General features: G+C 43.0%; 2 protein-coding genes across 3 annotated transcripts in view; one reads left to right on the top strand and one right to left on the bottom strand.

Moving 5' to 3' along the window:
• The window catches only part of LOC143301362 (uncharacterized protein KIAA2013 homolog), a 35,303-nt gene extending 11,176 nt beyond the window's left edge, over positions 1-24,127 (top strand). For both annotated transcript variants that reach the window (XM_076615586.1, XM_076615585.1), the window contains 12 exons: positions 2,223-2,345; positions 4,879-5,007; positions 6,322-6,380; positions 7,303-7,395; positions 11,193-11,266; positions 11,787-11,927; positions 13,040-13,142; positions 14,863-14,931; positions 16,369-16,568; positions 18,605-18,982; positions 22,390-22,514; positions 23,906-24,127. In XM_076615586.1, coding sequence (XP_076471701.1) covers positions 2,223-2,345; positions 4,879-5,007; positions 6,322-6,380; positions 7,303-7,395; positions 11,193-11,266; positions 11,787-11,927; positions 13,040-13,142; positions 14,863-14,931; positions 16,369-16,568; positions 18,605-18,982; positions 22,390-22,514; positions 23,906-24,090 — 1,679 coding nt within the window. In that variant the 3' untranslated portion in view covers positions 24,091-24,127. The remainder of the gene's footprint in view (positions 1-2,222; positions 2,346-4,878; positions 5,008-6,321; positions 6,381-7,302; positions 7,396-11,192; positions 11,267-11,786; positions 11,928-13,039; positions 13,143-14,862; positions 14,932-16,368; positions 16,569-18,604; positions 18,983-22,389; positions 22,515-23,905) is intronic.
• Positions 24,128-37,978: 13,851 nt separating this feature from the next.
• On the bottom strand, positions 37,979-67,687 carry LOC143301571 (tetraspanin-7-like). Its single transcript, XM_076615953.1, has 6 exons — positions 67,622-67,687; positions 66,034-66,048; positions 53,419-53,610; positions 46,216-46,410; positions 40,784-40,867; positions 37,979-38,125 (listed from the first exon to the last, which is right to left on the bottom strand). The coding sequence occupies exons 1-6, from the start codon at positions 67,685-67,687 to the stop codon at positions 38,066-38,068; spliced, it is 612 nt and encodes a 203-aa protein (XP_076472068.1). The 3' UTR covers positions 37,979-38,065.
• Positions 67,688-72,089: the final 4,402 nt, after the last annotated feature.

Genomic DNA, 72,089 nt, shown 5'->3' with positions numbered 1-72,089 from the left:
CCACAGACACAGAGGAAGGATGTAAATAGACTGACCATTACAACTCGTAGTACTAGCACTGTGACTGTCGCCTTTCCCGACAGACACAGTGGAAGGATGTAAATAGACTGACCATTACAACTCTTAGTACTAGCACTGACTGTCGCCTTTCCCCACAGACACAGTGGAAGGATGTAAATAGACTGAACATTACAAGTCTTAGTACTAGCACTGTGACTGTCGCCTTTCCCCACAGACACAGTGGAAGGATGTAAATAGACTGACCATTACAACTCTTAGTACTAGCACTGTGACTGTCGCCTTTCCCCACAGACACAGAGGAAGGATGTAAATAGACTGACCATTACAACTCTTAGTACTAGCACTGTGACTGTCGCCTTTCCCGACAGACACAGTGGAAGGATGTAAATAGACTGACCATTACAACTCTTAGTACTAGCACTGACTGTCGCCTTTCCCCACAGACACAGAGGAAGGATGTAAATAGACTGACCATTACAACTCTTAGTACTAGCACTGTGACTGTCGCCTTTCCCCACAGACAGAGTGGAAGGTTGTGAACAGACTGAGCAGTACAACTATCAATTTATTGTAGTTTTTTGGTGTTGTTTTTTTGTGTGAGTGGATGTAGGTGTGGATGGGGGTATGTATATCAATATATATATATATTTTTTTTATTATAGATGCATATATATGGCCATGGTTATATGACTCAAAGGCAAGTTATGTAAAAGTGTTTTGTATGTGTTTGTCTGCTTTTTTGTTGTTAATTTTCTCTGCTTTTGTTGTTGTTGTCTTTTGTTTTTTGTTGTTGTTTTTTGTCATCGTTATCTTTGTAATGTAAATATTTTAATTAAAAAGTTATTTAAAAAAAACTATTAGTACTGTGACTTTTGGCTTTCCTCCACAGTGGGAGGATGTAGTAAGGAGGCTGAACATTACAACAGTACTGTGACCACTGTGTTATTGACTTTTCCCACACAGTGGGTAGAAGATATAAAAAGACTGAACATTACTACAGTTAGTATATATATATAGCACTGTGACCATTGCCTTTCACCAACAGACACAGTATATGATAGTCAGTCGTGTCCGACTATGACCATCAGAACAGCAGAGGAGACAACTGCTGTTCTGACTATCTGGGCTAGAATTTGATTATAGTGGAGAGTGTCTTGCCCAAGTTACATCCCCACTCTCTCGGCCAAGAGGGTTTTAGGACAGTCGGCGTTGGGATGGTTCCCAAAGGCCAACTAGCCTACAAGGCTGCAGCACTAAGAGCCAGTGCAATTTTGCCTCCTAGTTTGAGAGTCATAGTCCTTCACAAAAGACAAAGCTGTAAATGGTTTCCCATTGACTGGAGAAACCATTGATAATACAGCTCTCACTTTGCTGTTGGCCCAAATGTAAACTTATGTCAATCTGTGATATAAAATTATAAGCCGAGTGTTGGGCATAGACAGACACAGTGGAAGGATGTTAAGAGACTGAACAGTACAACAATACTGTGATCTCTTAGGCATTTTCTCCCATACAGCAGAAGATGGAAAGGGACTGAACAAATACCCCCTCCACTTCCGTGCTTGGGGTGAGTCCTGTCAATGTCTTCAATGTCGGCAGATTCATGGGGGGCTGTGGTGGCAGTCTCCACTCTGGGAGGGATGCTCCCTCAGTCTGGCTCCGCGACGAAGCCATTATTGTCGTTAGTAGGGGGCTTAGTAGGTGGTGTCCTGAGTACGTTAGATCAGAACAGGCACCACTGAACACCACTGAAGTGACTCAGCAGCAGTGCAGTCTCCTCCGGTGTGTGGTCTCCTGGCGACCACACATCGGACTGTCATGGTGACGGATGAACCTGGGTGTAGCCGTGTATGGGGGAATCTAAATGAGCGGCACGGGAGTAATGCTACTGAAACGGTACAGATGATGGGGCAGCAAAAAAAAAAAATAAATAAAAATAAAAAAAGGAAGAAGGAATGAAAAAGAAAAAAAACCTGAACAGTTCAGCTATAAGTATTAACACTGTGACCATTGTCTTTTCCCCACAGACATAGTCATAGTGGAAGGATGTAAACAGACTGAACATTTCTACAGTGACAGTACTGCGATCATTGCGGTATTTCCTTCCCCCCCCCCCCCCCCCACACGGTGGAATGATGTAAAGAGACTGAACAGAACAACTATTAGTATTAACACTGTGACCATTTCCTTTTCCCCACCAGACACAGTAGAGGAATGTCTGGAGGAACGACTGTCAGAGTTCCACACGGCCATCGGTGCAGGCGACGCCTTTGTGCAGCATGAGAGAGTGCAGGAGGGGGAGACGCACAATGTCATCTATGTGGGTGAGTTCATTTCTGACCATGAGACACACAGTGTCATCTATGTGGGTGAGTTCATTTCTGACCATGAGACACACAATGTCATCTATGTGGGTGAGTTCATTTCTGACCATGAGACACACAGTGTCATCTGTGTGGGTGAGTTCATTTCTGACCATGAGACACACAGTGTGAATCTATGTGGGTGAGTTCATTTCTGACTGTGAGACACACAGTGTCATCTATGTGGGTGAGTTCATTTCTGACCATGAGACACACAGTGTCATCTATGTGGGTGAGTTCATTTCTGACCATGAGACAGTGTCATCTATGTGGGTGAGTTCATTTCTGACCATGAGACACACAGTGTGAATCTATGTGGGAGAGTTCATTTCTGACCATGAGACACACAGTGTCATCTATGTGGGTGAGTTCATTTCTGACCATGAGACACACAGTGTCATCTATGTGGGTGAGTTCATTTCTGACCATGAGACACAGTGTCATCTATGTGGGTGAGTTCATTTCTGACTGTGAGACACACAATGTCATCTATGTGGGTGAGTTCATTTCTGACCATGAGACAAACAATGTCATCTATGTGGGTGAGTTCATTTCTGACCATGAGACACAGTGTCATCTATGTGGGTGAGTTCATTTCTGACTATGAGACACACAGTGTCATCTATGTGGGTGAGTTCATTTCTGACCATGAGACACAGTGTCATCTATGTGGGTGAGTTCATTTCTGACTATGAGACACACAGTGTCATCTATGTGGGTGAGTTCATTTCTGACCATGAGACACACAGTGTCATCTATGTGGGTGAGTTCATTTCTGACCATGAGAGTGTTATCTATGTGGGTGACCATGAACTGGATTCTGTCCATTGTCTTAATGTACCTGGTTTTGACAATCTCAGGTTATGCAAAGTTGTGTAAAGTCCATGAATGGGCATCAGGACCCAATGAGAAACCGAAAAAACATCGTTGGTGGACAGTACGGGGGCAGGAGTGATGTGCTGTGTCGGCGGAAGTAACCACAGCGTCAACCGCCTAGGTTACAAATGCGGAGTTGCCTCCCTTCGCTATAGAATCGACAGACAGACAGAAAATACGAAAGAAAAAACTTAGCCGTATGAAGAGCACAGGAACAGGAGTCATGATGGCTGCCGGAAAAAGAGGGTGCTAGTCAGGGGGACAAATGGGAGGTTACCTACTTCCGGGAGGTTATCGGCCGTAGCTACTTTCATTTTCTCCGCATAGGCGGATAGTAGTTTGCACAGGACAGGAATGTCAGACCCCTGCCGGAGTCTGCACTAGTGGGTCACGGTAAGTATGTTACTTAAACGTAATTTTAGATAGAAAATTTCCTTTATGTTCATACTGCCATGCATGACTGTCATGTGAACGTGAAAAAAAACCATGCGGACGCCACAGATTTTTCTTTATTATCACTTTCAGCACTGAAGGGTGTTCATACTGACACAGACACATACGCATGCAAAAAAATCGTGCATGCCTGCCACAGTTTTTACATGTGTGCGGATGGAAACAGAGTCGTGGGGGCGTGATTTAGCCTTCTTGTTTTATTACTGGCAGAGATGTGTGCATGAACACTGACACGTTCTTTTGCAGGCGTGTCATTCTCAGACACTCCACAACTCTCCCGTACTGGTCTGTCCAGCCACTCCTGATATTTGTATCAGTCTCCACCCAGAGCACAACTTCATAGTCTTCCAAGACTGATAGATGCCCGTCTCGAAAACTTGCACTCATGATATGTTCTTTTAGAATGTGGAGTGATGGCCTAGAGGTAACGCGTCCGCCTAGGAAGCGAGAGAGAATCTGAGCGCGCTGGTTCGAATCACGGCTCAGCCGCCGATATTTTCTCCCCCTCCACTAGACCTTGAGTGGTGGTCTGGACGCTAGTCATTCAGGTGAGACAATAAACCGAGGTCCCGTGTGCAGCATGCACTTAGCGCACGTAAAAGAACCCATGGCAACAAAAAGGTTGTTCCTGGTAAAATTCTGTAGAAAAATCCACTTCCATAGGAAAAACAAATAAAACTACACGCAGGAAAAAATTTTTTAAAATGGGTGGCGCTGTAGTGTAGCGACGCGCTCTCCCAGGGGAGAGCAGCCCGAATTTCACACAGAGAAATCTGTTGTGATAAAAAGAAATACAAATGCAAAAATTTACCTGGGTGACTGAAGCTTGCACAGATGGTGTGTTCTTTCGGAGTGTGTTACTATTTACATGGGTGAGTGACGCACGATGAGAGATGCGTTCTTTCAACGTGTGCAGATATTTACATGTGTGAGTGACAGTTGCACACTTGATGTATTTGTAAATATTTATTCAGGCATATGATGTGTTCTTTCAGAGAGGGTAAATATTTATTTGCACACATGACGTTCGCTCAAAGCGTGGAAATCTTTTACTTACACACATGATTGTGTTCTTTCAGAACGTGTATTTATACTTACACACGACACGTTCTTCAAGCATGTGTTGGCACGAGTGATGGACGGAGAGAGTGTGTGCTGATTGCAGGTAATGGCCGGATGGCCGTGTCGGTCAACTCGGCCAATGGACTGTTCATTCGGCTGAACCGTGCCTTGTCTCTGCCTGTCAAGTACTGGCCTCTTGTCTTTGCCAACATCAAGAAGGAGAGAGTCTTGGGTACGGGTGTTGCTTGTTGGGTGTCTTTGTGTGTCTTTGTGTGTGTGTGTGTGTGTTTGTGTGTGTGTGTGTTTTGTGTGTGTGTGTGTGTTTGTGTGTGTGTGTTTGTGTGTGTGTGTGTGTGTCTTTGTGTGTGTGTGTTTCTGTGTGTGTGTGTTTCTGTGTGTGTGTGTGTGTGTGTGTGTTTCTGTGTGTGTGTGTGTGTGTGTGTGTGTGTGTTTGTGTGTGTGTGTGTTTCTCTGTGTGTGTGTGTTGCTTTGTGTATGTGTGTGTGTCTGTGTCTTTGTGTGTGTGTGTGTGTGTGTGCGTGTGCTTCTGTGTGTGTGTGTGTGTGTGTGTGTGTTTCTGTGTGTGTGTGTGTTTCTGTGTGTGTGTGTTTGTGTGTGTGTGTGTTTCTCTGTGTGTGTGTGTTGCTTTGTGTATGTGTGTGTGTCTGTGTCTTTGTGTGTGTGTGTGTGTGTGTGCTTCTGTGTGTGTGTGTGTGTGTGTGTGTGTGTTTCTGTGTGTGTGTGTGTTTCTGTGTGTGTGTGTTTGTGTGTGTGTGTGTTTCTCTGTGTGTGTGTGTTGCTTTGTGTATGTGTGTGTGTCTGTGTCTTTGTGTGTGTGTGTGTGTGTGTGTTTTTCTGTGTGTGTGTGTGTGTTTCTGTGTGTGTGTGTGTGTGTTTCTGTTTGTGTGTGTGTGTGTTTGTGTGTGTGTGTGTGTGTGTGTTTCTGTGTGCATGTGTGTGTGTTTCTGTGTGTGTGTGTGTGTTTCTGTGTGTGTGTGTGTGTGTGTGTGTGCATGTGTGTGTTTCTCTGTGTGAGGGCAGGCCTGGAAGAAAATTGAGGCAGGAGGGGAAAGAGGATTTGTGTGTGCGTGTGTGTGTGTGTGTTTCTGTGTTTCTGTGTGTGTGTGTTTCTGTGTATGTGTGTGTGTGTGTGAAAAGATAAACAAAGACAGAGAAAAGATAAACAAGGACAGTGGAGTCGACATTCTGTAAATACCAAAATACAACATCAGTTGTGTGTGTGTGTGTGTGTGTGTGTGTGTGTGTGTGCTATGGATAATTGTCAATATATATCTATCTTTTTGTACGAGTGTGAAAATCTGAAAGACACCAGTGACTTAACATTTTGAGATGACAATGGTTTGGGACACATTCGACATCCAGTACTGCTTTTTGACAGTCATAAAACGTAAACACACGTGTATCAAACTGTTATATCAGGTTAATATTGTATTAGGGTATATGTTCATGTGAATGTGTTTGTCTGTTGTTTTTTTCATCCCACCGGGTGATTGTTATTATTATGCAATGTTCTCCCTTTTTGCAGAAACTAATGTGTTGGACATCAGAAGTGGACTGGCATATAAAATACAGGCAGTGCGAAATGTGAGTGTATGCTTTGAAACCATGTATAATTGTGTGTAATGGCATAGGAAATAATATTATACTGACCCTGAATAAGGACAGAGCATAAAAAAAAAAATCATTTTAGATTGTTGTTTACAAAAAGATTAATTAATTAATGAAACAGCCCTTATTTCATGACTCTTCACAGGAGGGATGTTTAATGGAAAGAATGAACTATCATCAGTATCAAATGGTGATGATAGCTTGTTTTTGATACTGAAATAATGTTCGACAGAATTTGTAACCATTTTCCAACACGGGATTTATAGACTTAAGGGGTTACCTGTGCGTGTTAAATGTGGTGATGATAATGATGATGATAATAATAATAATAATGATATTAATGATAATGATGATAATAATGATAATAATGGATGTTATAATGCACTCTGCCTCCTCAGAGCTCTAACAATCAACATCAATCATGGGACAATGGTTAAAAAAAAATTTAAATATGGGGTGAGCACAGGAGCAGGAGTCGAGATGGCTGCCGGAAAAAGAGGGCGCTAGTCAGGGATGCACAGGGGAGGTAACCTACTACGGGAGGTTATTGGCCGTAGCTACTTTCATTTTCTCCGCATAGGCAGGTAGTAGTTTGCACAGGACAGGAATGTCAGACCCCTGCCGGAGTCTGCACTAGTGGGTCATGGTAAGTATGTTATTTAAACGTAATTTTAGGAAGAAAATTTCCTATATGGGGTGTTATAATCAAAGACTGATGAAGCAAGAGAACTGGAATAGGTCAGTGACAACACACACACACGCACGCACGCACACACGCACGCACGCACAAATGTGAAAAATGTGCAGTGTAGAAAGGAATGATGTTTGTGGCTGGTTGTGCTACAAGTGATGATGATGATGATGATGGTATGTATGTATACATGTATGTGTGCTGCAGCCTTCGGGGTGTATACACTCAGGCAGTCAGGTGTACGCTCACCGTTCACGCCCTTCCTACCTGGTACAGGATATCCGCATACAGAACCCCACTGTGAGTGTTTTCAGTCTGTGTGTGTGTGTGTGTGTGTGTGTGTGTGTGTGTGTGTGTGTGTGCACAATACATCTATATACAGAACCCCACTGAGAATGTTTTCAGTCTGTGTGTATGTGTGTGTGTATGTGTGTGTGTGTGTGTGTCTTTGTGTGTGCACAAGACATCTATATTCAGAACCCCACTATGAATGTTTTCAGTCTGTGTGTGTGTGTGTGTGTGTGTGTGTGTGTGTGTGTGTGTGTGTGTCTTTGTGTGTGCACAAGACATCAATATTCAGAACCCCACTATGAGTGTTTTCAGTCTGTGTGTCTGTGTCTGTGTGTGTGTGTGTGTGTGTGCACAATACATCTATATACAGAACCCCACCGTGAGTGTTTTCAGTCTGTATGTGTGTGTGTGTGTGTGTGTGTGTGTGTGTGTGATTTCTCCACAAGCTGTTGCCGTATTGAACTGAAAGCTGTGTGCGACCGATAAAGCTGTATAGTATTTATTGAGGGGGGTAATGGGGGGCTATGGGCAGCAGGGCGTAGTAGAGAGTGTGTGTGTGTGTTTGTGTGGTATGCACAATTGATTACTTCACTTTTTTTTGTGTGTTTGGAGAAAAAAAAAAAACACCCAAAAACATCAATGTAAAATTACTTGATGATGCAGACAGGCATCTCTGTACTGAGCTAGTTTTCCCATTGGGAGGGATGCTAGGGGTGTGTGTGTGGGGGGGGGGGAGGCAGCAGGGGTGGGGGTGCTTTCAGTATAAATAACATCCCCAACTTGTGGGAATTCTGTGCTAGAAATTCCCCCTCTTTTCTGTTGCTGTCTTCATTTCTGTCATTTTTGTTCCTTCGCTGTTGTCTGCTTTTTCTGCCTTCCCAGTCCATTCCCCTTTCTGTTGTTTTTGTTTGTTTTTGTTTTGCTTTGTTTTAGCAAGCGTTTATGCTTTAGTCTCTTTTCCGCTGTCTATGATGTTTTATCTGTGCTGTTTTGATCTGGTGATTAGATAGTGAAAATGTAAACACTGGGATGGGCACCAGCTGTCCATTCTGCAGTGTCATTTGCCGATATGACCTTTTAAATGTATTTTTTGTTTGGCTTTCAAGTATTGTTGTTTTTTTTTCTTTTTTATGATTTTTTTGGTACTGTGGGGATGATAAATTAAGCGGAAGGACTGACGTGCTCAGCATGGCCTAGTCTTATTTGCCCAAAGGAGCAAAAAGGTGGGATACTGAGTCATGAACTGTGTTTTGTGAGTTTGTCTTGGTCGATTTTGACTCACTTGTGTTATAACCCAGTGTTCAGTTGTGTGTGTGTGTATCATTGTATGTCTGTGTATCTGTGGTGAACTTTAACATTGCCATTTTCTCTGGAAATACTTTGTCTACCAATACCAAATTTGGCTTAAACATACTAGGAAAAAAATCTTCAGTCATACCAATAATAGGCTGAACATCTCTCGAATTTAGCTGTATTTCCGAATTATTAACGGTTTATTTCATTGACGCTCAATTTGGATTCCGAAAACACTGTTATCCCTTTGCGGCTGCCCAAATGCATTCAGTGTGTGTTAAGAAGCTGCCATGACCTTGTTTTTCTTGTTCACAATTAAAAGCAAAGAAATACAAAATCTGGACAGAACATACCATCATGGCCTGGCTTCGCTAACGAAGATCTAGGAAGGGCGTTGTCCACGTCTGATGCAGGCACGCTCATGGCTGACAAGGCCAATGCGGGAAAAGCAGAGTCGGCTGCAGAACATACACAGTGACACTAACTACATTATTGACATGTTTACTGCATATGAATATTCTAAAGTGGACACTGAATTAACTAGAATGAACATAAAAGAAAATTTGAATCAACCTTTTCATGTAGTTCAGGTCAACCTTGTCTATACACTGGTATGTGCAGATCTAGACAAAACGTGTTGCAAAGCCTAACGCTATGGCAAGGTCTCTTTTACCACCAAATGAAAAGAATTTCTTCAGTGATTATCGACTCGTTTTACTGCATATGAATGTTTTAAAGTGGATACTGAAGTAACTAGAATGAACAGAAAAGAGAAATTGAATGGACGGTGTCCTAGTTTCTCAGTGAGTGCAAAGAACTTGTTGGACATTGATCTCTGCAGAGACAGACGCATATTGCAGGTGTTTGAAGTGATCGGAACGTGCCCTTTACCTCAGACTTCTTAAATGCCCAAGATATGCCAAAACAACGTGATTTAAACAGCGTTATCACTTCGATTACCGTTGTCCATTTATTCCACTAATATATCATGCTCCAATAATAATTTTTTTCATCATTCGTCCTTTTTCTGTTTTTTCTAACGCGAAGTTTTGTTTAATTATAATATCGAATAGAGAACACATTTCAACAAACTAATTTTTATAAGTTTCATTATTATTACTATCTTCTTCTTTTTTCTCCTTTAGGTGTATAAAAATTATTACCAGTGAGTCTTGAAGGCCTTGCCTTTTATGTTTTTTGGTTTTTGTTGGGTAGGTGTGATAGTTTTGTGTTGATGTGGTTGAGCTTTTCTATGGTTTGACAGTCCTGATACGGCCCTGTGTGGTTGGCTGGACTAGGAGCAACTGTGGACAATAAACGTAGCTAGGTTTTTGTTTTAAATGATACGGAGTGATGGCCTAGAGGTAACGCATCCACCTAGGAAGCGAGAGAGTCTGAGTGCGCTGGTTCGAATCACGGCTCAGCCGCTGATACTTTCTCCCCCTCCACTAGACCTTTAGTGCTGGTCTGGATGCTAGTCATTCGGATGAGATGATAAATCCAGGTCCCATGTGCAGCATGCACTTAGCGCACGTAAAAGAACCCACGGCAACAAAAGGGTTGTTCCTGGCAAAATTCTGTAGAAAAATCCACTTTGATAGGAAAAGCAAGTAAAAGTGCACACAGGAAAAAATGCAAAAAAAAAAGGGTGGTGATGTAGTGTAGCGACGCACTCTCCCTGCGGAGAGCAGCCCGAATTTCACACAGAGAAATCTGTTGTGATAAAAAGAAATACAAATACAAATATATAAGAAAAAAAAAATTTAAATCCTGCACCACTGGTTGGCTTTCCTGAGCGGCTTGTTGTGACTGTGTATTAGTCAGCACTCTGTTTTTAAAAAAATAATTTTATCTTTGTTTGTTGTTTTTATTTTTTAGCTGTTTTGACTCACTTGTGTAAACAAAGTGAGTCTATGTTTTAACCCGGTGTTCGGTTGTCTGTGTGTGTGTGTGTCCGTGTGTCTGTGTGTCCGTGGTAAACTTTAACATTGACATTTTCTCTGCAAATACTTTGTCAGTTGACACCAAATTTGGCATAAAAATAGGAAAAATTCAGTTCTTTCCAGTCATCTTGTTTAAAACAATATTGCACCTCTGGGATGGGCACAAAAAATAAAAAAAAGAAGCCTAATTATATGCAAACTGCATTTACTGTTATATTTATATTTTTTGTATTCTCTAAACTTGGCACTTTGACCTCTTATTCTGACACAACAACAAGAGGAGTCATTATTATCATTTTTTGTTCAAACAGGAACTTCTTTTGCTAAGCATGGAATTTTTATTTATTTTGCAAACGTTTTGGTGCAGATAGTAAAAAAGGGAAATTACTCTGTAATTAATGCTAGGGGACTTAATTCATCACAAGTGAGTCTTGAAGGCCTTGCCTCTCTTGTTTTTTTTTTTAAACTAAGCAGATATGATACAGAAGGTATGGATCAGTTTGTAGGCGCAGACACCGCCCTGAAAAGTGAAAGTAAAACGTGACAGTGTGTTAACGGTGGTCGTTCCAGAAATACGCCATTCAGGTGGAGTTTGACCAGGTGGGGGCCTCAGGATGGACAGGGGCTGTGACCGAGATGAAACAGTGAGTGGTGTGTGTGGGTGTGGGTGTGTGTGTGTGTGGTGGTGAGGGGTGGTAGGTGGGTGTGTGTGTGTGTGGTGAGGGGTGGATAGGTGGATGGGTGTGTGTGTGTGTGGAGGGATGGGGGGGTGGGGGTAGGTGTGTGGGTGGTCATTTGTGTGTTTGTGTGTGTGTGTGTGTGTGTGTGTGTGTACATGTATGTGTATGTGTGCGTGTCTGTGTTTGTGTGTGTGTGTTTGTTTATGTGCATGTGTGTATGTGTGTGTGCATGTGTGTGTGTGTATGTGTGTGTGTGAGTGTACATGTGTGTCTGTGTCTGTGTTTGTGTACATTTGTGTGTGTGTGTGGTGTGCGTCTGCGTGTATGTGTTTGTGTTTGCGTGTGTGTGTGTGTGTGTGTGTGTGTGTGTGTGTGTGTACATGCATATGTATGTGTGAGTATGTGTGTGTGTGTGTTTGTGTATGTGTGAGTTTACATATGTGTGTGTTTGTGTGTGTACGTGTGTGTGTGTGTGTGTCCACAGAGTGTCCAGTCAGACAGGTCAGACGGTGCAGTACCGTGTCAGCCGAGGACTGGTGGAGATCCCAGAGTCGGAGTCGGTGGTGGCCGTTGCCATCGGCAGCGTGGTCATGAAGGACACGGCCGTCACCATCCTGCCTGGAACGTACGTTGGTCCGCATTCCTTTTTGCAGCATCGGAATCGGAATAAGATTTTATCTGTCTGCAAAGCCTAGCAGGTTTAAGAGACACAGTTGCAGCATTGGAATCAAAATAAGACTTATCTGTCTGCAAAACCCCGTAGATTTAACTCACTCAGTACGGCCAGTCCTCTCTTCTCTTCTACACAGACCCCTCGGATGTCCAGTGGGTGTCTGAATGACCCAACCTTTAGCTTCCGTCGTCAGAATCGTGGTATTCTTTGTTAACAAACACCTCTTCAGTATAAGAGCCTTCCACTTGCAATATTTTGATGGTGGTAATTGGGGTGAAACGCTGTTAACGTCGTCTCTTTCGCCGTTCGTATGGAGTGAGTTAAAAGACTCAGTTGCAGCATTGGAATCAGAATAAGATTTTTATCTGTCCGCAAAACCCAGCAAGTTTAAAAGACACAGTTGCAGCATTTAAATCGGAATAAGATTTTATGTGTCCGCAAAGCCCAGCAGGTTTACCAGACACTGTCTCAAAGAGAGTATTCATTGTCTCTTCTTAAAACTGTTGTGAATGTGGAAAAACGAAAATCCAGCAGGATTGCTCACACTGGGACTATGACGGAATAACCTAGGTGTGGTTGTGTATTATTATTATTATTATCATTATTATTATTACTATTATCATCATGAGCATTTACGCCTAATCTTGAAAATAAGCCCTAGGCATTTACAAATAGAACACATACATAAATATCAGAAAGGAAAAAAATTTAGACAAGATACCAAATATTATTAAAAATTATTCATTCTGTCTCCCCCCCCCCCCCACCCCCTCACACACACACAACACACACAAGCACGTGCGCATGCATGCACACAAGTCATAGCACACAATCATAAATAGTACACAATCAAAAATACTACCAACAAATTCTGAAACTATCCAAACTCACTCACTAATAGTCATTTTAGTTCATACTGGAAATACGATACAGTGCAACACAACATAACGCAGTACAACGCAAGACAGCACAATACAACACAGTACAGTACAGTACAACACAACAGAACACAACACAACACAACACAACACAGTTACACAGGTGTGCTGGTGACACCTGTGCAGGACTCAGACGTACCACTTGCTGACTGTAGTGCACTACACCAAGCCGGCAGCTCGGGCAGACGCTGAGGGTTACCTGGCCAGCCTCGTCACCCAGGTCGACCAGGTCAGTGGATAGACAGCATCACGTAAAAACTCAACATGTCTGTGTGTGTGTGTGTGTGTGTGTGCACGACTGAAAACCTGATTGACTGACACAGGAAACGAATGATGAGCGCCATTGCGACGGGCACAATAGCCGAGCGGTTAAAGCGTTGGACTTTCAATCTGAGGGTCCCGGGTTCGGAATCTCGGTACCGGCGCCTGGTGGGTAAAGGGTGAAGATTTTTCCAGTCCCCCAGGTCAACATATGTGCAGACCTGCTTAGTGCCTGAACCCCCTTTGTGTGTATACGCACGCAGAAGATCAAATACGCACATTAAAGATCCTGTAATCCATGTCAGCGTACGGTGGGTTATGGAAACAAGAACATACCCAGCATGCACACCCCGAAAACGGAGTATGGCTGCCTACATTGTGGGATAAAAACGGTCATACACGTAAAAGCCCACTCATGTACATATAAGTGAACGTGGGAGTTGCAGCCCACGAACGAAGAAGAAGAGGACCATTGCAACATGTCTATGTGTGTGTTTGTGTGTGTGTGTGTGTATGTGAGTGAGTGTGTATGTGTGTGAGTGTGTTTGTGTGTGTGTGTGTGTATGCACAACTGAAACCTGATTGACTGACACAGGAAATGAATGATGAGCACCATTGCAACATGTCTGTGTGTGTGTGTGTGTGTGTGTGTGTGTGTGTGAGAGAGAGAGAGAGAGAGAGAGAACATCCTCTCACTAGTTTACTGTCTATATTATACAAGATGATTTGAAGATGGAGGGTGTCTACCTATATATATATATATATATATATCTGTTTTCACATGTGTGTGCGCACATGCATTTTCGCATGTGTGTCCATAACTTCAGGATGTGTGTTGTGTGCGCATGGTGGTGCTTTACAGATGTAAATACATTCATATATAAAAGTAAATCTGTATGTGTATACATATGCATGTAAATGCAAATAAGTGTGTGTGTGTGTGTACTTGTGTTTGGATAGATGTATATGTGTGTGTATGTGTATGTGCATATGTATACATGTGTGAAGAGGGTATATGCATAAATATAGATATATATGTTTGAAGGTATGTTTATATGTTTTTTATGCATTGTGGTTATGTGTGTGTAGTTTACTAGGTACATTTTGGTGTGTGTATGAATCATTGATGAAATGTGTTGTATGTAAAACAATGTGTTCTGGGCAGCGCCTGGAGCAGGTGTCTGAATAGTGCGCTTATATATAAGCATCCAATATCATTGTTATTATTGATAATATTATTATCATCATTATCATTATTATTAATATTATGAATATTGTGTCGTCATTATTGTTTTTTTGTTTTGTTTTTATTTTATCTGATATTGAATGTTATTGTTATTGTTGTTTTATTAAAATTATTGTTATCATCATCATCATCATCATTATGATTATTTGTATTAGCATTGTTATTATCATTATTAATATCAATGTTATTAGTATTGTTGTTATCATTATCATTTTTATTGTTATATTAGTATCAAGATTATTAGTATTGTTGTTGTTATCATTATCATTTTATTATCATTATTTTGATATTGTTGTTGTTGTTATTGTTATTATCATCATCACCATCATTATTATTGTTGTTGTTGTTGTTATTATTGTTGTTGTTGCTGCTGCTGTTTTTGTTATTGTCCTGATCATCATGATCATCATTATTATCATTATCATTGTTCTGCGTCTGACAGGACATGTCCAAGGGTCTGGGGTTTGCAGACAAACACTTGCGTCAGCAGCACACCAGGGTGTGGGGAAAGGTCAGTCACCCTCGTTTCCTTCTGCTTGCTGTTTTTGGTTTTACTCACTCCGGACGAATAGTTTTCTCCCTTTGTTTTTCCCCCTGCAGATGACCCATTTGTTAGGGTTAGGCAGACAATCATATTCCGACTACGCACGGGGCACTGCCGCCTGCGAGACCACATGTACCGAATGAAGCTGTCACACACTCCTGACTGCCCGTGTAAGACAGGCCCACAAACCCCGGAGCACATCCTGCAGTCCTGCCCCCTGTATCAAGATGCCCGGACGCAGCAGTGGCCCTATGGAGCCACACTGGCAGAAAAGCTCTGGGGCACCAAAGAAGACCTCATCAAGACCACCACCTTCATTTCCAGCATAGGACTGCAAGTCTGAGACCATGATCACGGGGAACGCAGAAGAAGAAGAAGTTAGGGTTAGGAAGAAAAAAAAATTTGTCCTAAAGTGAGGTTACAGTGCTCTGGTACGCGTGTGTAAGTGTGTAGGCATGTTAGTATGTCCGAACAGAATTCTGTGTTAGAAAATAAAAAATATTTTAATGCTTATGCAATTTTGTTTTTAGCGCAGTTGATATTTAAATGTCAGTGTGTGTGTGTCTGTAAGGGAGGGACATTTATATGTGTGTGTGGGGGTGTGTGGGGGGCTGGGGGGGGGGGTTAATCTAAGCCATATTTACTTCGTAGCTTTTATAATCTTTAGTGTGCTTTTGCATTCATATGAACACACTGGATGTTTTCCATTGTCAGATAGTGGTTGATATGGTTTTTTTAAGGCATGTTTATAGTCAGCTATGATGTAAGGCGTTTAGAAAAATTGTGCATTATTATTGACTCACTTGTGTAAACAAAGTGAGTCTATGTTTTAACCCGGTGTTCGGTTGTCTCTGTGTGTGTGTCTGTGGTAAACTTTAACATTGCCATTTTCTCTGCAAATACTTTGTCAGTTGACACCAAATTAGGCATAAAAATAGGAAAAATTCAGTTCTTTCCAGTCATCTTGTTTAAAACAATATTGCACCTCTGGGATGGGCACAAAAATTTTTTTAAAATGAAGCCTAATTATATGCAAACTGCATTTACTGTTATATTTATATTTTTTGTATTCTCTAAACTTGGCACTTTGATCTGATATTCTGACACAACAACAAGAGCAGTCATTATTATCATTTTTTGTTCAAACAGGAACTTCTTTTGCTAAGCATGGAAGTTTTATTTATTTTGCAAACGTTTTGGTGCAGATAGTAAAAAAGGGAAATTACTCTGTAATTAATGCTAGGGGACTTAATTCGCTTTAAACTGATCTTTCTTATCTTAAACATTACATTTTGAAATTATACTCAATACATAAAAAGCTTGGATTTTTTTTAAGTGTATCACAAGTGAGTCTTGAAGGCCTTGCCTCTCTTGTTATTATTATTGTTATTATTATGCTGACAGCTGTGGGAGAGCGGGTTCTCCATTAGCCACTCCAAGGCGGCGGGCATGGTGAACGGGGACAAGGTGAATCGAACCCTGTACTACGTGCTGAGCAACGTGCCCGCCCCCATGCATGACCTCTCCACCTCCAAGAAGGACCGCGCCGCCATCGAGAAGGTGCTGCACTACCCCGACCGCTGCTACCAGGGACACTACACAATGTCAGTCCACCTTTTTTTTGTGGAGGGGGGGGGGTGGGGGGGGGGGTACTATTTTCATTCTTTCTTCTGCTGATACACTTTATACTGTCTGTCTTTTTTTTTCTTCTGCTTCTTCTTCTTCTTACCTCTGCTGATTTCTTTATTAGTTTTTGCTTATTAATGTCTATCTATTTTTTTATATTTATTGTCTTTTGATGTTGTTCGATTATTCTTTTTTTTTCCCCAGCATTTCATTTTATTTTATTATTTTGTATTTGTATTTCTTTTTATCACAACAGATTTCTCTGTGTGAAATTTGGGCTGCTGTCGCCAGGGAGAGCGCATCGCTGCACTACAGCGCTTTTTTTTTCCTGTGTGCAGTTTTGCAGTTTTTTTGTGTTTTTTTCTATTGAAGTGGATTTTTCTACAGAATTTTGCCAGGAACAACCCTTTTGTTGCCGTGGGTTCTTTTATGTACGCTGAGTGCATGCTGCACACGGGACCTCAGTTTATCGTCTCATCCGAATGACTAGCGTCCTGACCACCACTCAAGGTCTGGTGGAGGGGGAGAAAATATCGGCAGCTGAGCCGTGATTCGAACCAGTGTGCTCAGATTCTCTCGCTTCCTAGACGGACGCGTTACCTCTAGGCCATCACTCCACGTGTATTTGTATTTGTATTTCTTTTTATCACAACAGATTTCTCTGTGTGAAATAATAATTATTAATAATAATTAAATATAATTATAGATAATAATTATCTATCTGCTTACATATTTCTGTTATTTATTTGTTTATTTATTTAATGATGTATCCATTTACTTTTTTTTTATGCGCTTTTTATTTTTCCTCTAGGCCTGACAAAGCGCGTTGGGTTACACTGCTGGTCAGGCATCTGCTTAGCAGATGTGGTGTAGCGTATATGGATTTGTCTGAACGCAGTGACGCCTTTTTAAGTAACTGAACTGAACTGAACTCCTTACCGCTACTACCAGGGATGTCTTTTTTCGTGTGTTGAAATTTAATTTTCATTCTTACCTCTCTTGCCAGGGACACTAGATGCTGTCTGTCCACCTTTTTTTTTCTTTTTTTTTATGCATTGTGGCATTACTCCCACGCCGCTCATTTAGATTCCCCCATACACGGCCACACCCGGGTTTGTCCGTCACAGTTCCAGTGTCGGCAGTCCGCAGGGAACCATCGATGTTTGGTCGCCAGGAGAGTCCACCTTTTTTCTTTTTTTTTCTTTTTTTTTTTTGTTAATCAGTCCACCTTTTTTTGTTGTTGTTGTTAATCAGTCCACCTTTTTTTTATTTTTGTTAATCAGTCCACCTTTTTTTGGTTAATATTTTTCTTCTTAACCCTGCTGCCAGGGACAATGCACGCTTTCAGTCCACCTTTTTTTTTTTTTTTTTGTTACTATTTTCAGAAAAAAAAAAAGACTTCCTGCATGTGAAAATTAAAGGTTATCTGATCCGGTGTTCACCAGTGAACTGAAGATGGAAGGAGTATCAGTATCAGTAGCTCAAGGAGGCGTCACTGCGCTCGGTCAAATCCATATACGCTACACCACATCTGCCAAGCAGATGCCTGATCAGCAGTGTAACCCAACATGCATGGCCTCGAGAATTTTTTTTTTTTTTTTTTAAATAATAATAAATAAATACATAAATAAAATAACCAAAAAAAAAGAAAGAAAAGAAAAGAAATAAGTAAAAAATAATAGATAAATACATAAAAATACTACTACTAATAATAAAAATATTTATAAGGTGCAAAATCTTGATGAAGTCAACTCTAAGTGAGCGCGCACGCACACACACACACACACACACAGAATGATGATAAATAAGCAAATAAATGTAAAACATGCAAACACATTCACACATACGCACACACATGCATAACAGATATGCAGCAAACATGCAGTTTCACGATATGAAAGCACAATCAAGTACATGTAAAGATGTAAGGATATAACATCGGTCAAAAAGAGGGAAAAAAAAAAGAAAAAGAAAACCAACCAGTTAATCACTACACATTGATCCTGTCACCCAGAGATGCAGAGACGCTGTGGATCGAGCCGGAGGACGAGGACGAGATCGCGCGGGTGGTGACGACCTGGATGATCACGCTGGAGAAGCACGGCTGCGAGTTCATGGTGCAGGCGGGGGCGGAGGGGGTGCTGCAGGCCATGATTCTCTCCCTTGGCGCCCTCCACTTCCACAACCAGCACCTGGAGCTGAACATGGACCCCCGCAACCTGCACCGCGACTTCGTCTTCCGCCGCCTCAACTACGGCAACAACACCCACGTCAACATCTCCGTCACGGTGGGCGACGACAACAAGGCCAGCATCTATGTGTCGTTGGACCGGAACGATCGTCCGTACTACGCCTGTGACGCTGGATGTCTGGACATGCCTGTTCAGCTGAGGTAGGGGGGGTTGGTGTGTGTGTGTGTGTGTGTGTGAGAGAGAGAAAGTTGTGCAGTTCTGTGCATGTCTTGATTCAGTTTTGGGTTTTCTCAAACAGGCGTCATTGTGTATGGAAAAAAAAATATACACGACATCTGCTATGTGGATGCCTGACCAGCAGCGTAACCCAAAATACTAGTCAGGCCTTGAGTGTGTGTACAATAATGCTTCATGGCTAAATTGATTTGTTGGAGATGTGTTTGAGAGAAAGTAGAGTTTTTTTCTGTGCATGATGCAGTTCATTTTGATTTTTATAAAACACTTTTGCTGCACCGTCCTGTCTCTTTTGTCTTTGTTTGACATTGTGGTCAAGGTGCACTGGGGAGAGCAGCCCGAATTTCACACAGAGAAATGTGTTGTGATAAAAAGAAATACAAATACAAATACAAGATGAATGGAAAAACTATGCAACAAAGGGAAACACGATGATGATGATGTGTGTTTGTCAGCAAGGCCTTTACAACAAAGAAAAAATATGATGATGATGATGTGTTTGTCAACAACACCTTTACAACAAAGAGAAAACATGATGATGTGTTTGTCAGCAACACCTTTACAACAAAGAAAAAATATGATGATGATGATGTGTTTGTCAACAACACCTTTACAACAAAGAAAAAACATGATGATGATTTGTGTTTGTCAGCAACGCCTTTACAACAAAGAAAAAGACAATGATGATGATGTGTTTGTCAACAACACCTTTACAACAAAGAAAAAACATGATGATGATGCGTTTGTTTGTCAGCAACACCTTTACAACAAAGAAAAAACATGATGATGATGCGTTTGTTTGTCAGCAACACCTTTACAACAAAGAAAAAACATGATGATGATGATGTGTTTGTCAACAACACCTTTACAACAAAGAAAAAACATGATGATGATGTGTTTGTCAACAACACCTTTACAACAAAGAAAAAACATGATGATGTGTTTGTCAACAACACCTTTACAACAAAGAAAAAACATGATGATGATGTGTTTGTCAGCAACACCTTTACAACAAAGAAAAAATATGATGTGTTTGTCAGCAACACCTTTACAACAAAGAAAAAACATGATGATGTGTTTGTCAACAGCACCTTTACAACAAAGAAAAAACATGATGATGATGTGTTTGTCAGCAACACCTTTACAACAAAGAGAAAACATGATGATGTGTTTGTCAGCAACACCTTTACAACAAAGAAAAAATATGATGATGATGTGTTTGTCAACAACACCTTTACAACAAAGAAAAAACATGATGATGTGTTTGTCAGCAACACCTTTACAACAAAGAAAAAACATGATGATGTGTTTGTCAGCAACACCTTTACAACAAAGAAAAAACATGATGATGATGTGTTTGTCAACAACACTTTTACAACAAAGAAAAAACATGATGATGATGTGTTTGTCAACAACACCTTTACAACAAAGAAAAAACATGATGATGATGATGTGTTTGTCAACAACACCTTTACAACAAAGAAAGAACATGATGATGATGATGTGTTTGTCAACAACACCTTTACAACAAAGAAAAAAAATGATGATGATGTGTGTTTGTCAACAACACCTTTACAACAAAGAAAAAACATGATGATGTGTTTGTCAACAGCACCTTTACAACAAAGAAAAAATATGATGATGATGATGTGTTTGTCAACAACACCTTTACAACAAAGAAAAAATATGATGATGCAGATGATGATGTATTTGTCAACAACGCCTTTACAACAAAGAAAAAATATGATGATGATGTGTTTGTCAACAACGCCTTTACAACAAAGAAAAAACATGATGATGATGTGTTTGTCAACAACTCCTTTACAACAAAGAAAAAACATGATGATGATTTGTGTTTGTCAACAACGCCTTTACAACAAAGAAAAAATATGATGATGATGATGTGTTTGTCAACAACACCTTTACAACAAAGAAAAAACATGATGATGTGTTTGTCAACAACGCCTTTACAACAAAGAAAAAATATGATGATGATGATGTGTTTGTCAACAACACCTTTACAACAAAGAAAAAACATCATGATGATGTGTTTGTCAACAACACCTTTACAACAAAGAAAAAACATGATGATGATGTGTTTGTCAACAACACCTTTACAACAAAGAAAAAATATGATGATGTGTTTGTCAGCAACACCTTTACAACAAAGAAAAAACATGATGATGTGTTTGTCAACAGCACCTTTACAACAAAGAAAAAACATGATGATGATGTGTTTGTCAGCAACACCTTTACAACAAAGAAAAAACATGATGATGTGTTTGTCAGCAACGCCTTTACAACAAAGAAAAAACATGATGATGATGTGTTTGTCAACAACGCCTTTACAACAAAGAAAAAACATGATGATGATGTGTTTGTCAGCAACGCCTTTACAACAAAGAAAAAACATGATGATGATGTGTTTGTCAACAACGCCTTTACAACAAAGAAAAAATATGATGATGATGATGTGTTTGTCAACAACACCTTTACAACAAAGAAAAAACATGATGATGTGTTTGTCAACAGCGCCTTTACAACAAAGAAAAAACATGATGATGATGTGTTTGTCAGCAACACCTTTACAACAAAGAAAAAATATGATGATGTGTTTGTCAGCAACACCTTTACAACAAAGAAAAAACATGATGATGTGTTTGTCAGCAACGCCTTTACAACAAAGAAAAAATATGATGATGTGTTTGTCAACAACACCTTTACAACAAAGAAAAAACATGATGATGATGTGTTTGTCAACAGCGCCCTTACAACAATGAAAAAACATGTTGATGATGATGTGTGTGTGGTTTTTTTGTTGTTTGTTTGTTGTTGTTTTTTTAGAAACACACACTTCTTTATTCATTTACAAATTTACACACATCAGTCTCCTCTTCAAACGGGTCTCACAGGAACACAATTCCAACAAATTTTCTCAAACAGAAAAAAATCCACAAAGAATCACATGTCCGTCACATGATGATGTGTGTTTGTCAGCAATGCCTTTGATAATCAGTTGTGTTCAACTACGACCATCAGAACAGCAGAGGAGGTAACTGCTGTCCCGACTATCTGGGCTAGAATTTGATAGTAATGGAGAGTGTCTTCCCCACTCTCTCAGTGAAGAGGGTTTTAGGACAGTTGGCATTAGGGATGGTTCCCAAAAGGCCAGCTAGCCCCCAAGGCTGCAGTTTTAAGAGCCAATGCAATTTTGCCTCCTAGTTTGAGAGTCATAGTCCTTCACAAAAGACTAAGCTGTACATTATTTCCCATTGCAATAAAGAAACCATTGATAATACAGCTTTCACTTTTATGTTGGTCCATCTGTAAACTTATGTCAATCTGTGATGTCATGATGATGTGTGTTTCTCAGCAATGCCTGGCAGCGTTTCCCCGTGAAGCTGACGGAGCCCCTGACAGGAATTCTGTACATCACCGCTGACAAACAGCACATGGAGGAACTCAAACACTCCATCCACGTCAAGGAGATCAAAGAAGGTCAGTGGCTCACATGGTTCGGAGGGTGTTGGAGGGAGGGGAGAGGGGTGTTGTTGGGGGAGGGGTATGGATGGAATTCTGTACATCACCGCCGACAAACAACACACTCAAACACTCCATCGACATCAAGGAGATCAGAGAAGGTCAGTGGCTGACATGGTTGGGGGTTTGGGGGGTGCATGTGGTGGCGGGAGGAGCGGGAGTGTCCGGAGAGAATTCTGTGCATCACTGCCGACCATCATCAAAAAAGTATCACGTTACCCCACATTTATGTCAACTTCATTGGTTACCCATCCAGTACAGAATTCAGTACAAAAGTGTCATATTGTCTTTTCACCAGTTTGAAGGATCTCTCCCTTCTTACTTATCCACAGTCCTTAGCGCTTACACCCCATACCGTTTTCTCAGGTCTTCTGTTGAAAAGCTCCTCTGAGTCCCCAAAACCTCTTTAAAGACATTATGGCCAAAGGGCCTTTCAGTATCAAGCACCTTCTGTCTGGAATTCTCTTCCTCTGAATCTCGGTTGCTTACCAATGCTGCCCTCTTTCAAGACAAACTTGAAAACCCATCTGTTCAAACAGGCCTCTGGGTGTGATGAAGCTTAGCTAATTGTCTGCACTCTTCCTCCTCCTACCCACCCCACTTTGCCCTCTACTGAAGTCATCATGTAGTGTGTGTGTCTTTGGGTGGATGTTTGCGTTTGCACAGGCATGTGTGTGTGCGCGAGCATGTGTGTGCGTGTGTTTAGGGTATTTTTGTTGTGTGTGTGTGTGTTCATACCTACAATTTATAGTATTGTCTTGGTGTATAGATACACATATGCGTTGTTTTTCCATGTGCAGAGGTATGTTATTATGCAGTAGTGTATATGTGTTGTTTCATGGACGGCGTTTGGAGCCCATTACATGGGGAGTTTGTGCTGTATGAGTACTATCTTTTACTAATCCCCCCGTGGGGATGCTGGGGGTCTTTCAGTGTCAGTAGCATCCCTGCCTTCTGGGAATTCTGTGCTAGAAATTTCCTCTTTTCTGTCACTGTATTTGTTTCTGCCTTTTTTTCTTTCTCCACTGTTGTTTCCTTTTTCTAGCTTCCCAGTCCATTTCCCTTTCTTTTTGTAATCTGGGGATGATATATTAAGCAGAATGGCTGGCGTCCTTACCATGGCCTTGTCTTTTTTGCCATAAGAAGCTAAATGGTTGGGATACAGTGTCATGAACTGTTTTTTTTTGTAGATGTGACAGTTTTGTGCTGACGCGGTTTGGCATTTGTATGGTTTGACAGTCCCGATATGGCCCTGTGCGGTCAGCTGGACAATAAGCAACAAAGAATAAGAATAATAAGAATCTGTTACTGTCATTATGATGGATGTCCGTGTGATGTTCCCCGCACAGCCCCTGCCCATGAGCACCACGTGCTGGCTCTGCACAAGCACGGTCACCACTTCGGGGGCCTGCCCACCCTCTTCTGGGTCTCCATCGCCTTCCTCATCATCATCTTCCACATGTTCCTCTTCAAGCTCATCTACAACGAGTACTGCCAGGGCCAGGAGCGCTACCGCAGCCGCTACAACTTGTAGCCCTCAGGAGAGGACAGGGCGAGTGGGGGTTAAAGGGAGGGGGGTGGAGGTATGGAGAACTGGAGGAGAGGTATTGGGGTGGAGGTGTGGTACTAAGGGAAATCAGGAGTGTTGCTACAGTTGTTGCAACTTGTCGCCTTCAATTCGGCGTCAGGAGGGTTGGGTAAGGGGGGGGGCGGGTGTACGGAGTGGGGGGGGGGGAGGTATGGAGCACTGGAGGAGAGATATGGGGGTGGCACTTGGGGAATTCAGGATCGTTACTGCAGTTGTTACTACAATTTGTAGTTCAGCAGCATCACAAGGGGACAGAAGGCATGTGTTTCTGTGTGGGGAAGGGGGGGGGGGTGTTGGTGGGAACAGGAAGGGGGGGGGGGGTTGGCATTGGAGGAGAGGTGTGTGTTTGAGGGGGTGCTGTGGAAGAGGGGGGGGGCTGTAAGGGTGGGTACTGTTTTCTTTTTGTCTTGTGTGTGTGTGTGAGAGAGAGTGTTGGAAGAATATTGTGTGGGGCACTGGTTGTCTGGTTGATTATTACTGTTGTTGTTGTTGTTCTCGTTCAGCAAGTTGTTGTTGTTGTTTTCATGTGCATGACTTTGTAAACCACAAAAAACTCATGTCTCCATATCTCCTTTTTTTCTTTTTCTTTTTTTTTTTTTTTTTGCTTTATGAAAGACATGCATTAATCAAGATTATTCACCAAAGACAGTAAAGCTTCTTTTACAACCAAGTTGAAAGTGATTATTCTTTGTTCTCCAGCCCAGACTTGGTGATGATTGTGTGTGTTTCTGGAATAGAGGGTTTCCTGGGTTTTTTTTATGCAGTCCCAGTGTCTTGTGATCAGAAGGATGTAGATGCACAGTTCTCAATATGCAAACATTTTTGTTGTATGGCCCTTGGTTTTCTGTCAGTCTGTCGTTGTAGATTATGAGCCGCTCATTTCGTACATTTGCAACATGTCGGGGAGGGTGTATTGGTTTGAGGTGCTTTGAGAAAAGAGTGGTTGCTTTGAGGCAAAACTTTGAGAAAAAAAAAAAAAAAAGCGGTTGCTTTTAAGGGAAGAGTGGTTACGTTGGGAAAAAGAGTGGTGGTGCATGGAGGAGTGTCGGTGTGTCTCTTGGTGAGTCGGAGTGTCTGTGCTTGGTCCTTGTGTATGTGTGTGCTTAATTTTGCAGATAGTACATGGCGTGTGGCGTTTTGTCATACTTTTCGTGTGTGTGGTAAACTCTTAATGCACATGACAGCTGTGAATGTGCATACCTGGATGATGTTCTTTCCGATGACTGTAATATTGTCGGTGACTGTGTGTGGTTATGTGATAACTGTCTGAATGTGAAACTGGTACGGTTTTCTTGACAGCCTTGAACGTTTTGTTGGCATCTGCTCCGTTGAAAGGCTTAGGTGTTCTCTTCCTTTCTTGACTCCCTGTTAAGTGACACACCTCTCCAGAGTTGTAGCCTTTGTTTGGTTTCTGCTTTGCTGTTGATTTGCTGTGGATTAGTTTGGGTGTTTAACTGGAAGTGTGGTCTTGAAAAATCTAGAGTGTTTGAATTCAGACTGTAACTTGTTGAAGTTGTAGTGTTTTGCTTTAGTTTTCAGACTGATTTAAGAAAAAAAACCCAGAAAAACAAAGAAATAGAGGAAAAAAAAAGAAAAGAGAAGTCTGGAAACTTAGTTTCAACTTTTCACGGGTGCGAGTGAATGATTTTTTTTTTTTTTTTTTTTTTTTTTTTTTGTAATACTGAAACGTTTGCTGGAAAATGGAACTCCTAAAACTTAGTTTGACCTTTTCATGGGTGTGGGTGATTTAATTTTTGTAGCACTCAAAAGTTTGCGTCTGGCGTACAGGGGCCACTTTACCTGAGTGTCTTAATACTGAAACAAAGGAAAATACAGGCGGGGGAAAAAAAAAGCTAAATTGCCTTATGGAAGTTGTATAATATTTCCACCCTTGATATTAATGACATCATTAGTGTTATAGCAGTCGTACGATTCAGTAAAATACTGGATTCAATAAACATTTAGTACCAGATTATGATATATCAATTTTCCCTTTAAACTGTACTTCTTTTTTTTTTTTGTGGTTGACATAGAATATCTGGCTGTGTCCGCGGCACAAAATCTGTTGAATTCAGAGCATCACAAACTGTATGCTGTAACAAGGTGTTCAGATTCTGACTGCTATAATCTTCTGTTTCTATTTGTAAAGCAACAGAGATTATAGGATTCTTTCTTTTTTTTTAAATTTTGTAGATTAGATACTTGTAGCCAGTGTGTTAGGTACACATAGCTGGTGCATTAGATACATGTAGCTAGTGCATTAGATAAATGTAGCCGGTGAATAAGTTATGCGTAGCCAATAAGCCAGTGCATCAGATACACATAGCCAGTAGACTCTGGTTACAAATAGTGGCTTATCTGGCTATGAAGTATATTGGATGTTAAGTATGTGCATTTGTATGCATGTCGCTTTGTTCGTTTCTTGAACTGTCCTTAGGAATGCGCATCCATTTTTGTGTCGATAGATTTGATAGTCACTCAGTCTACTTGAAAAAGCTCACACACACATGGATAACACTTTTGATATTTACCTGCAGACTTGCCCATACCTGCCAATTTTGTCGTTTAGAGTTTGGACATATCTGGGCACCTGCTTGCTTCGTCTCGTGTGTTTGGTATCCTGCTTTGTCTCAGAGTCACTGCTGTTTTGTGCCTTAACATGGGTAGAGGTTTTCAGGGGGGCTAGGGACAGAGTGCGTGTCTTTCATTTATCTCTGGGAGCATGATCATTAGGTAGCGTAATACTAGGAGCGATGCTTGTAGTGCTGGGAGTGGATTACGCAGCCGTTGGGTTTTGCTCAAGCTGGTCCATTTTCAGTCTTCTGTTAGAATCGTTTCCTCTTTGCATGCATACTTAGACATGCTCATTATACCTTTTTACAATTTCATGTCTGATATCATTTGTAAAAATGAAGAGATGTTAAACTGAAGCACAAAGGAATGAACAGGCTGTCTCTCTTTCTGTCTGTCTGTCTGTCTGTCTTTGTCTCTCTGTCTCTGTCTGTCTCTTTCTCTCTTTCCCTCACACACACACACACACACACACACACACACACACACTCACACACACACACACACACACACACACACACACACACACACACACACTTCTGCCTGTGTCCCACACACTCACCCCACCTCTCCTACAACTCTTATCCCCACCCCTAGTTGTGCAAGGGCCGATGGCCTCACAATTTAACGTTTATCAGTATCAGCGAAACTCTCTCTCTCTCTCTCTCTCTCTCTCTCTCTCTCTCACACACACACACACACACACACACACACACAGAGAAAAGAGAGGGGGAGGGGCATATGCACATAAAAGCCCCAAAATGACACTATCACACTTTTACAGTTGACAGCAGACCAACAGAAAATAGCATTTCTTTAATTTTCTTTTCATAGCAAATTGGCATTATCACCATGGATACGGTATAGTTGACCAGTATTGTGTATGTTCACTTGCCATCATACCAAATAGATGTTATCACCATGGATACGGTAGATTTCACCCACATTGTTTATGTTCATTATTGGTTGTAGCAAATGGGCATTATGCCCATGTACATGGTAGAGTTCACCAGCATCGTGTACGTTCACTTGCGGTCGTACCAAATTTAATGTTATCACCATGTATAGAATAGGGTGGACAAGTATTGTGTGTGTGTGTTCCTGGCAAATGAACTGTGTGTGTTTGTTACTGACAGTGGTGATGTTTTGCCTCCAGAACACTGATCTTGCAAACTTGTTTTTGAAATGTTGGGGCAGTGTTTTGGCTAATGCCTCCCTAGCGTGTGTTGTTTACAAAGTCTGTGGGCTGGGTTTTCCGAGAGGGGGGTTGCATGTATCGGTTGATGAGTATGGGTATTCTGTGTGTGATGAAGTTTTGTCAGGCTCTGTCACGGTGAACCAGATCATTCCTAGAATTGTTGGGGTGTGTGTCATTGTGTGTGTCATTGTGTGTGTGTGTGTGTGTGGACTGCGCTTGACTTGTGATCAGAGCATGTTTGAGACTGTGTGTGGAGTGGGGGTGGGGTGGACGCCTGGGGGGGGGTAGGGGGGGGTAGGGGGGGGGGGGGGCACTCCCATTGCCACCATGTGTGTGTGTGTGTGAGAATGTGTGAGCGTGTTTGTATGCACGTCAGACTTTATGCAATTCTTCCATACTTATAATTGTACATGTATTGAAAAATGAAATCTGTCTTTCCAGCATTGGCATACATATATATATATATATATATATATATATATGTGTGTGTGTGTGTGTGTGTGTGTGTGTGTGTGTGTGTTTTGTTTTTTGTTGTTGTTTTTTACTGGTTGTTGTACTATTTCCATGTGGGTGCCCTAGCATTCAGTGTCTTTGTGGGTGCAGAGAAAAGGAAAACTGTGCATAATTCACATTGTTGTGGTTAGTATTTATTCAGCTGGTGTATATGATTCCTGGCACATTTGTGTATATCAGTGGGCAATACAGAATATGTTACACGTGTTTATCAGCTGTGCAAATGTAGAATTATTCTGTGCTCTGTGTACTTGTTTTTGGTTTTTTTAAATTTTTTATCATGCCTGCGTGTGTGTGTGTGTGCATGTGTGTGTGTGTGTGTGTGTGCACATACGTGCACGCAATATGCATGTTTGTGTGTGTGTGTGTGTGTTCATGCTAAAATGCGTATATCATCATGCGTGTATTTTAAACACACGGCAAATGACTTCTGCACTTCATTTTATTTCATCCATTGGTGGAGATGATGAAAGTGCAGAGAATATAAGACGTTAAACGTGCAGTTAACATCAGTGAATGCATGAAAAAAAAAGGGAGAAAGAAGGTAGTGAAATGAAAAGAAAGTTTAACCCATTCAGCACTGTGGAGCCTTACAAGCCTGGGAGGATTTAACTTAGTTTTGGACGATTGAAAAAAAGAAGAACCGTGGGTGACCACAATGACACATATGTTGCCCTCATGACAGCCGCCCCCCCCCCCGCCCCCCCAACCATGTGACATGAATGACACACACTGACACAGGTTGCCTCGCCTGTTAGTGGTTGCAGCAATTGTTGTTAATGTCATAGTCAGTATCAGAGTTCACTGTATTCATCTTGGAACAGTTTGGAGTAATAAAACATGATTAGTTAGCCATGACCGTTCCTAAACAAAACTTGCACACACACACACACACACACACACACACACACACACACACACACAGTGCTCACAAATGCTTGACCTGTGTGCAAACTTTGTTTGCGACCCAAGAGTTCATCAAGAGTCCTTGTTGTTTATGTTCAGTTTAAAGGTCGAAGAACCATTTTGATTACGGTAATCAGGATTTGAAACTTGAGCACTGCTGAGGCTTTTGCACAAAAAAAGTACAGGCAATGTTGCCACAGGTTGGAATTAACGAGTTAATTTAAACAAGGAAGTGAATGAAAAAATAAATTGCACTGAAAATGTTGAAATCCTGAACCAAACTTTCTTGGCGATTGCAGAGTTCAGTTCAGGTATCTCACCTTGTCTTGTGAATGATTTTAGTATTTTCTGTTCCTTCTTTTTATTTTCCATGTCTTTTTTTATTCATCATCATCATCATCATCATCATCTTCTTCTTCTTTTATGTGCCAAACTAAAGTCTGCTTGAAGAAGACCTTTGTGTGCAGGCCAACATTTCTTTTGTGTTCATTGGTTCCAGGTGAAATGATTGCCCCATTCTTTTCTGATTCAGTACATATCAGCTGAGCTTCAATTGTGTTATTTCCACCTGTGATTTTATCTTGTTCTCAACTGTTGTAGAGTGTTTGGCGTGCATTATTTCCCGAATGCGTAACATTTTTTTTTTTTTTTTTAAATCGTGATGAATGGTTGTTTCAGTTTTCCACCTGTTCTACATTACTTTCTGAATGCGTAACATTTTTGGAATCGTGACGTATGTTTGTTTCAGTTTTCAAACTGTTCTACATTACTTTCTGAATGGATAACGTTTTTTTTTTTTAGTCGTGACGTATGTTTGTTTCCGTTTTCAACCTGTTCAACATTACTTTCTGAATGCGTAACGTTTTTGGAATCGTGACGTATGTTTGTTTCAGTTTTCAACCTGTTCTACATTACTTTCTGAATGCGTAACGTTTTTTGAATCGTGACGTATGTTTGTTGTCAGTTTTCACCCAGCTGTGCACACACAGAGAGTGTGTACATAGTTAGACTTTGAAGTAATGCACTCTTGTCTTAGGAGGCACAGCGACAGAATCGGACACCAGGTGTTCACCAGTGACCAGGGTTCGAGCCCCCCGTTTTGCCCTGGTGTTGTGTCCTTGGGGAAAGGCTTTTTGCTCCAGTTTCCCTCACTCCACCCAGGTGTGAACGGGTACCTGACTTTGGTTCAGGGAGGTTAAAACGATGTAAAGAAAAGACTGGTCCAGCCTCCATATGTCCAGCCCTAGACTAAGTGGACAAAAGCACGTGGTCCAGCTTTCAGATGTCCAGCCCTAGACTAAGTGGACAAAAGGATCCAGCCTTCATATGTCCAGCCCTAGACTAAGTGGATAAAAGCATGTGGTCCAGCCTTCATACGTTCAGCCCTAGACTAAGTGGATAAAAGGACTGGTCCAGCCTTCATATGTTCAGCCCTAGACTAAGTGGATAAAAGGACTGGTCCAGCCTTCATATGTTCAGCCCTAGACTAAGTGGACAAAAGCACGTGGTCCAGCCTTCATATGTCCAGTCCTAGACTAAGTAGATAAAAGGACGTGGTTTAGCCTTCATATGTCCAGCCCTAGACTAAGTAGATAAAGGGACCCAGCCTTCATATGTCCAGCCCTAGACTAAGTGGATAAAAGGACGTGGTCCGGCCTTCATATGTCCAGCCCTAGACTAAGTGGATAAAAGGACGTGGTTTAGCCTTCATATGTCCAGCCCTAGACTAAGTGGATAAAAGGACGTGGTTTAGCCTTCATATGTCCAGCCCTAGACTAAGTGGATATAAATTTCCTGCCCCGATGGCCGTAAAAGACTTAAAAGACCGCTAACCTTAAATCTTAAAACTTTTAGCTCTTGATTTTTTTTTCAGTAAGATATTGATGTTGAAACTGGACATCTTTGTTTTGAATTGTTCAGAATGAGTTCTCCACTGTCTGCATGGTACGATCACTGGTTAGCTGTTCCCCAGAGCAGCGCGTTTTGACTGATTCTCTCTTGCCGCCTACATCGGCATCGTGTTTTTCCACTCCCATCAGGAGTTACAAGTGGTACCAAACCTTTCACAAGAGGAACTTAGATCGTGAACAGGTCACTGCGTCACGTAGGTCTAGCCCAGGGAAGAGCTGTAATGGGTCAGTTTGGTTTTGTACAAGTGATACCCTGACTTATTTGTGAAATGAAGGCATGCACTAATTGAAGAGTGGCAAAGAGAGATCCCAATACCATCAAGTGAAAAAGGAGTGTTTTGGAGCTTTGGTTTTTTTGTTGTTTTTTTAGCAGTAATAATTGTGCACAGTAAGGTATTTGTGCAAAGGGTATGGCAAAACATATGTCAGTGATTTAGGGCAAATTGTGTATACATCATTTCATTTTTTTTAAAATCATTTGTCATGTGAGAAAGTGAAGTATGTTTTTGTCATATTGCACAGCCAGTTTGAGTTACGGGTTTGTAGCCACTGGGAGATTTTGAATCAAACAGCTGAAGCTGTATGTTTGAATAGTTGGGTTCCATTTTCGGTGATGATTTCTTCTTAAGAGGCTGGAAAGTGGGTATTATCAAAATGGCAGAACTGTCGGGTTGTCTTGGTACCTTTTGTTGGGGGTGATGGAAATCCAGAGTTTTGATTATCCTTGTGTGTGTGTGTGTGTGTGCGTGTGCGCGTGTGCGTGTGTGTGTGTGTGTGTGTTGGCTGGGGTCTCCTGAACTGAATTCTGCCAGCTGTGAAATGAAAATGCCCCCATATCTCTGGAACCATGGGAGCTGATGTTCTGTGTCTGTGGTTCCATCAGCTCTGCAGAGTACACGTCTCTGTGGTGTTTGTGTCATCACCTGAGTGTGGTGCTGGCTCAGTTGCCGTCTTTTTCCTTCCCCACCACATATACCTGGGACATTGAACTCTCCTGGTAGGTTTCGAACTTGGGACTCATAATGCAAGATCCCTTTCATTGTGTTTATGTACTTTTGGTGATTCCCCCCCTCCCCCCCCCCCCTTTCCACCCTCCCCCCACAGAATGCATAAACTTTTGCACTGTTGTGATCATGTTTTGTCAGCATTTTTAGATCTCTTGACCCCACCCAAAAGCGGAGTATGGCTGCCTACATGGCAGGGTAAAAACGGTCATACACGTAAAAACCCACTCGTGAACACACGAGTGAACGTGGGAGTTGCAGCCCACGAACGCAGAAGAAGTAGAAGAAGATCTCTTGAGAAGTCTGTGTGATTGAACTTGAAAACAGGTGGAGAAATTTGACAGCATGATGCACATTTACAAAGAAGAATAGTTACCATAATGTATCGACCATAAGGTGTTGATGTTTTCCTCATATGCCCCATAATAAGGTGCGTATAAGGTGTGGTTAAAATCTGTTGAAATGCGTTGGGATGGTTCCCAAAGGCAAACTAGCCCACAAGGCTGCAGCACTAAGAGCCAGTGCAATCTTGTGTCCTAGTTTAAGTGTCATAATCCTTCTCAAAAGACTAAGCTGTAAATGAATTCCCATTGGATTGGAGAAACTATTGATCATACAGCTCTCACTTTGTTTCTCATGAACGTTCATGTTACTAACATACCTGGAGAAACCATTGATCATACAACACTCACGTTGCTGTTTCTCGTGAACGTTCATGTTACTAACAGTCCTGGAGAAACCATTGATCATACAACTCTCACGTTGCTGTTTCTCATGAACGTTCATGTTACTAACATACCTGGAGAAACCATTGATCATACAACTCTCATGTTGCTGTTTCTCATGAACGTTCATGTCACAGCTGGGGGTGGTTTTTTTTGTTTTGTTTTGTTTTGTTTTTTCCTCTGTCAATGTCTTCTAACGTTCTGTGTCTGTCTCCTCACTCTGTGCTGCGAATTGATGGGGCACTCTCTACTGTGTATTCTATTGTATTGTATCACCCTGTTGTGTCACAACAGATTTCTCTGTGTGAAATTCGGGCTGCTCTCCCTAGGGAGAGTGCGTCGCTACACTGGGTTTACTTCCCACATGCGGCAGGTAGTACTGGATTTACATGGTTACCAGAAGCAGAGAAGAGCCTCTGACCTGACATCAGTCCACACTGTGTTCAGTTCGGAAGTCCGTCTGGCGTTCTGAGGGGTGGGGTGGGGTGGGGGTAGTCGTGGATGGCTGAAGAGGTGTGGTGTCCTGACCGTCGCCACCCATGTTTTTTTGTTGTATTTTTCCATGCCTGCAGCTTTTGTTTGTTTCTCCTATCGAAGTGGATTTTTTCTACAGAATTTTGCTAGGGATGATCCTTTTTGTTGCCGTGGGTGTTTTTTTTTTTATATGTATGCTAAGTGCATGCTGCACATGTGATTTCGGTTTATCGTTTCATCCGAATGATTAGCATCCAGACCACCACTCGGGGTCTAGTGGAGGGGGAGAAAATACCGGTGACTGTGGGATTCGAACCAGTGCACTCCGGTTCTCTCACTTCCTAGGTGGATGCGTTACCGCTGGGCCATCCCTTCACATGCTGACAGATGCTGACGTTCAGCACGGTGTTCCTTCCTGTTACCACAGTGACTATTGTGTTTCTCTGCTCATCAGAACATATCATGGTATCGCATGTCCTGTTGTCATCAAGTGTACTTTGGTCACAAGAAATGATTGGGTGATTAGTTCAAGTACGAACGTAAGGTTGAAAATTGAAATAGAGATACAGAATGTCTGTGCATGCGCGCACGTGCACGCACACACACACACACACACGCGCGCGCGCGCGCACACACACACACATGCAGAGTCATGTCTCCATGCATGCCATGCCATTACCGCATCACTCCTGTTTGGAGGCTTGCCATTGCTCTGCAGTTATGAGAGTTATCCATTCCATCCGAAAATTCAGCACAGCTTTTCAGGTCCTTGTGTGTGTGTGTGTGTGTGTGTGTGTGTTTTCTATTTACTTTTTACTTTTTTTTTTCTTTGTGTGTGTGTGTGTGTTATTGTTTTGTTTTTGTGTTTGTTGTTGTTGTTTGTTTTTTTTTGGGGGGTTGGGTTTTTTTTTTTTTGTTGTTGTTGTTGTTGTTTTTTTTGGGGGGTGGGGGGGGTTGTTTGGGGTTTATTTGTTTGGTTTTTTTCCACTTCTTCTGTTCAACCCAACCCCCACCCCCCATACCTTTTTTTTTTTTTTTACAGTGAAGAGAGTACACTTTTCAACTGTTTCTGCATTTTGTGCTTTTTGGGGAGGGGGGGGGTCTTTTTATTACTTTTTGTGCATATATCTTTTATGTTTACTGGTCATTACTATGTTTCCCACCATCTTTTTCCTTGAAAGTGGAGAGAGTTAAATTAACTTTTCAGCTGTCCCTGCATTTTGTGTTTGTTTCTGTTGCTGTTTTTTTAATTACTTTTTTTCTTTTTTTTTTTGGTCCGTATATGTCTTTACGTAAGATGATCATATCTGTGTTACCACAAGTTTTTTTTTGTTTGTTTGTTTTATTCCTTGTGGGAGGAATAATGGGGGATGGTTTGGTTCTGGTGGCACCTGTCAGGTTTTAGTTGCACATTAGTGGATGTCAGTGTACAGTACTCTGTGTTTATCCTGGGTAAGACGGGCGCAATAGCCGAGTGGTTAAAGCGTTGAACTTTCAATCTGAGGGTCCCGGGTTCGAATCACGGTGACGGCGCCTGGTGGGTAAAGGGTGGGGATTTTTACGATCTCCCAGGTCAACATATGTGCAGACCTGCTAGTGCCTGAACCCTCTTCGTGTGTAAATGTATGCAGAAGATCAAATGCGCACGTTAAAGATCCCGTAATCCATGTCGGCGTTCGGTGGGTTATGGAAACAAGAACATACCCAGCATGCACACCCCCGAAAACGGAGTATGGCTGGCTACATGGCGGGGTAAAAACGGTCATGCACGTAAAAGCCCACTCGTGTACATGCGAGTGAACGTGGGAGTTGCAGCCCACGAACGCAGAATAAGAATAAAAAATAGAATAAATCCTGGGTAAAAATAAGTCCAGTGGTGTCGTTTGTCGAGAGAGAGAGAAAAAAAAGTCACCGTGATGATTTTTGGACAAGGGTGGGTGTAAGAACTTCGCACTGTCTCCCCGGATTGAACTTTGTGATCATTGTGGCTAGAAGCAACAACAGTAGCCATGCTGTGGTGATAATGAGGATGTGATAATAGTAATCATCATCATCATCATCGTCATCTTCCCATGTGCCGTGGGCAGTCCATTTCTTTATGCAGATTATGTTATAGACATGCACACCATGTCACAGGTTTATATGATCATTTTTGCCATGGCTGTCGTTTTACAGACTGTGTATAGGTAAAGCCAGGTAGCATGTTTCTAAGCAGATGATACTGGTGTAACTTATATTTATATGTACTGTTATAGGTGGTACCTTCATCTCATCGTCTGTCTGTGCGTGTTAATGGTCCCCTTCATGCGTTGTCAAGCGCTGTATGTCTCACAGTCCCATCTCTCTTTCAGGGTTGGGTTTTTGACTCACTTGTGTAAAAAAAAAAAAAGTGAGTCTATGTTTTAACCCGGTGTTCGGTTGTCTCTGTGTGTGTGTCTTTGGTAAACTTTAACATTGACATTTTCTCTGCAAATACTTTGTCAGTTGACACCAAATTAGGCATAAAAATAGGAAAAATTCAGTTCTTTCCAGTCATCTTGTTTAAAACAATATTGCACCTCTGGGATGGCCACAAAAAAATTTTAAAAAATGAACCCTAATTATATGCAAACTGCATTTACTGTTATATTTATATTTTTTGTATTCTCTGAACTTGGCACTTTGATCTGATATTCTGACACAACAAAAAGAGCAGTCATTATTATCATTTTTTTTTGTTCAAACAGGAACTTCTTTTGCTCAGCATGGAAGTTTTATTTATTTTTGCAAACGTTTTGGTGCAGATAGTAAAAAAAAAAAAAAAAAAAAAAAAAAAAAGGGGGAAATTACTCTGTAATTAATGCTAGGGGACTTAATTTGCCACAAGTGAGTCTTGAAGGCCTTGTCTCTCTTGTTTTATTTTTTTGTTTGTTTGTTCTTTGTTTGTATGTTTGTTTTGTCTTCCTTTGTTTTCTGTCATCTCGAAGGTGGCCAAATGGTTCAGACGCTCACCTGCTAATAATCCAGAGTCCACGAGGGTCCGTGTTCAAATCCTTCTCTCGCTCTTTCTCTCCAAGTTTGACTGCAGAAATCAAACTGAGCGTCTAGTCGTTCGGATGAGACGAGAAACACAGGTCCAGTGTGCAGCACGCACTTGGCGCACTGGAAAAGAACCCATGGCAACGAGAGTGTTGTCCTCTGGCAACATTCTGTGGAAGAAATCCACTCTGGCATGTAGACAGATATACGCACTCAAGGCCTGACTAAGCGCGTTGGGTTATGTAAGCTGCTGGTCAGGCATCTGCATGGCAGATGTGGTGTAGCGTATGTGGATTTGTCCGAACGCGCTGACGCCTCCTTGAGAAACTGAAACTGAACATGAAACTGTCATCTTTCTATGTGTCCCTCTCCTCACTCTTCCCTTCTCCCTCGTCATTCGGGGGTGGGTGTGTGTGTGGGGGGGGGGGGGGGGGGGGGGGGGGGGGGAGGGGGAGCTGTTTGTGTCGTTGGTACTGCAGTCATAGAGGCTACAGTGCTTTTCATGACCTATAGGGGTCATTGTGATTTTGGTGTGTACATAGGTTTCGGTCGGAAACTGTGGGTGTGTGATTGTGGGGTCTCAATGAATGTTGCTGGAGAATAAAATGGATATATATATTATTTTCATTGTGGTTGTCTTTTTTTATGCAGGAGAATACATGTGTGTGTGTATTTGTGCATGTGTGTGTGTGTGCGTGCGTGATGTATTTACTTTCCTGTTGGCATTGTGTGAGTTTCAGAGTGTGACTACTCTTCAGCTGTATACGTGTGTTAAATGCATGTATAAGCACATGTTTGTAAAAGTAAGCAAATTTATATCTGTGTGCTCACATTTTTTAATCAAATACATTTTATTGTTTCAACAAGCAAATCAGATATCAAAACTCACAGAAGAAAATAAAATAAAATAAAACAAGGCAATTATTTCAACATGCAACATAAATCTAAACCAAGAAGCTAAGCTGAAGCAAAAGAAAACATTTCCACATGCCAGTTTAAAGTGAAGATGATGACACATACTTCTTGAATCAGAGTTTAATGAAATCTCTATTACACAGTGACGTACACATGGAGAGAGATGATCTTTGTCTGGGACATTCATGAAATAAGGAGTTCAAGTGATCGTCTTTGGCTGTCATGTAAGAATAACCATGGACACTTTACTTTCTGTTCATCCATACCTCATAGGCAGACACAGCAGCAGAAATAAATAAACTGTCGATAATGTATAATCACATCTACATGCATACCTACATACATGCACAAATGCACAAGCACACTGTGATATATATATACATTTATATGCACATTCTTGTCTGCACACACACACACACACTCACACAGTCACACACACACACACACACACACATTCACACACTCTGTCTCATACACACATACAGCCATAACCCTTTTGACAAAACAGTCAATATATGCCAACCACTTATGACGAAAACCTCATTTTTAAATTAAAACACCTTCCTTTCCTCCAGTTCACCCCGCGTTAAATTATTCATTCATGATGATAAAATAACGAGCAGACAGGATGGAGGGGAGTGTATGTAGACTATTGCCAAGCTGTCCAGGGTGCTAGTCCTTGGGCGCTCAGACGTAGTACCCAGACACGGCGTGTTTGAGGCAGCAGACTGCAGATAAAGCCAGAACCTGGGAACACAGTTCAGTTCAGTTCAGTTCAGTTCAGTTTTTTCAAGGAGGCGTCATTGTGTTCGGACAATTCCATATATGCTACGCCACATCTGCTAAGCAGATGCCTGACCAGCAGCATAACCCAACGTGCTTAGTCAGGCCTCGAGGGAAATAGATAATGATAGTAATACTGAAAAAAATAATAACGATATGAAAAAATATATATAAATAACATGAATAACAATATTGATAGAATTAATATATAAATGTATATAAAAATAAAGGTAACAAACATGCACACACATGACATTCTTTGTATATGTATTATGACATTCATTGCATGTATATTATGACATTTGTTATATGTATTGTGACATTCATAGTATATATATTATGACATTCATTACATGTATTGTGACATCCATTGCATATATATTATGATATTCATTGTACATGTATTGTGACATTCATTGTATATATATATTTATATTTATATATATATTATTATTATTATTATTATCATCATCATTATTATTACATTACATTCATTGTATAGGTGTTATTACATTCATTGTATATATATTATGATATTCATTGTACATGTATTGTGACATTCATTGTATATATATATTTATATATATATTATTATTATTATTATTATCATCATCATTATTATTACATTACATTCATTGTATAGGTGTTATTACATTCATTGTATATATATTATGATATTCATTGTACATGTATTGTGACATTCATTGTATACTTATTATGACATTCGTCGCATGTATTCATTGCATATATATATATATATATATATATATATATATATATATATATATATATATATATATATATATATATATATATATATATGATATTCATTGCACATGTATTATAACAACCTTGTATGTATTATAACATTCATTGTATAGGTATTATGACATTTATTGTATATGTATTATAACATTCTTGTATGTATTATAACATTCATTGTATAGGTATTATGACATTTATTGTATATATATTATAACATTCTTGTATGTATTATGACATTCATTGTATAGGTATTATGACATTCATTATATATCTATTATGACATTCATTGTATAGGTATTGTGACAATCATTGTATATATATCATAACATTCTTTGTGACATTGTGAGGAGGAAGGTGGCAGGATGGATAAGACGCTCGATCATCTGCCAATTCAGAGTCCCTGAGGGTGTGGGTTTGAATCCTGCTCTCACCCTTTCTCCCAAATTTGACTGGAAAATACATAGCCATCCACCTGATGACCAGATGCCTCACCTGCAGCGATTCCAGCAGACAATCATATTCCGACTACGCACGGGGCACTGCCGCCTGCGAGACCACATGTACCGAATGAAGCTGTCACACACTCCTGACTGCCCACAAACCCGGGAGCACATCCTGCAGTCCTGCCCCCTGTATCAAGATGCACGGACCCAGCAGTGGCCCTATGGAGCCACACTGGCAGAAAAGCTCTGGGGCACCAAAGAAGACCTCATCAAGACCACCACCTTCATTTCCAGCATAGGACTGCAAGTCTGAGACTATGATCACGGGGAACGCAGAAGAAGAAGAAAAAAGACTGGAAAATCAAACTGAGTCATTTGAAGGAGACGATAAACCGAGGTCCCATGCTCAAGGAGCAGTTGGCACAATGAAAAAAAGAACCCATTGCCAACGAGAAAGTTATCCTCCGGTAAAATTCAGATCCGCTCTGATGATTATACAAAAACATATGCATGACCTGAAGTGCCTGACAAAGCATGTTGGGGTTATACCTTGGGGTAGCATATATGGATTTTTCCGAACGCAGTGACGTTTCCCTGAGAAACGGAAACTGAAACAGTAACATTTTTCAATAGAATACTGTTTAAACCAAGTGTGACAGGTATGTATTTGCATGATAGTCGTGTCCGATTGTGACCATCAGAACAGCAGAGGAGGCAACTGCTGTCCCGACTATCTGGACTAGAACTTGATGGTACTTGAGAGTGTATTGACCAAGTTACCCCCCCCCCCCCCCACCCCCCACTCTCTCGGCCATGAGGGTTTTAGGACAGTCGGCGTTGGGATGGTTCCCAAAGGCCAGCAAGCTCCCAAGAGCTCTGCATGACTTCCCACTGGAGTGGATAAACACATTGACCAAATAGCCCTCACTTTGCTGTTGGGCAAAAACTGTAAACTTAAGTCAATCAGTGACATAAACTCATACATACTGGCCGTTCCATATGGAACACTGTTTAAAACCCAGTGTGTTAGGTATTGTGTCCATCGTAGCCTTTCTATAAATAGACATTACACGTCAATCTAAAACAGAACCGGATATGCGCATAACAGAATGCGCAAATGATATCAACCGTTGCTTGAAGTAAAAAAAGCTCAGTGAAACTGTCACCAGTAATCTGTCGTGGTATTCATGTATGCGCGAGCCGTATGATAGTCAGTCGTGTCCGACTATGACCATCAGAACAGCAGAGGAGGTAACTGCTCTCCCGACTATCTGGGCTAGAATTTGTTTATAGTGGAGAGTGTCTTGCCCAAGTTACATCCCCATCCTGCACATACATACACCAACATCACACACACACACACACACACACACACACACACACACACACACACCATAAAAGAAGGTACACTGACCATGGACGCTGCCACGCCGGCCACTGTCCATCCAGCAATGATGACCATGTGACGTAACCAGTCTGTCAGCAGTGGACCACACCCCTGATTCCACAACACACACCTCGGTTATTCATTTGTGTGTGTGTGTTGGGGGTGTGTGTGGGGGGGGGGGGTGCGGGAAAGGGGGAGGAGGGTAGGAGGGATGCGTGCGTGTGGGGGTCGGGGGGTGGGTGCGTGTGTGTGTGTGTGTGTGTGTAAGGGGGGTGCGTGGGTGTGTGTGCGTGCATGTGCATTTCAATCATCATAAAAAAGGAAGTTGTTTCACTCTATCTTAGAATGTAATATTATCTTACCCGAATGTGTGTGTGTGTGTGTGTGTGTGTGTGTATTTCACACAATAATTGATAGTGCGTGGTGATCTGGGAAGGATGTGCCAGATACTCACTGGTGTTTCTCTTTGATACGTGCTGATGAGCATTTTGACTGATGGGCGCAATAGCCGAGTGGTTAAAGCGTTGGACCTTCAATCTGAGGATCCCGGGTTCGAATCTCGGTAACGGCGCCTGGTGGGTAAAGGGTGGAGATTTTTCCGATCTCCCAGGTCAACATAGGAGCAGACCTTCTAGTGCCTGAACCCCCTTCGTGTGTATTCGCAAGCAGAAGATGAAATACGTACATGAAAGATCCTGTAATCCATGTCAGTGTTTGGTGGGTTATGGAAACAAGAACATACCCAGCATGTCCATCCCCGAAAACGGAGTATGGCTGACTACATCGCGGAGTAAAAACGGTCGTACACGTAAAAACCCACTCGTGTACATACGAGTGAATGTGGGAGCTACAATCAACGAACGAAGAAGAAGAGAAATGAGCCGAAAGAAAATTTTCTGTGTTCAATGATTGAAGCAGAGAATAAAACATTTTGAATTGAACTGAATGTTATTGTGAGGGGGCGGAATGACCAGGACTCCCCCATAGGAAAACCATATAGCACGTGGACCTCAGCCTCAGAAGAACGGTCAGGACACCACACCTCTTCAGCCATCCAGGACTACATCCACCCCACCCCACCCCTCAGAACGCCAGACGGACTTCCGAACTGAACAGACAGTGTGGATTGATGTCAGGTCAGAGGCTCTTCTCTGCTACTGGTAACCATGTAATCCAGTACTACCTGCCGCATGTGGGGAGTAAACCCAGTGAAAATCCAATCTGGAGAGGGATAGTCACTGCCAGATTTGGCACATCATTACAGATGGCTTAAGGGAGGTGGCTGCTGGCCCCCTACACATGACGTACAGCGTATCAGTGTGTGGATACGCCGTGGCGCCCACGAACCAGCCCCCATGTATGGATCAAATACGAAGTGGTCATCCCAAGGGCGGTGGAGGCGGAAGAGGAGACATCCCCCAACGGCTGCAATGGTGGATGAGGATGTCAAACAATGGGTAGGGAGACTTGCGAGCACGCAGCTAGAACTGCCGTGGACCCACAACATTTAGGGCTTGTCTGCCTTGAGTGTGAAGTGTGAAGAAAGGCCATTCTCAGCGATGCGCCGTGGAGCGCTAAAAGGGCGCAGTGAGACACATGCAGAACACTGCTGGCCATCCACTGCATCCTGATCTATCTCCAGCCGTCTCGACCATGTCTTGCCACTGGGTCCAGATAGGCCGGGACGAGAGAGTGAGGCTGACGACCTGCACAACTCTCCCTCACTTCAATCCAAGTCAAGCGCAAGTCATGACTTCAAACTACACCGCAACACATCAAGCCCTGTGGCGGTGGGGGAGTGTGGAAGCAGCCGGGTGCAGATACACTGGGAACTGTGGTCACAAAGCTGCACACATGCGGTCCAGGGCATAGGGTCGCTCTCTACTGGACTGAAGCAGCAGTGGAGTTCAGCACCCCCCTGGGTGTCTGAGCAGCCCTCTTTGGATCGCTCTGCTCACCTCTATGGAGGAAGGGGCTAGAAAAGGTACCTCAAACATTACCTGCTTCACTTCTCCCTGGCCAGCTTACCGCGGCTGGTGGGGATCCCTCATAGCGGTCGACCAACAAAAAAGAAAAAGAAAGTGATGGTGCTCACCCTTGACATATGGAACGTGAGAACTCTGCTGGATAACATCAAGGCAGACAGACCAGAGAGAAGAACTGCACTGGTTGTCAAAGAGCTAGCTCGCTACAATGTGGACATAGCAGCTCTCAGCGAAACGCGCCCAGCAGACAAGGACCAGTTTACAGAACGTGGTGGTGGATACACGTTCTTCTGGAGTGGTCGCAGCAGCATTGAACGACGAGAAGCAGGCGTGGGATTTGCCATCAAATTTCACCTGGCCTGTAACCTCAACAAGCTTCCAAAGGGTATCAACGACCGTCTGATGACACTTCAGCTCCACTTTCAAACAATAAAAGTGCAACGTTGATTTGTGCCTGACTGCCACCATGACCAATCCGGATGACATGAAAGACAAGTTCTGTGAAGAACTCGACACTCTCATTTCAGCAGTCCCACAGTCAGAGAAGCTCATTGTTCTAAGGGACGTCAATGCCAGAGTAGGGACAGACTACCAAACCTGAGAAGGGATCATTTGAAGATACGGCACTGGCAAGTGTAGCAACAACGGCCTTCTGCTCCTCAAGACGTGTGCCACACATGACCTTGTCATCACCAGCACCCTGTTCCGCCTACCCACCCGTAAGAAGACGCTATGGATGCACCCTCGCTCGAGGCACTGGCATCTTATAGACTACGTCATCAGAGGGACAGGTTGGACGTCAGAGTGACGAGAGCCACGTGTGGTGCCGACTGCTGGACTGACCACCACCTCATTCTGTCCAAGTTCAGGCATCGAATTCTGCCCATGAGAAGACCCCAAGGTCAGAAGACTGCAAAGATGCTGAATGTCTCGAGCTGAAAAGCAGCAAAGTTGCAGAAGAACTCGCCAACGACCTTGAAGGCAGACTGCCAGACACACCACAGGAAGACGGCACCAGCTATGAGGAACAGTGGATGGTCTTCAGAGACGGTGTCTACACTACTGTCCTCCAACATCTTGGACCAGCAATCTGAAGAAACCAAGACTGGTTCGATGAGAATGATGAAGAAATACAGGCATTGATAACAGAGAAAGTCATCAGTTCAGAGCGCATCACAACGACCCCACGTCACAAGCCAAGGAAGATGCCCTTGCTAACGTGAAAATAAAGGTGCAGAGAAAACTTCGCGAGATGCAGGACAGCTGGTTCAGCAAGAAGGCGGATGAAATCCAGGGCTACGCAGACAGCCACGACACAAAGCGCTTCTACGATGCGCTTAAGGATCCGATGCAATCCCTGCTGAGGTATGCAAAGCAGGAGGCCCTGCCATGATGCAAAGGCTGATTGAAGTCTTCCAGTCCATGTGGAACGAGGGACAGATCCCGCAACAGCTGAAAGATGCCGCATAGTCCACATCTACAGGAGGAAAGGCAATCGCCAGTCTTGCGACAACCACCGAGGCATCTTCCTCTTGTACATTGCTGGAAAGATTCTGGCCAGTGTCCTGCTCAACTGCCTTCTCCAACATCTTGAGCAAGGTGTCCTCCCAGAAAGCCAGTGCAGCTTCCATGCTGAATGTTGAACTGCGGACATGATTTTTGCTGTTCGCCAACTCCAGGAAAAATGCCAGGAGCACAGCGACCTCATCATGACCTTTGTTGATCTGACCAAGGCTTTTGATACGGTCAGCAGAGAAGGCTTGTGGAAGATCATGGAGAAGTTTGGCTGCCCCAGCAAGTTCATCACAATCGTCCGGCAGCTCCACGATGGCATGATAGTGAAAATACTGGAGGACGGTGACGAGTCAAAGGCCTTCTCAGCGACAAACGGCGTCAAACAAGGCTGCGTTCTTGCCCGGCTCTGTTCAGCATGGTACCCTCTGCCAAGCTGACAGATGCCTACCATGACTGCGAAGAAGGAATCCACGTCAGGCACAGGACTGGCGGTCTTTTGGGATTCGCCTCTTTTCCATCCTCCGCAACATCGCTGGACCATTTGAGAGACCGGCATTGTGTCTATAGACTTATCCCTCTTCAGCAGATGGGTGTTAGGAACTGACCCTGTCTTGCTGTGAAATACCCGGGGTACGTCTGAGGTGATGTAGGCGGAAGGAGTTCAGCTTTTCCCCTTGTCCATGGAGAATGGCTGCCTTCATGGCGGGGTATTCAAAACAGTCATAGCCGTAAAATGTTACATGTCTGTATGAGCGTGTGTGTGTGTGTGACTAAAACCTGATTGAATGATAGAGGAAACGAGTGATGAGCGCTCCCCAATGGCAGCTGTCAGTCGGCTCTACCCAGGTAGGCAGCCTGTTGTGTAAATGACTCCGTGTTTGTAAAGCGCTTGGAGCTTGGTCTCTGAGAAAAAAGATAAGCGCTATATAAGTATCCACATCATCACCATCATCACCGTCGTTGTCGTCGTCATCATCATCGTCGTCGTCATCATTATCATCGTCGTCGTCATCATCATCGTTGTCGTCGTCGTCATCATCATCGTCATCGTCGTCGTCACCACCATCATCATCATCATCACCGTCATCATCATCGTCATCACTGCCATCGTCGTCTTCATCATCGTCATCATCATCGTCGTCGTCATCATCGTCGTCATCGTCATCATTATCATCATCGTCGGTTTGAATGAAATCAGACCATATTGCTTATCGCCCGGCCGATCACCGTGTATTCAGGGCTGCCTGTATCTAGGATGGGCTGTCCGTGCATCGTGGGCGCTAAGCACGTACCTTTGTGCGGCAGACCTTCAGTTTAGTGCTTTCTGTGTTTGAGTAGGAGTTGGTGATTGCAGTGACTGGAGTAACCATGTGTTTGTTCTGTATCGTCCCTGTGTTCTGTGTGGCTTGTTCAGGATTCAAGAGGCTATGCCAGTCTTGAATAAAAGCTAATTTGTGTTTGCACATTTCTTCTGTCTTTGCTGCTGTGTGCACATGTCAAATGATCGGTTTCAGGACAGGTCCGGCGCTTCCTTTCTTGAGGAAGTGTCTGGGTTTGTTCCAATGTACCTTTTATTTACCTGTGTGCTAGCTGAATCGGTAGCGTAAGCAGCACTGAATTGAAGTTGTGTACCTTGTGAATGGAGAGAGTTACCACTCTTTACTATTTACTAGTATCATAGCCCGAGTTGTGTCTGTCCATTCACGACGTCTTTATTCCTGTTTGACGACGACCAAAAAAAGCTGACAGGGGGTCGTGGTTGGCATTCACTGGCTCTGGCTTACGTTGAAATCATCCCAGCATTTAGAGGTCTCATTTGACTGCTGTCTTTTAATTGTTCGCATCACCGACACAAATTATCTCTGTTTCTTTGTGTGTACTCTCTCTCTCTCTCTCTCTCTCTCTCTCTCTCACCACCACCACCACCACCATCAAGAACAACAACAACGATAGAGTCACCTTTTCATAAATCTGCTCAGGGTGTAAAAGAGCACTGCCGTTGCCAAGGTTACAGTCTGTGACGTTGTGCTGTGCCACACAGCAGGAGAGGGGAGCCACCTGTCGGACAGTGTGGTCGGGAAGGGAAAGCACTCTGGTGGTGTAGAAGGGAGTTAACTGCCAGTCGCTGCTGTCCTTGATCCCACAACACCACCACTGTACAACAACAACAACGATGATAACAGTAACAATGAGAACAACAACAACATCAACAACACTATTACTAATGTGTGCACAGCGTTCTACATTTTGAAAAAAAAAAATCTTCTGTTATTGTTTATTTATTTGTTGTGCAACCAGCAACAATCTACTTGAAGAACTGGTCATCAACCCCATCCACATGTAATATGCGGCTTCTGTTCAAATGTGGGTGTGGGTGTGCACAAGTTTTTAGATTGATATGCACTTGTATGTATCCTAATTTCTACTGTATCTGTGTTTATGTACTATCCCCCCCAATATTCCTTGTGACCCCGGTACACTTGGTAATAAAGACATATTCTATTCTATTCTATTCTATTTATTTCAACCATCATCAATGGGCCTCCCACACTCTCAACATTCAGATGGCACGGACCGGACACAGGCTGTGTTCCACAAATGATGAACGACAGATTTACTAGGCCGGCGGCTCAGACGTCTTCCTGTTGTGCTTGCGGGAGAACTTGAGGTTCGTCAAGAACTTGGGGTCCGCCCCTTTCATGGATGGGTACCTGACAGTCTTGGGCCTCCTGATGCCATTTCTGTGAGCCTTCTTGTTCTGGTTGTGAGTGGTATGGTTCTTGGACTTTTTTTTTTTTTTTTTTTTCTCTTTTTTTTTTCTCTTTTTTTTACCTCTGATGATGGTTTCACAGATACACTGCAAAGCCCACACGAGCGATTTCAGTCGAACGGAAGAGCTTTTGCTTTTTATTATCGTTGGATTAAATTTCCCTACTCAAACTAGGCGTACGATGGCTCAGTGGTTAAAACGTCTGCCAGAAAAGGTGACTCAGTTCTGAAGTGGCGACCACCCTAGAGGCGCGGGTTTGAACCTGCTGAGGACCAGGGGGGTGGGGGAGGGGGGAAAGGCGGCAATACAAGGGCATCCAGGAGTCATGACCTGGGTGCGGCCCGGCCCCCTTGGAGTGTAAGGAGTTAAGGTCCGAAACACTTGACTGAGGAGGGGGGGGGGGGGGGGGGGGGGGCTTCTTCTCTGAAGACCTTGTACTGTCCCGCTCTCCCGAGAGTTTCTTAGCGCAATCTGTTTACTTCCCGTTATTTTCTGCTTTGTGCGGTCCAGATTACTGATTATATGACTTTGGCTGTGTGGGGATACTGTGTTTAATATGAATGGGTGTTTTTGTTGGGATGTGGGGGGCATGGTGGGACTCTGTTGGTCTGTGCAGGTAGTGAATATGTCGCCGGCTTTTTTTTTGGGGGGGGGGTCGGCAAAACGTGTCAACAATTTCTGTTTTGGTGACTGTAAAGTAGTCTCAGTTGTGTCTTGAATCTTGTACTTCCACCACCACCACCACCACTACTACCACTGCTATCGCTTGATCGATCGATAGAGATAAATAAATACATGCATATACGTATACCTACCTCCCTACCTACCTACCTACATATATGCGTAAGTAGGTACATACAAGCAGACAGACATACGTACATACGTAATTTCATACGTGAACGCACGCTCGCGCGCGCGCGCACACACACACACACACACACACACATTCCCCGCCCTTAACCCACCCAGGCGCCATCACTATGACCAGGATTCGAACACAGGCCCCTCAGACGCTTTAACCACTGACTCAGCCGCTGTTGCGCTCGCCGACCTATCTGTCCGACTCATCCACCTTATTATTCGTTTGTCTATCGATCTCTGATGTATGTGGGTGGGTAACCCTGGCGAGTCTCTGAAGCAATCAGTGGAGAAATAGGTCCACAAGAGATCTGAGGCAGGTCTGCCTTGTCCCTTGGTATTCCGATGACTGATCCTTTCAAAACTATGATGGGTCAGACAACACGGCCTCGTAGTTTTTGTTGTTGTGGGTTTGTTTGTTGTTGTTGTTGTTTTTTTGTTTTGTTTTGTTTTTTGTTTTTGTTTTTTGTTTTGTTTTGTTTTTTTGTTTGTTTGTTTTTCAATGTTGGCAATGACATGATATTGTAAAATGCATAGAGCTTCAAGAATATGCGCTATAGTAAAACATAAATAAATAAATACATAAACATTTCTTGAGACAATACGGACATAATAAATTATGTGACGGATGTCTTCACATTCTTTAAAAAATAAAAAATAATAAAAAAAAAATTTTAAGCTAAATCAATGTATTACTGATGAATTTTTTTTTTTTTAGCCTCTATTCATTTTTTAAACTCTGCAGCTCTTTTTTTTTTCAACAAAATGAGTCGTATTTATATATTCTGAACAAGCAAGGCAATATAAGGTTTAACAAAACAAAAATGTAGGCTATAAAAATGATAATCTGCGAAACGAAGACATGGAGGTGGACACATCATTTGACAACTTGCACAGCTCAACGTGAGCACGTGAAAACGGAGAGTTACGGTCCTGATGAGACACACAACCCTGACACGAATACCTTGACCTTCACAAAGAGACATGTGTGAACAGAACTCACTTAAAATTGTCGCCATTTTGCTTGCGACGCGCCTTGCTTCAAGACGTCCATCGTGTGGATCAATTAAAGCAACAAGACTTTGGAATACACATTGGTCTTTTGACTAATTTCTACAGGTAAGGAAAACTTGTGTTCTCTCCCTCATTCATATGTAGTTATTTGTTATTATCGTTACCGTTGGTTTTTTAGTTGGTTGGTTGGTTGGTTGTTTTTGCTTTGTTCTGGGGGTGTTTTGTGTGTTGTCTTCAGTTTAACGTCTTTCCACTTGAAGTGATATTAGACAGGGGAAAAAAACAACAACAAAAAACGAGGGGGTAAGGGTTGTGGGAGGACGAAGGGGAAGAATGTGTGTGTGTGGGTGGGGGGGGGGGGGTCCATGTCATTGCGTCGACAGCTCATTGCGTGGACAGGATGTGTAGAGGATGTAGTCTGGGTATAGATACAGGATACTGTGTAGAGGATGTAGTCTGGACATACAGGATGTAGTTTAGAGGATATAGTCAGGGTATAGATACAGGATGTAGTTTAGAGGATGCAGTTTGGCTATAGATACAGGATGTTGTGTAGAGGATGTGGTCAATAATGAAGGACGTTTGTCGCCATTCAGCATTCCAAAAGTGAACATAGCACAAATAAGAATTTACAATTGGAGGACAAAATCCACCTTTTCAAAAATGAAAATAGAACAATGAGCTGTCGACGCAATGAGCTGTCGACTTTACGGGTACCTCACTGTGTGTGTGTGTGGAGAGGGGGGAATAGGAAGAGACAACGCAGAAGTTTGTGTGTGGGGGGTGGGGGTGGGGATGGAGGGGGGATAGGGAGAGACAACACTAGGGAAAATGGAAACGTTATAAAGGCCAACATCAAACAACTATAACAGATGTCCGATAGGACAGTTCGCGGAAGTACTTTGTGGTAAGAGTTCAGTTCAAGAGATCCGCTCCTGTTTACCTCGGCTTGGATGGCGTCCCAAGTATTCGTGACGCTACTGATGACGCTGTAGTCTCCTATCGTCTTGTTCAGCATGTTGTGTATCGTCTTGTCTGCCTGCACGCGTTATTCACACACACGCACGCACGTGCGCGCGCTCACACACACACATACGCACGCACGCACGAACTCACGCGCGCACACACACACACACACACACACACACACACACACACACATTGATAATTAGTATAAAACATAATTATGCCATAGACTCGGGGAAAAATTGTACTGTTACTTTTATGATGCTTCATATAGATAATGCGTGTGTGTGTGTGTGTGCGCGCGCGCGCGTTTTATTTGATAAATTGACTTGATTGACTTATTCATTCTATTGCTTGCTTGTTTACAACAACAACAACAATAACAATAAAATGAATCCATTAGCCGTGGTTAGACATTGAACTGAAGACAGACAACATTTGACAATACCAAGATATATGCCAGACAACGGACAACACTGGACAGTACCTTGTTGCCCGTTTAACTAACTCAGAGTCCCACGTACTGATCACATATCTCGCCACCTCCGTACTCAACAACTGAAGCGAAAATTCGATACAAAGTTGTGTGGCCCTGCTATGATGCTGACAGGACGTACCTGTTAAATTTCTTTCCTTAAGAACTCTCCCTCAATAACTCTCCGCTCTTCTTCTGGCTGTCATCTTCTGAAACGTCCTCGTGTCAATACAAGGACCTCAGGTGAAAGTTCTTTCCTCTTAGCTGCTCCTCATATATATATGATAGTCAGTCGTGTCCGACTATGACCATCAGAACAGCAGAGGAGGCAACTGCTGTTCCGACTATTTGGGCTAGAATTTGATTATAGTGAAGAGTGTCTTGCCCAAGTACATCCCCACTCTCTCGGCCAAGAGGGTTTTAGGACAGTCGGCGTTGGGATGGCTCCCAAAGGCGAACTAGCCCAACAAGGCTGCAGCACTAAGAGCCAGTGCAATTTTGCCTCCTAGTTTGAGAGTTCATATTCCTTCACAAAAGACTAAGCTGTAAATGGTTTCCCACTGACTGGAGAAACCATTGATAATACAGCTCTCACTTTGCTGTTGGCCCAAATGTAAACTTATGTCAATCTGTGATATTTGCCGAGTGTTGGGCCTCCTCATAATTATCTGGAACAACCTTCCTCATCGTATCCGTGCATATGATTCTTTCTCTGCCTTTCGCTCTTGACTAAAATCCCATCTTTTTTCAAACCTGTCTATAAGCACTCTCAGCTTCCTTCTTCTCCAACACCATCCTTGTCAGCTCACTTTGGATGCACGACGAATGAAAGAGAGTGGGGGGGGGGGGGGAGGAGGCGAGGGGAGGAGGGGGGAGAAGGGGAGGGGGGGAGGGTTGAGAAAGAATGACTCCTGTAATTTGTCACTTTCTATTTCATGTAAAGCGCCTTGGGCTCTTCTAAGAGAAAGGACGCTATGTACATGTACATTATTATCATTATCACTATTACTATCATTATACCCCCGAGAACGGAGTACGGTTGCCTACATGGCGGGATAAAACGGTCATACACGTGAAAGCCCTCTCGTGTACATACGAGTGAACGTGGGAGTTGCAGCCCACGAGCGAAGAAGAAGAAGGAGAAGAAGATATTATTGTTGTAATTATCATAATTGTCATTATCATTATCATGATTATTTATGCCAGATAACATTGGACAATACCTTGTTGTATGTCAGAAAGCACAGGACGGCTGCTGTGATCTCCATGACACACACGATGAACATCAACACAGAGTACTGGAAAAAAAGAGAGAGAAAATTGAGGTCAGTTACATCACACGGAAACCACACACTGATACATATCTGACTCTCGACCCCCCCCCCCCCCCTCCCTCTCTCATATGTTGTTATCATTTATTCCCGCCAAGCGACTCTCGTAACCTCTCGAAATTCGGATGAGACGATAAACCGATGTCCTGTGTGCAGCATGCACTTAGCGCACGTAAAAGAACCCACGGCAACAAAAGGGTTGTTCCTGGCAAAATTCTGTAGAAAAACCCACTTCGATAGGAAAAACAAATAAAACTGCACTCAGGAGAGAATACAAAAAATGGGTGGCGCTGTAGTGTAGCGACATGCTCTACCTGGAGAGAGCAGCCCGAATTTCACACAGAGAAATCTGTTGTGATAAAAAGAAATACAAACAAACAACACACAAAGACATCAAGGAAATAAGCCCAACAGATGTATATATATATATATATATATATATGTGTGTGTGTGTGTGTGTGTGTGTGTGTGTGTGTGTGTGTGTGTGTCTGTGCGTGTGTGTGTGTGTAGACAGATAGATAATCTGTCTGTGTGTGTGGAGAGAGACAGAGAGGGGGTTGGGACAGAAAAGGTGGGGGGTGGGGTAAAGGAGAGGGGGTAGAGAAAAAGGATTTAAAGGAGGGGGAGAGGGGACACACACACACACACACACACGCACAGACTCACATGCACACACACACACACACACACACGCACACATGCACACACACACACACACACACACACACACACACACAAGCATGCACCCTTTCCAGATACAGAGAGAGAAAGAGACAGAGGATCAAATGTGATATTTTTTATATTGCCGGATCATAAACGTAAGATCATTAATAATAAGCAACAATGAAATTGGCACACACACACACACACACACACACACACACACACACACACACCTACCACGTCCACCCACTACCCACCCCATCCCCACCTCCACCCCCAGTCCCAACACACACACACACACTGGTACAGTATCCTTTTTACATCTTGATAGAAGGGTGAATTGCACTTTACATATTTTTTGTTGTTGTTGTTGTTAGTAGGGTTTTTTGACTCACTTGTGTAAACAAAGTGAGTCTATGTTTTAACCCGGTGTTCGGTTGTCTGTGTGTGTGTCCGTGGTAAACTTTAACATTGCCATTTTCTCTGCAAATACTTTGTCAGTTGACACCAAACTAGGCATAAAAATAGGGAAAATTCAGTTCTTTCCAGTCATCTTGTTTAAAACAATATTGCACCTCTGGGATGGGCACAAAAAAATTTTAAAAAATGAAGCCTAATTATATGCAGACTGCATTTATTGTTATATTTATATTTTTTTTGTATTCTCTAAACTTAGCACTTTGATCTGATATTCTGACCCAACAACAAGAGCAGTTATTATTATCATTTTTTGTTCAAACAGGAACTTCTTTTGCTAAGCATGGAAGTTTTATTTATTTTGCAAACGTTTTGGTGCAGATAGTAAAAAAGAGAAATTACTCTGTAATTAATGCTAGAGGACTTAATTCGCTTTAAACTGATCTTTCTCATCTTAAACATTACATTTTGAAATTATACTCAATACATAAAAAAGCTTGGATCACAAGTGAGTCTTGAAGGCCTTGCCTCTCTTGTTGTTTTATCTCATGCAAAACGCGTGACGAATTTCGTTTGTGAATAAGTCACAATAATTTAGCATCCAGCCTGACCTAATATCATGACTTTTTGTTTGTTTGCTAGTTAGTTTGATCGATCGATTAACTCACCAGCACAAGCAGTCGTCTGTTTTCGTTCAGACTGCCGAGACAGCCAAACAGACCGGCGAGCAAAGAGGCGCCCCCTGCCGACAGAATGATCAGGGCAGGGACAGACAACCCTTCTCTCTGCACAACCGGTTCGTGTTCTCCCAGAGCTATGTAGAGCCAGATGCCAAGAACGAGAACTCCGGGTCCTGTTATCTGCAGGATTCACACATGATTTAGTTTTGATGAGTAATTTAGACTAAAAATAGATCAGTTAACAAGAAAGAGTGGTCACTTAAATTCTCTCCATTGACAAGGTACACAACTTCAAGTCAATGCTGATTATGCTACTATAAAATCATCTGGCACACAGGTCAATAAATGGAACATTGGTAAACAAACCCAGACATTTCCTGAAAAAAAAAATTAATTAATAAATTTTTTTTTTTTTTTTTTTTTTTTTAAGAACCTCCGGGCTTGTTCTTATACCGATCATTAGACATACTGAATTTATACACACAGCAGCAATGACAGAAGAAACGTGCAAATACAAATCAGCATTTATTCAAGACTGGCATAGCCTTTGAATCCTGAATAAGCTACACAGAATACACGGACAATACAGAACAAACGCATGTTTAGCTTCGGGGAAAAAAAGAGGGGGGGGGGGGGAGGTTAAATGTTCCATAGCTCTTTAAGGCAGTGAATTCATATCTACTGTGTCTAGGCCTCAAGACTGAGAGGCGGGGCCCACTCCTCTGGGGGGGGGGGAAGGATATTCGGAGCAAGGTGCCCTGTCCCAAAGGCACAACGCCATGCCCGAATTAGGGCGTCGGGCCCTACAAAAGGTTAGATGTTTTCAGCTTCAGTGGAATGAGCTGAAGTGATGAAAACAAAATGAAATGAAACACAATGGATGGAACACTAATCAGAGGGTCGAATGTTTTTTTTTCCCCTGTTTATTGCCTTCAGTACACTTATCTCCGGGCGGAGATAAATGGTGTGTGTGTGTGTGTGTGTGTGTGTGTGTGTGTGTGTGTGTGTGTGTGTGTGTGTTCGTTCTTTCGTTTAGCGTCTTTTCACTATCAGTGATATTAGACGATCAAAAAAACAAAAAAGTGGGGGCGGGGGGAGAGGGGAGGGCACGGGGGAGGGGAGAAGGGGGAGGAAAAAAGAAAAGGTAGAAAACTACCGAAAAATGTATAACTAACATGCAATTACATTTAACAGTTAGCAATTCAATAATGAAAATAATAATCAGAAACCATTAACAGAATTCTGATGTGCATTAAAGGAGTGTAGAAATAGGGCTATGAACAAATTAATGCCTGTGAAAGTTCGACCATAAGAACCTCGTCAGAAATAACTTTCCAGTGTGTGTGTGTGTGTGTGTGTGTGTGTGTGTGTGTGTGTGTGTGTGTGTGTGCCTTCAGTTAGGAACCGATAAAAATCCCATTATAAAACGTAGATTTCTGTAGTAGTCAAACCCCTGACTGTTCTGGTCGTCAGTTAATATTGCTGCCCACCACACCACAACGCTATGTCTTCTGAAACAATTGGGCAAGATTGTACTGGCTCTTAGTGCTGCAGCCTTGGGGGCGGGGGGGTAGTTGGTTCTGGGGGAACTACGCCAACGCCGACTGTCCTAATAAAATAAAAAATAACCTCATGGCCGAGAGAGTGGAGGCAGGTGTAACTTGGGCAAGACACCCTCAATCAGCCAGGACGAATCACATCCAGCTTTTGGGATTTTCGAGATGCTCCCCTCTGGTCGACGGTACAGAAGTATAAGGACGAAAACCAATCGCTTCGCCAATAGCTTTTCCCCCAAAGCAGTCAATGCCCTGTCTCTCGAACAAATCCAGTATGATAAATAGAATTGTGCAATCAGCAACCATCTACCTGAAGATCTAGTCATCAGCCCCATCCACATGTAATATGCAGCTTCTGTTCAAACGTGTGTGTGTGTGTGTGTGTGTGTGTGTGTGTGTGTGTGTGTGTGTGTGTGTGTGTGTGTGTGTGTGTGTGTGTGTGTGTGTGTGTGTGCATGCGTCCGTGCATGTGTATGTGTGTGTGTGTGTGTGTGCAGTGCATGCATGTGTGAGTATGCACAAGTTTTTATATTGATATGCACTTGTATGTATCCTAATTTCTACTGTATCTATGTATGATTTTCGATTTATGTTCGTATCTTGTTATGTACTATCCCCCCTCAATATTCCTTGTGACCCCGGTACACTTGGTAATAAAGACATTCTATTCTATTCTATTCTGTAATCAATTTCTAGGCTGGATAGTAAGGACAGCAGATACCTCCTCGATCTGCCGTTCAGGTGGTCATAGTCGAACACGATCTGACAATCACACATATTGTGTGTTGAGACTTAATTCTTGCAGTGTTGTCAGGCAAACACGAGAGAGAGTGGGGACGTAACTTGGACAAGACGCTCCATACCATCATCAAAAAATTCCAGCCCAGATAGTCCTCCGGACTACAGTAGCTGCTTACCCTGCTGTCCTGATGGTCAAAGGCGGACGCGACTGACCATCAAAGATACACGTGTTGTGATAACTATGGTCATCAAAGCCCACACCCAGACCACTGGACGCCTGTCCACTGACGTGACCACAGGCGGCACGGCGCTGACCCGTCCTCTCCGTTGTCCAACACGGTCAGTGGACGGGTGTCGTCCCGTTTCGCCTTTCACCTATTCCCGTTCTGCCTATTCCTGTTTCGCCTATTCCCGTTTGACATGTTCCTGTTACACCTATCCCCGTTTTACCTATTCCTGTTTCGCCTATTCCCGTTTGACATATTCCTGTTTCACCTATTCCCGTTTTACCTTTTCTTGTTTTACCTATTCCCGTTTCACCTATTCTTCTTTCAACTATTCCCGTTCCCCTATTCACGTTTCACCTATTCCCGTTTCACCTATTCCCGTTTCACCTATTTCCATTTCGACTATTCCTTTTTCATCTGTTCCCGTTCCCCCTGTTCCCGTTTCACCTGTCCCCATTTCGGCTATTCCCTTTTCACCTGTCCCCATTTCGGCTATTCCTTTTTCACCTGTTCCAGCTCCTCCCATTCGCTTTTCACCTGTACCCGTTCCGCCTATTCCCGTTTCACCTGTTCCCGTTTCGCCTATTCCCGTTTCACCTGTTCCCGTTTCGCCTATTCCCGGCTCTCCTATCACTAAGTTGGTGAAGCCGACTCGCCTATTCCCAGTGCACCTAACTACTCAGTTGTTACACGTGTGTGCGTCGCGCAAGTGAGTATGTGTGGATAAAATATTGTGGTATCTGCGTACAAAATAATATTTGTGTGCGTGTGTATGTTTGAGAGACAGACAGAGACAGACAGAGAGGCAGAAATGAGACAGAAACAGACAGATACAGAAGGAGAGAGAGAAAGAGAATACACGAATTAATTAATTAATTAATTAATTTCATTGAAGGTGGGAAGTGGAATAAGCAAGGACATGCTTTTTTTTTTTTTTTTTTTTTTTTTTTTTTTTAGTCCGGCCCTGATGGCAAAGAATTTAAACAAGCGAACAAAACAAGAGAGACAGACAGAACCGAGATGAGACAGAGACAGAACGACAGACAGACAGACAGAGAGAGAGACAGAACGAGACACAGACAGACAGACAGACAGAGACAGAACGAGACACAGACAGACAGAGCGAGACACAGACAGACAGACAGAGACAGAACGAGACACAGACAGAACGAGACACAGACAGACAGAGACAGAACGAGACACAGACAGACAGACAGAGACAGAACGACAGACAGACAGACACAGACAGACAGAGACAGAACGACAGACAGACAGACAGAGACAGAACGAGAGACAGACAGACAGAGAAAGAACGAGACACAGACAGACAGACAGAACGAGACAGAGGCAGACAGAGACAGAACGAGACACAGACAGACAGAACGAGACACAGACAGACAGACAGAACGAGACACAGACAGACAGACAGAACGAGACAGAGGCAGACAGAGACAGAACGAGACACAGACAGACAGAGAAAGAACGAGACACAGACAGACAGACAGAACGAGACAGAGGCAGACAGAGACAGAACGAGACACAGACAGACAGAGAAAGAACGAGACACAGACAGACAGACAGAACGAGACACAGACAGAGACAGAACGAGACACCGACAGACAGACAGAACGAGACACAGACAGACAGACAGAACGAGACATAGGCAGACAGAGACAGAACGAGACACAGACAGAGACAGAACGAGACACAGACAGACAGACAGAACGAGACAGAGGCAGACAGAGACAGAACGAGACACAGACAGACAGACAGAACGAGACAGAGGCAGACAGAGACAGAACGAGACACAGACAGAGAAAGAACGAGACACAGACAGACAGACAGAACGAGACACAGACAGACAGAGACAGAACGATACACAGACAGACAGAGAAAGAACGAGACACAGACAGACAGACAGAACGAGACAGAGGCAGACAGAGACAGAACGAGACACAGACAGACAGAACGAGACACAGACAGACAGACAGAACGAGACAGAGGCAGACAGAGACAGAACGAGACAGAGGCAGACAGACAGAACGAGACACAGACAGACAGACAGAAAGAGACACAGACAGACAGAGACAGAACGAGACACAGACAGACAGAACGAGACACAGACAGACAGACAGAAAGAGACACAGACAGACAGAGACAGAACGAGACACAGACAGACAGACAGAACGAGACAGAGGCAGACAGACAGAACGAGACAGAGGCAGACAGAGAAAGAACGAGACACAGACAGACAGAACGAGACACAGACAGACAGACAGAACGAGACACAGACAGACAGACAGAGACAGAACGAGACACAGACAGACAGAACGAGACACAGACAGACAGACAGAGACAGAACGAGACACAGACAGAGACAGAACGAGACACAGACAGACAGAGACAGAACGAGACAGAGACAGAACGAGAGACAGACAGACAGACAGAGACAGAACGAGACACAGACAGACAGACAGACAGAACGAGACACAGACAGACAGAGACAGAACGAGACACAGACAGACAGACATAGACAGAACGAGAGACAGACAGACAGACAGAGGCTGAGCAGGCTAAACCGAACTGGCAGGTCAAGTGTTAAACTCTCAAAAGAGGCCATCGAGAAAGGCAGCACAATTAAAATAGAAGGCAAAACGGAAACAAGACGAATCCAACAGAGACGCGGACACCACAGCGGTTGACCAGCCCTCTCCGCGTTACAGACGTACACAAGTTGAGTGGACACCACTTCTCAGAAAACCCAACGACCCAGGCTACACAGAAGGGTAGGAAGAGTTGGAGGCTATCTTCCAGATGGCCCACTGGGTGACGAGTGTTTGCCGAAGTCAAACCAACTCGGCTCCGTTAATCTAAGAGAGGGTGAGACTGGGGGAGGGGGGGTGTTGGTTCCTCTTTGAAGCGTTTTGAAGGATGTGTTCTTCCTTTTCGGCGTGAGTTTTGCTGATCAAAGGCCTACTTTGGTGACTCAGGAGGGAGGTGGGGGGTGGGGTGGGGGGTGACGGAGGCAGGGAGGTGGTGGGGGGGGGTGAGGGGGGATTGTCGGTGGGTATCTTTCGTCGGCCGGTGGAGAGGTAAATGATGATGATGATGATGATGATGATGATAGGGGTATTTGTATTTGCATTTCTTTTTATCACAACAGATTTCTCTGTGTGAAAATTCGGGCTGCTCTCCCCAGGGAGAGCGCGTCGCTTCACTGACAGCGCCACCCAGTTTTGTTTGTTTTTTTGGTTTTGTTTTTTCCTGCGTGCAGTTTTATTTGTTTTTCCTATGGCAGTGGATTTTTCTGCAGAATTTTGCCAGGAACAACTCTTTTGTTGCCGTGGGTTCTTTTACGTGCGCTAAGTGCATGCTGCACACGGGACCTGGGTTTATCGTCTCATCCGAATGACTAGCGTCCAGACCACCACTCAAGGTGTAGTGGAGGGGGAGAAAATATCGGAGGCTGAGCCGTGAATCGAACCAGCGCGCTCAGATTCTCTCGCTTCCTAGGCGGACGCGTTACCTCTAGGCCATCAGTCCACAGTAGTAGTGGTGGTCGTTATTAATTATGGTGATAACAACGATAATGACGATGCCTGGTAGTAGTAGGAGGAGTGAGGAGTGGGGGTGGGAGGCAAATATAACAACAACAATAGTGATCTTCTTCTCCTTCTTCTTCTTCTTCGTTCGTGGGCTGCAACTCCCACGTTCACTCGCATGTACACGAGTGGGCTTTTACGTGCATGACCGTTTTTACCCCGCCATGTAGGCAGTCATACTCCGCTTTCAGGGGGTGTGCATGCTGGGTATGTTCTTGCTTCCGTAACCCACCGAACGCTGACATGGATTACAGGATCTTTAACGTGCGTATTTGATCTTCTGCATGCGTTTACACACGAAGGGGGTTCAGGCACTAGCAGGTCTGCACATATGTTGACCTTGGAGATAGTAAAATCTCCACCCACCAGGCGCCGTCACCGTGATTCGAACCCAGGTCCCTCAGATTGAAAGTCCAACGCTTTAACCACTCGACTATTGCGCCCGTCCAACAATAGTGATAATGATGATGATGATAATTGTGCTTGTGACCCCTCCACCCCTCCCCAGAGATTAATGGCGTGATTTCTATGGATGCTAACTCCACTGCGCATAGAGACAGACAGACAGACAGAGACAGAGAGCCAGAGACAGACAGAGGCACAGAGAGGGAGAGAGATACAGACAGACAGACAGACAGAGGCAGACACTGAGATAGAGAGAGAGAGGGGGGGGGGGGGGGAGACAGACAGACATAGGCAGACAGAGAGGGGAAAAAAGGAGAGAGAGAGAGAGGAGAGAGAGACAGACACGGGCAGACAGGGGGGGAAAGGAGAGAGAGAGATAGAGTGAGAGAGAGAGGGGAGAGAGACAGACAGAAAGACACAGGCAGACAGAGAGGGGAAAAAGGATAGAGAGAGAGAGAGAGATAGAGTGAGAGAGAGAGGGGAGAGAGACAGACAGAAAGACACAGGCAGACAGAGAGGGGGGAAAAGGAGAGAGAGTGAGAGAGAGATAGGAGAGACAGACAGACACAGGCAGACAGAGAGGGGAAAAAGGATAGAGAGAGAGGAGAGAGACAGACAGACACAGGCAGACAGAGGGGAAAGGAGAGAGAGAGAGAGATAGAGGAGGGAGACAGACAGAGGGGAAAAAAGGAGAGAGAGAGATGGGAGACAGAGAGAGGGGGAAAAAGGAGAGAGACAGAGATAGAGGAGGGAGACAGAGAGGGAAAAAAAGGAGAGAGAGAGAGAGACAGAGATAGAGGAGGGAGACAGAGAGGGAAAAAAAGGAGAGAGAGAGAGAGACAGAGATAGAGAAGGGAGACAAGCAGAGAGGGGAAAAAAGGAGAGAGAGAGACACAGATAGAGGAGGGAGACAGAGATGGAAAAAAAGGAGAGAGAGAGACAGAGATAGAGGAGGGAGACAGAGAGGGAAAAAAAGGAGAGAGTGAGATAGAGAGAAAGAGAGAGAGGAGAGGGAGACAGAGAGGGAAAAGAAAGGAGAGAGAGAGAGTGAGATAGAGAGAGAGAGGAGAGGGAGGCAGACAGAGAGGGGGAAAAAGGAGACAGAGAAACAGAGAGAGAGAATAATGGCCTGGTTCCCATGGGCGCCAAAATCCCCCTTTTCTCCCATCTCCATTCTCCCGCTTCTCACCTCAAAATAAGAATAAACGTTGGTAGACCTACAGCTGGAATCAAATGGAAACAGTACTACGAAACAAAAAACTTCAATGCTGCCTCTCTTACTGCTTCCTTCTCTGCCCTAATTCCCCTCTCCTTCTTCTCCTCATTCTTCTTCTCCTCCTCATTCTTCTCCTCCTCCTCCTCCTCCTCCTTCTTCTTCTTCTTCTTCTCCCATTCCTCCTCTTCCTCCTCCTTCTTCGTCTTCTTCTTCTCCTCCTTTTCTTCTTCTTCTCCTCCTCCTCCTTCTTCTTCTTCTCCTCCTCCTCCTCCTTTTTCTTCTACTTTTTCTTCTCCCACTCTTCCTCTTCCTCCTTCTCCTCCTCCTCCTCCTTCTTCTTCTTCTTTTCCTCCTCCTTCTCCTTCTTCTTATCCTTCTTCTTCTTCTTCTCCCACTCTTCCTCCCCCTCCTTCTTCTCCTCCTCCTCCTCCTCCTTCTTCTTCTCCTCCTCCTCCTCCTCCTTCTCCTTCTTCTTCTTCTTCTTCTTCTTCCACTCCTCCTCCTCCTCCTCCTCTTCCTTCTTCTTCTTCTTCTTCTTCTCCCACTCCTCCTTCTCCTCCTCCTCCTCCTCCTTTTTATTCTACTTCTTCTTCTCCCACTCCTCCTCTTCATCCTTCTCCTCCTGCTCCTTCCCCTCCTCCTCCTTCTTCTTCTTCTTCTTCTCCTCCTCCTTCTCCTTCTTCTTCTCCCCCTCCTCCTCCCCCTCCTTCTTCTCCTCCTCTTCTCCCTCCTTCTTCTTCTCCCACTCCTCCTCCTCCATCTCCTTCTTCTGCTCCTCATTTCTTTCTTTATCCATCTCTTCTTCATCCTCCTGTTCTTCCTCTTTCTTCTCCCTCCTCCTCTCTTTTTCTCTCTGCTTTTTTTTTTATTTTATTTTATAATTAACCATCGTAATTAGAGAGAATCGAACCAGCTGTTTCTCGTGCCAGTGCTATCAGAAAATCCCTGCGTTCAAACTGTTTCAAGGTTGTCTTACAAAAACCAAGATGCTGAATATAACCACAACATCAAAACATGGAACACGATCTCGTGCAGGTTTGTCTCCTCCCTCCAAACTGCCCCCCTTCTCCCCATATCCCCCCCCCTTTTTTTTTTTTTTTTTTTTAATGAAAAGGTACCTACCACCACTTTTTTGGCCCTCAACGGGATTGAATTCATAGCCAACCGCGCACGAGCAAGATGTCTACTTTGGCAAACTTGTCGTGTCCGAGAGAGTGTGTTAAAGACAAACACACGCCAACATTGAGCCATTTGGACTGGTGTGAGACACACAAACTTGGGAGTGAATGTGTTCCTTCTCCCTCTCTCTGTCTCTGTCTCTCTGTCTCTGTCTGTCTGTCTCTCTCTCTCTATCTCTGATAACAGCTACAGGTAGCCATTGTAGGCTCACCAAAACTACAAACGTGCCACTTAACGAACATAACATTATAGTCACGACTGTGAGTTAATTCTGGTTGTGCCAGTTCAGTTTGAGTTTGAATTCTGTTCCTGTTTTTGTTTCAAGGAAGCGTCAAAGCGTACGGACGGATCCATATGCGCTACACTGCGTCTGCTGTAAGACCTTAATAATCAGGAGGAGGAACAGAGAGCAATGCAAACCGTCATACCGTTTGTTGTGTTGGTTCTGTTTGGGGTTTGTGTGTGTGTGTGTGTGTGTGTGTGTGTGTGTGTGTGTGTGTGTGTGTGTGTGTTTTAACCCCTAATAAGCATCGATGACAAATCATCGTAGCGAGTGTGAAAGGGACAAATTTTACCACTAAGTTTTTGTTTTTTGTTTTTTTTCCAGTTCCCATTATGACAGAAACGTCAAAGGATGGGGTATTATTGACGCTTTAAAGTTTGATTTGATAACAAAATGGACGTCAACCCATTTGAAGCCACGATGGTTTGAAAAGCAATAGGAAAATCTGTTATTGAAAGTAGTCATAACTACTCATACTCTGGATTGTATGCCAACTGAAACTCGTGAAATATACAAACTTAATTTAAGTGGTATGGCGGTAGACAAAGTAACTGTAAAAACAACAAAAATCGATATAATACAAAATATTTCTATGTTCCTATATATGGGTCGTGCATGTTAACGATAAGTGTAGTATAGCGCTATCGTAGACCTATATAATTATAGTTATTGTCAGCAATGAAATTACTTTTATTTTATTGACACCGACTCGTTTTTCTGTCATTACGTCATAAATGTTGCGTGATTTTCTGAATTGTCGTCATGTTATGACTTCGGAGGGTGATTTGTGTGCTGGGTTTTTGGGTTGAGGCCTTTCTGTGTGTTAGAAGTGTGGATGCTGTTCTTATTTTCCTTCAAATCATCACTTTTTTTTCTTTTTTCTTTTTATTCCATTGAACTACTGCATGTTCGTGGCATGTGTGTGTGTGTGTGTATGTGTGTGTGAGAAAGAGTGTGTGTCTGTGTGTCTGTCTGTTTCTCTGTGTGTGTGTGTGTGTGTGTGTCTGTCTGTCTGTCTGTGTCTGTTTCTCTCTCTCTCTTTGTATGTGTGTGTGTGACACACAGACACACACTCTCTCTCACACACACATACACACACACACATGCCACGAACATGCAGTAGTTCAATATACTTTCAGGAGCCCAAGCAGGATTTAGACTGTCCCATTCTACATTAGATCAAATGTTTGTTTTGAAATCACTTATTGATATTTTCTCCATGAAAAAGAAGAAACTTTACTGTGCTTTTGTTGATTTTAAAAAAGCCTTTGATTCAGTTTGGAGAAGTGGGTTATGGCAAAAACTTGTTCATGAAGGCGTGAATGGTAAAATTTTGCGTGTCATAATGAACATGCATGATAGAATTAAGTCATGTGTGTTTTTAAATGGTGAAAAATCTGATTTCTTTAGCATTTGTAAGGGTGTACGACAAGGAGAAAATCTCTCGCCTTTGCTTTTTTCTCTGTATCTCAATGATTTAGAGTTGTATTTGACTGAGCATAAGAGTCCATCTGTTGATCTTTTATTGAATGTTAACATTTCAGAGTTAGATAATTACATGCGATTATTTGTACTGTTGTATGCAGATGACACAATTTTACTTTCAGAGACGAAAGAAGGATTACAGCAGTCCCTCAATGTTTTTCACAAATATTGTTTAGAATGGAAACTAGTGGTCAATGTAAAGAAAACTAAAGTGATGATATTTAATTCTACAAACAAGCTAAAGCCTGTTTTTAAGTTTGGTGATGCATGTTTGGATGTTGTCGATTCTTTTAAATATCTTGGCATCGAATTTAGTAGAAACGGAACTTTTTATAAAGCTAAAAAAATGATTTATGAACAGGGCCAAAAAGCTATGTTTTCGTTACTTCAGTCAGCCAGAAATCAAGATTTACCTTTACATATCATTCTGGACATGTGTGTGTGTGTGTGTGTGTGTAAGTGTGTGTGCGTGTGTGAGTGTGTGTGTGTGTGTGTGTCAGTGAGTGTGTGTGTGTGTGTGTGTGTGTGTGAATGAGTGTGTGTGTGTGTGTGTGTGTGTGTGTGTGTGTGTGTGTGTGTGTGTGAATGAGTGTGTGTGTGTGTTTGTGTGTGTGTGTGTCAGTGAGTGAGTGTGTGTGTGTGTATGTGTGTGTTTGTGTGTGTGCCGCGGTGGGGCGAGGAAGGTCATTCTCTTCTTCTTTTTTTTTTTTAATTAAGTGACTAAAGATACACCAAAATAATCTATCACGAGCTCTAAGCCATGCTTGCAAGCAGTCCACCAATACCCTCACAAGCTGAAACTCCCACTCCCACGAACACTCCACTGCAAACGACAAACCCGCATTCTTCCCAATCCCACCCGAACCTCTAGAAGTACGTCCTCCATACGCACGCACCAGACACCAGAAAAGAGCGCATGTGAATCCCACTGCATATTCGTATGGACCTTCTCTTGCCCAGTACTGGCAGCATTTATTTCGGGTCAAAAGTCCTCGTGCTGAGGGTGATCGTTTGTTGATACACAAGACGGACGTTGAGGAAGCATGGGGGAGTAGTTTTTGCCGGGCAACGAAAACTTGTGAAAACAGAGACTATCTGTTGGGGGTGCCTATTGATAGCTTGTTGGCATGTCGGGCTATGCTACGACGTCTTCCGTTTTTATCTTTTCTTTTCTTTTCCTCTGAGAGAAGGAAGAGATGCTGTGAAATATTTTTGCTTACCATCTGGACATTGTTGGGGTGTTGTGTGTCCAGTGCTTGAATCTGTCATCGTATTGCCTGTTGTCGGTGTGAGCGAAGGCGTTTTGTCAAATATACTATCCATGGACATAGACTACTGCACTCTTGTCGAACGGGGGGAGGTCTACGACCTGGATTTTTTTGTTTGTTTGTTTGTTTTTAAAAACGAATCTATGTGACTGCAGAAGTCAAAAAGTAGTCAACAGTGTTTTTGCTGTTGTTGTTAATGTTGTTGTTGTTTTGACAACTGTGATAGGTCAGTATGATTTAATTTAACCCTTTCACCGCCAGTCAATTTAGAGTATAAAATTCCCCTGTGGTATTAACACAGAAAAGACAGTGGCTAGGAATAGCTGGGGATTCCCCCTGCGATGTACAGAAAATATGGCCTATCCTACCACCGAACATTAAGAGCAGTAGGTTCATGGATAACAGACCAAAGAATGGTCACCTTTCAGTGACATGGGTCCTCTACCACGCCTGTGCATAAATGCGAGCTTGGCGGTGAAAGGGTTAAACGGGCGTTGACATAACCTAAAGCTTTTAACCCGGAAGAAGACAGATAAAAATGACACGTCAAGAAGAACGTGACTGATAACAGCTGAAAACGAAACTGAAAAGTGATAATGATGGCGATGACAATGATCCATATTATCATGATGCACACTGACGAAGAGGATGACACACTGAAACAAAAACGTCACCAGGTGCTAAAAAGCACATTTCATGATAGTATAGATGATAAAAGACGACCATTGCGACAATCCCTTTATCATTAACCCTTTCACCGCCAAGCTCGCATTTATGCACAGGCGTGGTAGAGGACCCATGTCACTGAAAGGTGACCATTCATTGGTCTGTTATCCATGAACCTACTGCTCTTAATGTTCGGTGGTAGGAGAGGCCATATTTTCTGTACATTGCAGTGGGAATCCCCAGCTATTCTTAGTCACTGTCTTTTCTGTGTTTATACCACAAGGGAATTTTGTAGTCTAAATTGACTGGTGGTGAAAGGGTTAATGACACAAAATCAATAACGATGACGATACAGACGAAAACATAACTGTGGAAAAATAAAGAGAATAAACCAAACAAGCGGGGAGAGGAAGGAAGGAAGGAAACGTCAAGAAAAAAAAGAAGAGAAGAGTGATAACAGAAACTAAGAAACTAACGAAGAAAGAAAAGAATGAATGAATGATTGAATGAATGCGTTTTCCTTGATGACGGAAGTGGAATTAGCAACAACAAGGAAAAAAAAACTTTAAAAATTTTTTTTTTTTTTTTACATCCAACCCTGGGGAAAAAGAAAAAAGAAAACAAACCATATTAGCATAATTACAACAAAGACGAAGAAATAGAAAGAAAGATAAAAAAAATAAATAAATAAATAGATAAGTACAAAGAGAAACCAAAATCAACGATAACCAACGAATGCCAAACACAGAAGTTCACTTTCACAAGGAGACATCACTGCGTTGGGACAAATCCATATACGCTACACCGCTGACATCTGCTAAGCAGATGCCTGACCAGCAGCGTAACCCAACACGCTTAGGCCGTTAGGGGGAGAAAAAACACACAATAGAATGAAGTATAATAAAACACATAAACAAAACAAACGGGTAAGTTATCAAATTAATGAATATATGAATAAAAACAAAACCAAGAAGAAAAAAAACAGATATAAGATAACAGTAACTAAACAAACAGATAAAGAATGATGTGAATAACAATAACGATAATATTGAAAAATGAATAAACACCGACGGGCGCAATAGCCGAGTGGTTAAAGCGTTGGACTGTCAATCTGAGGGTCCCGGGTTCGAATCACGGTGACGGCGCCTGGTGGGTGAAGGGTGGAGATTTTTACGATCTCCCAGGTCAACATATGTGCAGACCTGCTAGTGCCTGAACCCCCTTCGTGTGTATATGCAAGCAGAAGATCAAATACGCACGTTAAAGATCCTGTAACCCATGTCAGCGTTCGGTGGGTTATGGAAACAAGAAAATACCCAGCATGCACACCCCCGAAAACGGAGTATGGCTGCCTACATGGCGGGGTAAAAACGGTCATACACGTAAAAGCCCACTCGTGTGCATACGAGTGAACGCAGAAGAAGAAGAAGAAGAAGAAACACCAAAAAAAAAAAAAAGATATAGGATAACAGTAACTAAACAAACAGATAAAGAATGATGTGAATAACAATAACGATAGTATCGAAAAATGAATAAACACCAAAAATAAGAGCTGAAACTGACCCAAAAGAAAGCGTTGTAGGTGACGACTGCGCGCCGCAGACAGCTATGGTCCACTTTTCCCAGCATTTTTCCCTCACAAACCAGTCACCCAGACTGTGTTACCAAGGAAACCAGGTCAACCAGTTCGTCCGTCTGTGCGCCTGTTTTACACCCACTGTGTGTGTGTGTGTGTGTGTGTGTGTGTGTGTGTGTGTGTGTGTGCTAGACTGGTTGTGGTTGTCGGTTCCTTTCTATACTGTGTCTGGCATTAGTGGTGAGGTTTCTTCACGACTGTGGCTTCATGGAGAGTTGTGCTTGGGGAGACGCTGTGAAATAATAAATACAAATTAAAAAAAACAACAACTGGAAAAGTGTGTGTGTGTGTGCGTGCGCATGCGTGCGTGTGTGTGTGTGTGTGTGTGCGTGCGTGTGTGTGTGCGTGTGTGTGTGTGTGTGTTCGTTCGTTCTTTTGCTCAACGTCTATCGACATTTGTGATTTTAGACGGAAATCCATCATCTCCCCCACCCCACCCATGCCTTAAATCATCACTACTTTCCCTGTATAAACGAAATAAAATAAACTAACTAGTCAACCAGTAGAATTACAACAAGGAGCTATTAACTGGGCTCCAAATTAAACTGAACTATTTCAAACACATGTTGATTATCATATAAGACATTTCTAATGGAAGCAGATGGAACTCTGTGTGTGTGTGTGTGTGTGTGTGTGTGTGTGTGTGTGTGTGTGTTAGCAGTTTTAATCAGTTAAGGTACACCAGCACTTTTAAATTGAACACACGGTTTCCGCATTTTAGCAAATTGCTGTATCGGGTGAAAGAATAAAACTCAAATGTTCGAAATATATATGTGTGTGGTGTGTGTGTGTGTGTGAAGATTTCCCCCCCTCCCCCCCACCCCCCTACATCATTGCATTTCTAAACGTCACTGACACACCTCTACATATCGAAAAAAAAATAAAACCACACACACACACACACACAAAACATCTTGACATCACTTTCCGAAGAAAACTCACACAACACCGAAGCCTCGAATTCTGATCACTGGTGAACATTGAATCGTAAGTCCAACGTCAAACCGATTCTTCTTACACTGTTACTTTTAATCATTTCGAAATCATTTGTCTCACCTTTTTAGAAGTGCTGCCCGCTCTCTGAAGGGAGGAGGTTGGGGGCGGGGAGGAGGCCAAGTTAACGAGAAAGTCACTGTTGAAAAAAACAACAAAACAAAACAAAACAGAAACGAATCACTATAACACAGCGGAGCTAACACAAATGATCCACCCCACTGCATGTAATGACGAGCTAGTGAATTCTCTCCCTGCTGGTCGGTCGTTTGCGTCAGTGGAATCTTGACAAATAGACTGCATCCGACAACAGGGTACTGAGTGTGTGTTTGCCTCAACCTCCCTTCCTTCCTCCTTCCCCACCCGGTGGGTGACGGGTGGCCCGCCGCTGGTCCAATCCACCCGGTTAACAAGCGCCGCATGAAGAGGGGAGGGGGGGGGGTGACCTACCCGGAGATTAGCTGGGGTGATTGATAAGGAGAGATGAGTGGGGGGTGGTGGGGGGGGAGGGTGAGGGGTTCGAGTCTGTGTGTATGTGTAAGTCCGTGGTTTCTATGGATGGTCAAATGACGGAAGGGGTGTGTGTGTGTGTGTGTGTGTGTGTGGAGGTGGAGCGGGGGGGTGCGGAGGTATTCGTTTGCACTGAATTGGGAAATCCATTTGAAACTGAATAACAACAACATAGAGGAACAGAGAAAGACACACTCACACAGACAAAGCACACACACACACACACACACACACACACACACACACACACACACACACTAACAGTACTTTAACTTATACTCGAACATTACCACAACCACCACTACCAACGACACTGATTTCGCATTTAGTGTCATCAGCGTCAAGATCACACACACACACACACACACACACACACACACACACACACACACACACACACTTATATCCAAAAATTACCACAGTTACCATCAAAAACCGACGCCTACTTCACATCAATACCCTTATAATAATTTATGTAATCGCTATGGATGCTTTAAAGTAAAAGTTTATTTCGAGCATAAACATGACACAGATACAAAATGTAACTACCGTTCCAAGACCCAAGCGTTTTTGTCTTTCAAAAATAATGTTTATATTAATTCTATCTTTCTGGTTATGTAAATATATATATATATATATATATATATATATATGTGTGTGTGTGTGTGTGTGTTTGGGGTTTTTTGTTGTTGTTTTTTAACAACTACTTTTACAGTGGAGTGATGGCCTAGAGGTAACGCGTCCGCCTAGGAAACGAGAGAATCTGAGTGCGCTGGTTCGATTCACGGCTCAGCCGCCGATATTTTCTCCCCCTCCACTAGACCTTGAGTGGTGGTCTGGACGCTAGTCATTCGGATGAGACGATAAACCGAGGTCCCGTGTGCAGCATGCATTTAGCACACGTAAAAGAACCCACGGCAACAAAAGGGTTGTTCCTGGCAAAATTCTGTAGAAAAATCCACGTAAATAGGAAAAACAAGTAAAACTGCACGCAGGAAAAAATACATTAAAAAATGGGTGGCGCTTGTTGTGTAGCAAACCGCTCTCCCTGGGGAGAGAAGTCTGAATTTCACACAGAGAAATCTGTTGTGATAAAATGAAACAAAACGCAGCTGTGGACGTTGAAAATAAGTCATTTTGTGTGTCTGACAGAAGGGTGACGGAGAAATACCCTTACTTATTCCTTTCATGAACTCGCGGCGATACTATTCTTGGGGGAGGTGAGAGGACTGATGGAAGGAGGGGGGAGGGAGGGCGATGGGTTGTCGTGAGAGGAGAGAGGGGGGTCTGTTTGTATCCTGCACTGCGGAAACCGTACTGTTCTAAACCGGGATCTTCCCGGCCGCAACTGTCTTTATCTGTCTCCTTAGTCATGGAGGTCAGTGTCGTTACACCCAGAATCAAGTCTTCCTCCAGCTGGCTCAGCTTTGAAACAGGCCCACTTGTCAGTCTCTGCGTTCGAGTTTATTGAATTTGACGATTTGCTGTTAAATTGCTGCTTCTGGATCTTGATTTTCTTTTCTTTGTTTTCTTCTTCTTCTTTTTTTTTTTAATTTTTTTTTTTTACTTCTTGTTGTTGTTGTTGATCCTTAAGATCCACACTCATAGTTGTGTCATTTCTGTGTTCGATTCTTGTTCTAGTATTTGTTTTCTTTTTTCTTCTTGTTGTTCTCCTCCTCCATTCATTGATTGATTGATTGATTGATTGATATGGATACTTATGTAGCGTCTATCCTCGGTCGGAGACCAAGCTCTAAGCGCTTTACAAACACGGGGGTCATTTACACAACAGGCTGCCTACATGGGGTGGAGCCGACTGACGGCTGCCATTGAGTTGTTTAGTCATTCCTCCTTTAACTCACTCAGTACGGCCAGTCCTCTCTTCTCCTCTACACAGACCCCTCGGATGTCCAGTGGGTGTCTCAATGACCCAACCTTTAGCTTCCGTCGTCAGAATTGTGGTATTCTTTGTCAACATTCACCTCTTCAGTATAAGAGCCTTCCGTTTGCAATATTTTCATGATGGTAATTGGGGTGAAACGCTGTTAACATCGTCTCTTTCGCCGTTCGTACGGAGAGAGTTATTAAGCAATATCCATTGTCGTTATTATTTCTATGGTGTTTATTTTGGGAGAAATGAAACTGAATTCTTTGTTAATCACCTGCACTTCTGAATGAGAGGTGTAGGCTTATCTGATCCGTGTAGGGAGCAACAGTCATTGACTGAAGCCAAACACCCACCGCAACCCAAGTGGCTGTACAACCTACACACCTTTCGCCTACGTCTTGTTGACATGAGTATGATCATACTTATATAGCGCCTGTCCTCGGTCGGAGATGAAGTTCTAAGCGCTTAACAAACACGGGGTCATTTGCACGACAGGCTGCCTACCTGGGTAGAGCCGACTGACGGCTGCCATTTGGGCGCTCATCATTCGTTTCCTGTGACATTCAGTCAGGTTTCGGTCACGCACAGATGTACTCACATAGACAATGTTTATGTGTATGATCATAATTTTTTGCTGTTCTCCGCGTGCGCTTAGTGCATGCTGCACAAGGGGACTTCGGATTATCGTCTCAGCTGAAAGACTAGCATCCAGACCAGCACTAAAGGGAGACTGATTAAAAATCCCGTCAGTATACGGAAACCCGTGGACACAAGCATATTAGTCGGGCGGATTACCAGCATAACAGGGAAACACATTTCTGTGAAGGAAGGGATACACACACTGTTGAACCTTCCGTCAAAGTAACGGACTTGATGATGTATGACGAAATCCACAAAAATGACGTCACATCACTGTGCGTCATTGTCAGCTCGCAGTGTGACGTGAGTCTGTGCTATTTCTATACAAACTCTTTTGTCATGTAAATACGGAAACTAGAATTTTA

The sequence above is a fragment of the Babylonia areolata genome, chromosome 27, assembly GCF_041734735.1.
Source record: "Babylonia areolata isolate BAREFJ2019XMU chromosome 27, ASM4173473v1, whole genome shotgun sequence".
Classification (NCBI taxonomy): Eukaryota; Metazoa; Mollusca; class Gastropoda; order Neogastropoda; family Buccinidae; genus Babylonia; species Babylonia areolata.
This window is presented reverse-complemented; position numbering and strand designations above follow the sequence as displayed.

Coding starts and splice junctions, on each gene's coding strand:
- LOC143301571 (XM_076615953.1), bottom strand. CDS start 67,687: ATGCTGGGAAAAGTGGACCATAGCTGTCTGCGGCGCGCAGTCGTCACC. Junction 40,868..46,215: donor CTGAGCAGATTTATGAAAAG/GTGACTCTATCG, acceptor TTGTGGAATCAG/GGGTGTGGTCCACTGCTGAC. Junction 38,126..40,783: donor CCGGCGTGGCAGCGTCCATG/GTCAGTGTACCT, acceptor CTGTGTTCCCAG/GTTCTGGCTTTATCTGCAGT.